This window comes from Durio zibethinus, chromosome 3 (genome assembly GCF_047325235.1).
Source record: "Durio zibethinus cultivar Kanyao isolate XHJ-2024 chromosome 3, ASM4732523v1, whole genome shotgun sequence".
In the NCBI taxonomy this organism is placed as follows: Eukaryota; Viridiplantae; Streptophyta; class Magnoliopsida; order Malvales; family Malvaceae; genus Durio; species Durio zibethinus.
In genome coordinates, this window is record NC_143164.1 from 28,767,650 (window position 1) to 28,839,738 (window position 72,089).

Consider the following 72,089-nt stretch of genomic DNA (forward strand, 5'->3'; position numbering starts at 1 on the left):
AATTTAACTAGTTCAACACGAAATAAGCATAAACTTAGGAAACACAAGCAATAAAAGGAAAATAAACTTAATTAAACCCTAAAGCATGCAATTGCTATAAATTAAACTTAACTTAAAACTTTAAACCCAGAAACTAATTCAACTAATTAACATGCAAGATTATTAAATTAAAACTTACCAGCTTAATTAAATCAATTAGATTACTAATTAAACCTAATAGCATGCAACCAAAACAAATTAAACTTATCTTAACTTAATTAACCCTAATTACTCCCTAAAACATGCAAATTAAACAAATTAAACTTTAACCAATTTAAATTGAACCTAAGAGCATGCAATACAATCAAGGAGTAGCAAATTAAATTAATACTAAACTAAAGTGTGTAAACCAAAACTACTATAATGAATTAAAGCATACAAATATCAAATTAAGAAGAAACCAATTTATAAATCACATGAATTAAAAACACTATGCAAGAACATAATTGAAATTAAACAAAAACAAGATAAACGATTTGGAAAAGCCTAAAAATAAAACTTGAATTAATTTGAAACTAAAAGTAAATTGCACAAACTAAAATCAAATTGAAGAAAGTTTTAAAAACAATGAAAACCTAAAGAGAAATCAAGAAGAAAGCTAAATAACTAAAAATTGGTTTATCATCCCAATGATGCTTTTTTCTTTAACCAAAACTAGCTTTTTATAGAATCAAATTACAAGAAACCCTTAATAGATGAGTAAGAAAGGGCGACTGGCTTTTTTGAATTTAGAAAAGATTTGTTTTCTTTTAAACTCTCTCAAGTAGCTATCAAAGTCCCAATTTTGAGCTATTTCCTTTTTTTTTTTTAACTTTGGGCTGCTTTAAAGGTCTTGAATTTTTTAGCTACTTATTCTTTCTTGGTACTTTTCTTGATGAGTTCTTGAAGAACTAAATCATTAAAATTGAAGATGTAGGTTTGACTAAATCTTGTTGAAAATCAAAAGTTGAAAGTTTTTTAGAAAGTGTTCTTCAACTTGAAATAGATCTTGTTCCTTCTTGGAGACTTCTTGGAGCTTGCCTTCAAATAGGACTCTTCTTGAAGAGAAAAAAATCAATTTTGAATTTAAATACCTTATGCATGCTAGCCCCCTCTTTAAAAGTCTTTATATATCTATGCAAATCCTATCCTAAATAGGAATAAGTACAATCCAAGTAAAGATAAGATTTTCAAGTCAATGTAGGAAAACTAAGGGTTGTTTGTACTTTTCAACTTGAACAGGATTACCAAGTCATCATGCCATATAAGCCTCCAAGTCATCTCTTTTAGCCAATGAGCAAAGACTTGCTATCATGTCATCCATTAGTAATCCTATGGATGTGCACTACATAAACTATCATAGACTTGCATTCAACATAAAATTACAAATCCGATCTTAATTATAGTCGAACATGCCTTTCTTGATTCTTATATGAATTTTTTATACTTTTCATCAAGGTCAAATAATTCTAATTCCCATAGGTTCAACTAAGCAAATCTTGCATAGTTTTCACACTTTCATTCTAGGATTTTCAAGAACTCCAAGAATCATTAAAAGCATATAAAAAATAGTCTAAGCTCCATTATATTGTATCAAGACTCATTCAAGATTAATCAAGAACTTCCAAGATTATTCAAGATTCATCAAGATTCAATCTTTCTTTCAAGATTTCCTACAAAACAACAAATTAAGCACTTTAGGAGTAAAAAGATCATTATACCAAGAACTAAGCAAAATCCACTCATTTAAGCAATGAAAATAACTCTATTTTATAAAGTTATCATGAAAGAAGAATTATGTAAAGGCATAAATAACCTTTATGTCCGAGTTTAATTTAAAATAAAAATTTAGAGATTTTCATCTAAAATGTTGAAATTTAAAGATTCACAATTTGAAATTTCAATAGCAATTCGAACTTCAAAAATTCATAATTGAAATTTACAGATTCCCATTTATAAATTTAAATATTTGCATGTGAAAAAATTTTAGAGATTCATATCTAAAATTCAAAAATTAATCTAAATTTAAAGGTTCGTATTTTAAAATTTTAGAAATTCACATCTAAATTACGAATGTTCGCATTTAAAAATTTTAGATATTCAAATCTAAATTGAAAGATTTTTATTTGAAAATTTTAGAGATTTACATCTAAATTTCAAGGATTCCCATTTGAACAATTTTAGATATTCACATATAAATTTCAAAGGTCGCATTTGAAAATTTTAGAAATTCACATGTAAAATTCAAATATTTCATTTGAAAAATTTTAGAGATTTACATCTAAATTTCAAAGGTTCGCAATTGAAAATTTTAAAGATTCATATCTAAATTCAAAAATTCTCATTTGAAAGATTTAAAGATTCTTATATGATAAGTTCAAAGATTCCCATATAAAAGATTTACAGATATTCATTTAAAAATTCTTAAAAATCATACCTGGAGGTTTTATAAGTCATGCTTGCTTTGATAAAACTCCTTTAAACAAACACTCTACAACTTTAAAAGTTTAAAATTTTTTCTTATCTAAGGAGTAAAAATCACATCATGAAAAATTTTCCTCATTTAAGGAGTTAAAAACGTTTCCTTATTCGATGAGTAAAAATCTCATCTTGAAAAGTTTTCCTCATTCGAGGATCTCATCTTGAAAGGGTTTCTCATTTCTCATCTTTGAAAGTTTTCCTCATTTAAGGATTCACAAGTTCAAAATTTATTCCCATGCAATTTTCAACCTTCTACCAAAAGTCAACATTTTTTTTATGCGATGAATGCCATGATACAAATGCAATAATCTAATTAATAGTTTAGATTCTCTCTAAATGATGCAAATGCAAGTTCTAAACAATGATGTAAATCCAATATTCTAAACAACAATTAATGTGCTCATTAAATGATACAAATGCATGGTCTAAATGCTGATGCAAATGCAATATTCTAAACAATATATCCTCTTGCAACAATTCAAATTTTAATGCTTTTCAAGACTCTCAAAAGAATGACAACAACAATCATTCAAAAAGGCCATAAATTTTATTTTTAAAAAAATACTTATCTAAACTTAGTGAATGGCAATAGAAAATTACCCACATAATTTGATCAAAACAAAATTGCACAAATTCTCCAATTTTCATTTGAAAACATGTGACATTTATATCATTTGAAAACTGGTGATTACTACTAAAAAGAATAGGGTGAATCGGAACTAGGTTATTCCAAAAAGATGAGATGGCATATCATGATCTTAGCTATCAAATGAGACTTTGCCAAAGGATAAAAAAGGAAAATCAATGCTTGTTCATCAAGGCTCACAAATGAAAGTTCTATTTTAAAACATAATCCATTTTGAACTCTTTTAAGTTCTTAATATTGGCATTTTAACAAACGTCAAGAGTAGCTATGATAGGTGTCACACCTTTTAGGTCTAAAACCTTATCGCTAGACATAACAAAAGAAGTCATTACTAAAAATTTTTTGGTGTAGGTGTGATTAGTCACTTAGGTGGATCTATTCCTTTAAGGAAATCCTAAGCTTGACTAAAGGTTTTTAAAGGATAGGTTTTAGTCTACATTTTAGCATTAAGTCTAGGAGTTCAATTATGTATAGGATAGGTTATAGCATCCCTATCTTTCTACCTAAAGGCGGTACCACTTAGTTTCAAATTATCCTAAATATCTTAGTTCTAATGGTCTTTTATTAAATTTTAATGTTTAAATATAGAAAATAACTTCTAAGATTTCTTTATCAATCTGGTAAAATTCTTAAAAATACTTCATTATCTCAACAGTATTCAAGAATTTCATTAGTTTTTATTGTTGGAAATTTTTAATTTTTAATTTTTTAATAAATCTTGCATTATCGAAAACACATCTAAATTGTTCACAATTTGGGCCAAATTTAGAAATATTTTCTCACCTAAAAATTTCTTAAATACTCATCCATTTGTAATTACTAAGAATTTCATCATTGGACTTATTCTTTATTTGTAAGTTTTATTTCTATTTTTTTGTTGTATTGTAAATATATCTAAATTTTGCACTATTTGACCGAATTTAGAAATATATTTCTTACCTAGAAATATCGGAAAAAATTATTTGTTTTAAGACTCTTATTATATAACTTAATTCATTATTTATTTTCTAATTTTTAAAATGAATGTAAAATGCCATTTTTTAAAAAAAATCTTATCTAAACTTTTCCACCATTTGGGTTAAGTTTTAGAAAAGATTTTTACCATAAAATCTCCTAGAAAGTTAACCATTTGTGATTTTCTTAGGATTTTATCCTTGGATAATTCTCATATATTTTTAAACAAATTTATAAGTTATTTTTTAATTTTATTTAGAAATGAATGTAATTACTTTTGTTGAAATTTTGTCTAAATTATTTCAGTATTTAGGCTAAATTTAGAGAAATTTCTCACCTAAAGATTTCTTAGAAAATTAACCATTTGAAATTTCAAAAAATCTCATCATTGGATAATTGTTAACTTATTCCTAAAATTTTATAAAGTTTATTATATTTTTTCACTTTGAAAATAAATACTAATTATTGTTGTTGAAATTTCATTTAAATTTTTCCTCTAGTTGTGTCAAATTTAGAAAAAAAATCTCTAACCCAAAAATTTCTTAGAAAATTATCCATTCGTAATTTTTAAGAATTTCATCTTTCAATAATTACAATTTATTTTTCAAAATTTTATTAAATTTTATTTTAAATTTTATTTATTTTTATTAATCAAATTAATAATTTTACCTAATCCTAAAAATTTCTTCCCTAAGTAAAATATGATAAAAATAACATAAAATAAACCAATTAAAACATAATAAATAAAAGTAAACAAAAAAAAAAAGGTAGAACCTGTGGTAGAAGTCAAATTAGGTTGATACTTAGGAAAGTAGAATTGTTGTTGGAATCTGGAGGTATTATCAAAATCCCTATTAGGAACTAGAAAATGTCACTGCAATATGGAAATCTTGTTGAAGCCTGAGAATCTCATAAAAAAATTGTAAGAAATTGGAAAAAGCCTAAAACTTAAACTTGAACTACCTAAAACTTTTTTTTTACTCTCAAATTCTCCTCTATGATTGTTGTGTGTTTTATTGTGTTGCTTGTACCATTTTTTACAGGGAAAATTAGGAAAGTTTCTGATCACTCTATACAAATTTTAAAATTCTAAATTATCACAAAAAAAGTATAATTTATCCTTAAAAGTCTCAACCCAATTCCATCTCTAATACAGTTTGAATTATCACCCAGGTTCTTTCTATTCCCCTCATCCTTATCACCAAACTTCTTTTTTTAATTTCAAAATTCCTTTTTTTTAGATAGTTAGATAATTAGAAATAAGAATCAGATAAGAAAACAAAATAAATAAATAAAAAAATTAAGATAAATAATAAAGATATATAACAAGAAAATAAAGGATAAATACAAAAGATAGAATAGAAAAATAAAAATAATAAAAAGTACAAATAAAAAAGAGCAAATAAAATCCAAAATTCAACAATTGAGCTTAAAGTGAGTCCAAACCTAACTGGTTTGGCCCTTAGAATAAATAAGGTGTTTACAATAATCTCAAAAATTTTGAAAAAAAAAAGAATAGGTTAAAATTCATAATAATTCTTCAAAGTGAGGCTGATCCTAGATTTTTCAAAGGTCTTCAACACTCATTTATTCATTTGAGCTCATTTTCTTCTAGGATTTCTTGTTTCGTTTTGGTATTATGCATGAATTGCTTTTAATTTTACTCTAGACTGCCGTTTTCAAGTTTTCACCCTATAGTTTCATTCTTTTTTATTTCTCTTTTTTTTTTGGATTATTTCACCATGCATTTGAAAACTCAAAATTCATCCAAAACCAAATAATAATGATTTCTTATGGAATAAGCTCTTCAACTTAGGTATCCAAACATGATCAAAATGGAATTTTCAAAGGGTGTAACATTGGCCAAGGTTAAGGTTCAAAAAGAAAAGATAACAAGCCCAAAATATGTTTGAAGGTGATCAAACCAAGAATTTTTTTTTTCACTAAGACATTTGTCCTTTCCACTTCTTAAACATGTTTTTACTTTTTCATCTTTTTCATTTCTTTATCTTTTTCTCTTTTTTTTCTTCACATGTTTCCACTTTTAGCAAGTTGAGTTCAAAAATTTTGAAACTCAATTTACTTCAAACTTGCCCCTTGATTTTAGACATTCTTTACTTGTCCTTAACTTAAGATCTAATATTTTTTCAAATAGATCTTAATTCTTACTTGCCTTCCAGTGTAGACGATTATCCTTGATCAAAGTTTATTTAGAAAGAAAAATCAATAAGTTCAAAAAAGGTTGAAAATTGATATTTTCTTTTAATGAAAGGAAAATAAAATATGGCCATTTATCATATCAAACATGGATACCTATATTTACAAGAAATTCTCGAGAGATGACTTTTTTTTTTCTTCTTGATTTTAGATTCATTTGAATGTCTTACATGCTTAAAGAATTCTTTTCTTTTCATCTTTTTAGACTTTTTTTTTTGTAACTCATGCTTAAAATGCATCATCGCAATTGGCTTATTCAAGTAAAGGCCTAATGTAACTATCTTCATTTTCAAGTTTACTCTAAATGTTCATGTAATCTTCATTCAATGACAAAGGAAATGAAAATCACACAAATCAACATATTGAATAAAATGATATTATGGAAGTAGATAATTTGACTCTCTTAGTAAATTTACAATAAGATGTAGGCAAAAGGAAACTTTCAAAAAAGTATAAAAGAAAAAATGGATATTGCACAAAACAAGAAGTGGATCGAGGTTATTGAGAATATATAACTTTTTTTATAGTTATGCCTCTAAAAAAAAATTGAAGAATTTGAGACTTGTGAAAGAACTTAGGTAGTGAAGTGTTTGAAATAGTCTCAACACTTATTAAATCACTAAATCTAAAATCTTTAAGAAAGTTTCTCATGTATTGGCTTATGAAGATTTTCAAAAGATTTTGCAAATTAAATATTTTCATTACTCATAGCCTTAATGAAGATTATTCTCATGGTCAAGTGAAAATTGGCTTACAAAAATTTAGGAATTCAAGCTTTTTAGATGGTGAGGTTCTCAATTATATCATAGCATCAAATCGTTAGTGAAATAACTAGGTACATTCATTCTTCATGCTAATCATTAATTTTTTCAAAATTGTTATCACAAGAGTTTTCCTCTCTTAAAAAAAAAAAAAAAAACCATTTTCTTCAATAGAAGAAAAAAGATCATGTGGATTTCCATTACCAAACAGTTCTAAACTGAAAAGATTAAAAAAAAAAAATTTAGTATTTACAAATCTCTTTCAATTCACAACAATATGTTGTAATGCTTAATCACTAAAAGCTATTCGTTATGAAAAAGTCCAAAGATAGCTAAGATATCATTTCATGAACAACAAAAATAATTGTATAAATTCATATATGTAATGCATGAAGAAATGAACCTAAATTGTGTAACAAGAAGATAATACATTCTAATTCAAAATCTCATTCATTTTTATGTAAACAAAATTCTTTAACAAAAATATAAATATGAAACAAATCACAATAAAAATGAAACATGTTCCTTTCGTGTTTTAATCTTAGGTTATACACTAACAATGGATGAATATGGCTCTAACCTAGGTTGGCTTCTTATGGTCCGTTATATGTTGGGTAGGGATATTTCAAGATACTATTGTTTTTTATTGTCATCTATGCAGGACTAGTAAGATAGCTCAATTCTCACCCATAACAAGTTACAAATAAAAAGGATTTACTTTAAGTGAGAGTGTTTTGCTAGCTCATATGAAGATTATCACTTCATGAGAGTGTAGGTACTCAATCCCTCCTAAAGAAGACAAAGCTAATGTATAAAAATTGTGCATAAATGTACATGTGTAGTGTGTGTAAAAAAACATACAAATCTTTTGACATTTTATTCACAAATTTAGATTTTATACCTTGTCAAATAATTCACTAAGGGATAATACAAAAAAAAAAAAAAAAACATGTTAGTAACCACAAATAAATACACAAACAATCAAAGTAAGACCAGTAAATAAGTCATAAGACAACCTAAGATTAACAACTAGCTTGACTCTCCAATTTTTCTAGTGGAGTTGTCAAACTATTATAATATGTAGGCGTGAGAAATAACCCACTAGACATAAAACATGTGTAGGCCTGAGAAATAACCCAGTAAAGATAAAACATGAGAGTCACCACTAATCTTTTTTATTTATGTGTGATTGCCCACATAAGTAAATCTACCCTCTTTAAACATATCTTAAACTTGACTAAGAGTTCTTAAAAAGGATAGATTCTGGTTTTATAAATAAAAAATGGGTTTGTGAATTCCGTTGCATATAAGAAAAGTTATAACATCCTCGCAATGTCCACTAAGGATGTCAATAGGTAAGGTATAGGGAGGGTAGAGCATTTCCTATTCTCGAATTTTTATATTATACCCATCCCCATACTTATACCTAATAGGTATTTCAAATCTATCACTATCTTTATCCCCGCAAGTATTTAATATGTATAGGTAATCCCGATACTGTTAGCTTTTTAAAAAAAATAAAAACCAAAATTTATATTTTTTAGCTTTTTTATTTTTATCTTGTCTATTTAGGTAAATTTTTATAAATATATATTTATATATTTTTCCAATAAAAATATATTAATTCTAATTAATCTAAAATAAATATTTATATTATTTAATAAAAATCTATTTACTAAATAAATAAAAAAATATATGTAGCATATGGGTATGGGGCGAGTACTTTATTACCCGTCCCTATCTTCGTAGCTAATAAAAATTTAAAATTATACCTATCTTCATCCCCATACCCATAATGTAATACATATCACTATCCCCATTCGAATAAAAAGTCGAGTTACCCATTGGGTTTAGGTAAGATTGACATCCTTAATGCCCACAAATTGATACCAATTAATATTAAATTATTTTTTAACCTTAATTAACATGGTTTTAACTTATTCTTAGTATTTATTGTTTTTGTTAATTTTAATATTTAAATATTAAAAATATTTTTAGGTTTTTTCCAACACCTTAATCAATCTCATAAAAATATTATTTATCTCAAGAGTATTCGAATAACACATATTTTTTTAAAGAAGCTTTGTCATTGAATTTATTAAATATTTTATGAAAGAAAATTAATTATATATACATGATAAAATAGAGAATCAAACACAAAATTTACAACATATAATCACAAATAATTAATTATGAAAGAAAATCACAATTTGTTTCGTTTTTAAGTTTTATCTCAAGTTAGAAATAAATAAATATTTTTATATTGAGCCTAACTTTTAAATCCTTCCATGCCTTGATTGATTTTAAAAAAAACTTTTTTACTTAGAGATTTTCAAGTAAATTACATATATGTAACTTTCTTAAAATTTCATGATTGATCGAATTTTCACTTTTAATGTTTTTTCAATTATATGGTAAAATTTATTAATTTTGAAACAAAATTAATAATAAAAAAGATAAGTTATATAATGTTTAAAAGGAATACATAACGCAAATAGCGGATTTGATCTTGAAATCGATTTTGTTCTATCTAAACGAGTTTGTTTTTTATTTGGAGTTTGGTTTTAGTATTATTAAAAGAAAATATTAAAAGGGTAAAAGAGGAAGATTGAGAAATCAGAAAATTTCAAAAAACAATGAGAAAAGAAAATAAAAGAAAAACAGTTTTTTTAGACTCAAATTAAATTTCACATAATTAAAAAACCATTTGCTTTTGATATTGTCTAATAATATAAGTTTTAAGTATTTGATATTTGCTATGCTGGAAAAGATTTGGAAATAGAATTTCGATAAAGGAACTTTCAATCTCACCCCATAATTTCGTTGACAAATTTATTCTAATCTACTTTTTATAAATAATTTTCTTAACAATTTAAATTATTTGAAATATAAATATTTATTGCATAAGTTTTGTATATCTTGTAATTCCAATATTAGAGTTTTCAACTTAAACTAGTATAAAATTAATTGTAAAATTTAAAATTTTTAATATAAAAATTTAATCTTTAATATTATACAAAACTTTTTTTCCACAAAATAAAAATATAGATTCCATCTTAACCGTATGGTTCATATCACATTCAACAAAAAATTTATTATATTTTTAGAAAACTAAAAGAATAGTATTATTCTACTAAAGGTAAAAACTAAATAATTTTAATTTGTCCAAAAAAAAAAATTACAAACCACCCAAAGTTGAAAAATTACTAGAAAAGGTAACAATAACAAGTAGGTAAGTCTTACTGTAGTCGACTCGGAGCGCCGAGGGAATCGACTTCGAACCGCATCGTATCGTAGCCCAGAAGGAGTTTTTTTTCTCATTCAGATTATAGAGATAGAAAAAGCAAAGCAAATCTTTGTTTCGCTCCTTCTCTTCTCGTGACTGAAACACTGTGATAGAAGAGAAAACGAAATCTGTTGGAGTCGTTGAATTCGAAATATATTTCGCGCTGTTTTTTCTATTTCTATATAATTGGATTGCGAGAAGAAGAAGAGAAAGAGCGATGTGGAGGAAGAAGAAGACGGGACAGCAGTGCCGCTTAACCTTCTTCTCCTATTGATTTCTCTTCCCTCCTTCGATGGCCTCTTCTCAGCATCGCTGCGTTTTCAGTCTCTCTCTCTCTCTGATTTGTTTTTGATTTTTTAGATTGTTTTTCTGTTTAATTGCTGACGAAATATTTGCGAATTAGTAAAAATTGTTCACAGGATTTGAATTTTTGTTGTCATTCATTAATTGGTTAATTGATAGAATTTCAATCGAAATTCTATCTTCTTTTCGCTGTTTGGATTAATAAAGTTACTGAATTTTAGTATTTTTTTTTTTTTTTTGGTGGCAGTGGGGAATATACCATATGATGCTACTGAGGAACAGCTTATAGAAATCTGCAGGGACGTTGGCCCTGTTGTTTCTTTCAGGTTTGAATTTTTCTTTTTGAATTTTCCAACTTTCAATTTTAAAGTCTTGGAATTTGAAATTCAATTTGCTTAAAAAATCCAACTTCAACTTGACGTTAACGTTAAAATTTTTTAATGTTTGTAACTATGCCTGAAATGAATTGCTAATGAATACAAAGCATGTCAAGCAAACTGAGCTGCATAATTGTTTTCACTGTTTTAGTTACACATTTGATAGTGATGGTTGGTAATAGTATAATCGTTATGAAATTATGAGGATATGGTTGTTGAAAATTTAAAATCTTTTGACTTTGACACATGTATTGGGATTCAAGTTATTGAGGAACATGGAGTAAAGCTTACACGCTCATTCAGATGCAGAAAGATACATACAGACTCACTTTATAAAATTATTTGGGGTGCATAAATAGGAAATATCTCCATTAAAAATCTTTATCAACTTGACTTGAAATGAGATTGAGTTTTGGAAGTTGTAAATTAGAAATTGAGGAAGATAATTTGACCTGAATTTCCTTTGGATCAAACTGCTTCTTAACAGTTGGATTATTTGCTGGTCCACATTACACATTGAGGTTAGGAAAGCTATCTTTATGATCATTGATAGTTTGTAATCCATAGGTCCACTGAAAATCAAAGAGGATTATGAAAATGGCATGGGTTTTGATAGCATATTAACCACATTCTTTGACATAGATAAAGTTAAGGACATGAAAGTTCAGAAGTTAGAGTGCAGATCAATTTGATTGAGTTGTTCTGAACTTACTTATTTTCATTGTTGTTTACATGCTTTGTTTTTATAATGTTGAAGGACTTGGCCTTGAGCCTTCCTTGATAAAAGCATTGCAAAAAATTTTCATTTTTGCTTGTTTGTGAGGATCAACTGAGTATTGCTTGTTACATTTATCCATACTGTTAAAAATGAAAAAAAAAAAAAAGAAAACTCTCAGATTTCCCAAACAAAAGATATGTGGAGAAGGATTTGCAATCCAGTATCAAAGAGATTTTTCTGTTTTAGAGTCCTTTTTTAATTTCACTCCTTCATTTCAGACTGGTTATTGATAGAGAAACTGGTAAACCAAAAGGTTACGGGTTCTGTGAATACAAGGATGAGGAGACAGCTCTAAGCGCACGACGGAATCTTCAAGGTTATGAGATCAATGGCCGGCAATTACGAGTTGATTTTGCTGAAAATGACAAAGGCTCTGATCGAAATCGAGAACAGGTAAACTTGCCCTGGAGCCTTTTTTCTTCTCTGCATCTTTTATTTTTTGGTCAGAATCATAAATTTGGCACCATTGTAAGTTCCCTTCTTGCGCTGGCATTGTTCTTTATGTGATTAGATGAACATTGGTTTCTGATGATACTAAGGCAGTCAGATAGCTATTTAGTATTTTATTTTTGATTGATGTGAAGTATTTCAGTATTGTTCAATTTAATTTAAGCCTATAAATTTCCAATTTCCTTCCTCCCTAATCAATTTATATCTGTATTTTATCCAGTTATTTCAGTTACCTTGGCTGACTGTGTTTCCTATGTGATATGTATATATCTCAAATTGCTGCTTATGGATCATCTATGCAAATTTTTTATGCTAACACAGCCTCTAATACAGAAAAGGTACTTTAATCTTATGGATGATATAAAATTATGCCAGCTCTTGTGTGTATATTATTTGATAAAGTTCATGAAAATGGCATAAGATTTAGATTTTTAAATTCCTGTATGGTTATTATTTCATTAGGGAATATATTCCAATTCTTAAACATGATATTAACAACTGAACTTTTTGGAAAACGAAAAACTACAACAAACTTGATACAATGCACACATCAATATCCCTTCTAAAAGAAAGTGATAGAAAGGACAAAAAACTACAATGAACTTGATGTAATGCCCCCACATCAATATCCCTTGTGAAAGAAAGAGTGGGTAATCATTTTATCTAGGCAGAGCCTTCTATTTTAGACTTTTAATGCAGAAATTAGAGGTAATGAAAATTGTGATAAAGTTATTTATGTTTATGGATATGTATAGTTTAGATGTACACCCATGGATATGTTTGCTAAATACTATAGTGACAGCCTGGCCTTGTGAACCTTTCAAACTTTATTATCATTTGGCTCAAACCATTCTATTGGAGGATAAGCCTACTGTCATGCTTCATACTAACAAAAAATCTGACTCGCTGTTCTGTAACCTGGGTGGTTCCTGAGGCTTATTTCATTGCAACAAAAGCACATATACATGCATTATCCTACTGCTCAGCATAGTACTTCTTCTGCAGTATAGTGGTTTTATGCGTTGTATTTGATCTTGATTTTATGATTTTTCAAATTAGTTTTTAGTTATAAGCTTACATGAGTGAATTTTGTTTTGTTGCAGGGTCGTGGTGGACCTGGACTGGCAACAAGTGTTGGTTAGCATTTATGTTTCTTTGGGACCATATTCTTTTGCATGAATACAACCTAATTTTTTTCCTTAACTGACACATCACAGACCCTCAAAAACAAGTAGGAGGCCCAGCAGTCCATGGGGAATCTGTTCAGCAGCAGCCTATTGGTCTCCATTTAGCTATAACTGCTGCAGCCCTCATGACTGGAGCTCTTGGTGGTGTGCAGGCTAGTCTGCTGCCTAATCAAAATGCTTTGCCAAGTCAGTCAGCTCCAGCCAGTGACCCCTTAACACTCCATCTTGCCAAAATATCTCGGAGCCAACTGAATGAAATTATGTCTGAACTGAAGGTGTGCTTTGAGCAATACATACTGTTTACAGAGCTTTGCTCCATTTCGTTAATTAATTGTATTTTTTTATGTCTTTTCTCAACAGAAAATGGCTACACAAAATAAGGAACTGGCTCGTGAGCTATTACTTGCAAAACCTCAATTGCTGAAAGCTATTTTTCAGGTATTTTTCATTGTTTGGTGTTTCTATAAAAGAAAATGCGAAGAGATAATTTTTCTTGTATATATCCTAATTTCCATCTCATAAGTTTTCATCCATAGTCGCTTTCTTTTAAATACCCTAAATTCCAAAAATAAATGAATTTATTGCTATTAAATCAAGCCTTTTATGTTTATAAGCTGCACGAAGAAAGCACTAGATGGGGTTTAAACTTGTATTCATCTTAGTAATAATGCCTCAAATTTATCATTAATTTATCTCTAGGAAGGAATTTGAACAACTCTCTCTCTCTCTCTCTCTCTCTCTCTCTCTCTCTCTCTCTCTCTCTCTCTCCCCTGAGGAAAGGAGTTGCAGGTGGTATATGTTAAGAGACATTGTTTCTATAATTGACAGATAATAGAAATACCTTTCCACCAGCAATACAGGTGTTCGGTATAACCAGTTGATTAGTTTTGCTTCAATATAGAGATGCAGTGGCTCTTAAAGCACATTTGCAAAGGTGGTCAAAACTTGACCATTTATCCCTCTACCCTGAGAATAATAAAAAGTTATGAAGAACCTTCTCATTCTATTGTTAATCAACATTCTTCTGCTTAGGATATCCGAAAAATCCTAGTTGAGTTCTCTTCTTGCTTTTTGTAAAGATTGTCATGATTTTTTATGATGTCTCCATAGGGACCTTTTCTGGACCTCTTGGTGGATAATTACTATGAATGACCCTTTTATCTCTTTTAGGTTTTTATTTTTTCCATCTCCAAAATATCTTATATACTGGTGGCGTGGACTGGTGTCCTTTGTAACCCTAAGTGGAACATACAATTTCCATATAATGAGGTGCCACTTCAAATTCCCTTTTTATGTTGACAATCCTCTGATTTATCTTCCTTGTCAAGTGGAAAAAATACTCATTCTTTCTTATGTTTGTTTTTCAAGCTAAAAAATACTATGAAGGGAAGAGCGCTTCTCTTCATTCTTGATGTTGACATTTTATTTTTATAAAAAAAACCTGATTCACCTTTGTATGTGTATGCATATAATATGTTTTGCAAGGAAATGTTTCTTAGTTCTTCCATAGCATTCAATCTATCATATATTTATCACAACTAGTTTTAGACATCTACATTTGTGCATGTGCCTATTGTGCAATTTTAGTTTTGCAAACTTTTGTCCACATAATGTTTATTTGAATTATTAAATGTAACTAGAATATGAAGACAGTACCTAGCCTATACACTGAATACTCATAAGAAATTAAAATGATTAAATTAAAAAAAATACACAGCATAATATATCTAAAAAGGAATAAAGGAATGATACTTATTCATTATCACTCTCGATAGTGTTACCATTGTTCAAGCATATAACCTCTATCATACCTACAATTTACATATGCAAAGTTTAACAAAAATCATACAAATTTCAACTTAAATCACTTGATAAACCAAAAAATCAACCATAAAAATTATGAATTCGACTTAAAATAGAAAAAGTAATGTTAGGTTTCAAGAAGTGTGAATTAACATATATGAAATCTTGAAGTAAAATTTAAAAAAATATATAAATTTCGGCTTAAATCACCTGATCAACCCAAAAAGCAACCATGAAAATGTTGAATTCGATTTAAAACAGGGAAAAAAAGAATAACAGTAAACTTAGATTTAGAGGATTAAGAATTTACTCGTATCATATGAAACACACATTTAAGAAATCAAAATGACTAAATTTAAAAAATGTGCTTAGCTACAGCATGTGGGTCTATGACTTTAGTTTTCTTTCTTTTTTCTTACTCCAATTCTAAGAAAATTAACTAACTAGTTGATCCTTTAGTGTTCTTGTATTTGATTCATTAATTGTCATTGCCTTCATGTGTACAAACTGTTTCACTTTGTCCAAGGCACTTTTTATTTTTCTGTAGTCAGGAAAAGAAAACCATTAGTCCAGGTCTTATTTATTCATGGTGTAGAACAGGTCTAAACTTAAAGCACTCACTTGCACGTTGTGATGTTTTCTCCTTGACTTTCACCTTGGAATCTTGTTGCTTTCAAGATTTGCATGTTTAACCTGCTTTTACAGATCAAAAAACTATTTGCTATCCAGATCAAATAACTATTTGCTCTCTATATCTTGGATGTGTACTAATAACAAAATTACTCTTATTTGCAAGTTTAACCTAAAAAGCACAAAAGAAGTAAAAATTTACAAATCAAATCTTGATCTTAGACTAGAACTCAAAGACGAATGTAAAGGCATGACTCAACCTATCCTCAACAAATACACGTTAAAAAATTTCAAAGATACATACATAGCAATATAAAGGAACATCAGCATGAAAGATTCACAATGCATCATTTTCTTTTTCTATTGACTGCATTAAATTTTTTCTTTATAGAAAGAATCAGGGTTTTAAATAGTAGTGGCATTGTGGTATAGTGGCTGCTATTTCATGGTTGTGCCATCTATCACCACCAATATTGAAGAAAAAACAGGGGAGAATTTCAATCTCGACCGTAGAGGCTGTGATCAGCCATCGCAAAATGGAATAACGGAGAATAGTGGGAATATCAGCCCATTATTCCCATTATACTCACTACTCTGTTTTTCGTCCCAAAAATGGCAGCAAAATTTTTTATTTCTTTTGTTCAAAATTTTGACCTCAGAGAAGCCCCCCCCCCCCCCCAAAAAAAAAAAAAAAAAAAACTTAATTCACACACCCAAATTTAGAATTTCAGCCTCAATCATCAACATCAACCAGCATAACACAAGTAATTGATTTGAATTTTAAAGGTGCATAAAATTGCCTTTTTTGTTGATTTTGTTTCTCATGAACATTCTGTTCTTGAGTATCTGTCTGGCAATCCAATTCCATGGTTCTGCAGTTAGGAGCAGTAGGGTGGTGGGCTACTTGGCTTGCAGGCTGCTAGCCCCTGAGCTTGGTGGTCAAACTGCCGAGTAGGAGAGGATGAGATGAGAGGAAGAGGAGAGCTTCTTGCTTGTGTCGGAGGTCTATGTGTTTGAGTTTGAGACATGATGAGAGAGACCATGCAGAGAAAAGAGAAATAGAGAGTTGAGAAGAAAAAAGAGAGGAAGAGTGGACTGAGGGGCTGATGGACAAGGCGAACATGGGAGAAAAGTAAAAGTGAAACATGTGTGGAGTGTGTGTGGATTGTGGGTGACTGGGTGGGTGGGCAAATGGGTGAAGGCCTTTTTGGGCCTGGGGAAGGGGTTGGGATTTTATTGTTTTAGTGGGAAATTTTGATTTAGGAAAATGGATGGAAAATTTTTATTGTTTTAGAGGCAATTAATTTAGGATAAATTTTTAGGGAGAAATTTTTGAATTGTGATTGAACAAACATTATTGTTTTTGATAATTTTAGGTTAGATGTTCAAAATGTGTTTATGATCAAGGAAATTTTATTATTAAATTTATATTACTTTATTATAATCTCAAAAATATTGTAAACAATTTTTTTATCAAGTAAATAAAAGACATGAGATATTATAAATTATTTTAAAAATAATAAATAAGAGTTTTTATTATTATAATTGTAATTATTATATTTTATAATAAATTGTGCAAAATTTAAAAAAATTCATGACCGCGATGAACGTAATAACTGCAATGGTCTCTGCTATATGTATGACCGTGATAAACGCAATGTGATCGAAAATACAACCGTAACCGCAATTTAAATCTCTGGAAAGAATATTAAAAAGGGTGGTGCAGAAGGAACATTGATAAAAATCACTCATTGTTAACACTGATCCACAAACTTACACAAATTTTGAACAAAAAAAAAAGGAATTGTTTAAAGCATGCAGTACAGGGGAAATATAGCAATTCTTTACTCATCATCCTAAAAGGAATTCTGAGCTCTGGTTGATGTCTTGTAGTCAGCAGTTGTATCAAATTTTAGTCTGAATGAATTAGTTGTTATGGTAATTCCACTTTTTCCCTTTTGAGATGCCTGCACCTTCTGTCAGCATTAGGATTATGCTTATGTTGCCCAACAGATTTCTTCATTCCTTGAAAGCTATACAAACCTGGTACTTGCCCATGTAGAGTTTGACAGCAGCTGCATGGGAAAGAAGTAAGTGATGGGCCAAGATAAAAGGCTCAGTTGGAGAAGTGGAAGCAAGCCATTGGCACTGCTAATGCTGTACCCATTTGGTTCATTCATAATCACCCAATGCTTGACTCAGTCACCAAACATAGTAAAGCAAAAATCTGCATAATCAACGTAGTTAAAAATTTGCACAATCAACATATTAAAAAAATCACCCATTAGATATTCATTGACTTGAATGTATACATTAATAACTATTTTTTATATCTCATAGCCATGGGATCATCTTGGAATGCTTGTAAAATATTTTCATTTAAAAGTCAGAAGGTCAGTGGTCGCTGACTTTTGTTTACTGTCAGCCTGTTTTCTCTGTTGTTTTTTTGAAGCTAAGTATAAAAATTGGGACCTGATTTTGTCTGGTTTTTCTGTTTCTCTTAATTAATATACTATAAAAAGAAAAATTAATGAAATAATCATGATGTTTGAAAGTGTTTTTATAATTTCTTCTGTAACACAGATGAAAATGAAACATTACCTCCTGGAAGTGGAACCATTCTCTTCACCTGCTTTTATCTCGTCTCTAAACTTGGAAAAAACAAAAAAAAAAAAAAGAAACTGAAGGTGTTAAATGTCAAATACAAAAATAAGAAAAGAAAGATGAAAAGGAAATTTGGAAAAACTGACCCCAAGCAGCCCAAATCTATTGACAGATCTCGAAGTTGTTGGAATCTAAATCGGTGGAAAAGAAAAGCAAGGAGAAAGGAATAACATAGTGAAATTTCAGGTGGTTTTAGGCTGTAAAAATGGAGTTTTGGGGGTTTGAAACCGTGGGATTGAGTTTTAGATCCATTAATTTTTGGCTTGGTTTTGGAAAATCCAACTTGATATACATGAAAAGGGGATTGAGAGGAGTTTGCAGGTATTTTTTATGAGATTCTGTCGCTGATGAACTGAGCCGGCAGGAGCAGGCAAAGGAAAGGGGGCAAAGGAGAAGCAATCCGCTTCTTTTAGAGAGAGGGAGTGAGGGAATGAAGAGTTTAGAGTGAGTGAGGAGAGGAAAAATCAACCAAAAAAATTACGCATTTTATAATTGTGTTAAACAGTTTGTTTAGGGAAGAAGAGGAGAAAGGAATTTGGTAAAAAAAAAAATGTAATAGGGTGCTGACACCTGGCATTTTGAGGAGTGGTCAACAACAAGTCAACCTATGCAAGATTATATATTAGATAGCTAGAAAATCGAAGTATGTTTGTTAAGAAAATCATGATTTGATCTATAAAAAATTGAATAATATTGATCATTCATCACAAGGTCTTTGGATTATGCCCTTTACTTCGTTTTAGACTTTTAGTGTTGTAGCAGAATAGGGACTACTCTATTAATTAATAAATTTAAAACTATTTTTATAACAATAAAATGCCATATGTTAGAAAGTTAATCAAAATAAAAAGGTATTCTTTATTTTTATAGAAATTTTACACCCTTTTAAGCTACTTTTATTTATAAGAAAGATCTAGATTTGGTCTTACAACTTTGCCTTTGCTTTTCAGGCGCAAATAATGCTAGGAATGGTCACCTCACAAGTGGTTCGTTCCATTGTCTCAAAAAAATTGATTGTTGGTTGTCCACTGCTTTGACATTGTGTCACATAAAGTTTTTTTTTTCATTGATTTTGCAGTTGCAGATGCCAAACATTCGACAATCTCCTGCTCAACCAGCACAGATTCCATTACAAGATGGCCAGCATGGTCAGCAGCCAACAGCACAAACTCTTTCTCTGGAGGTGCAGACTGGCTTGATCCCTAAAGTACAAGAAGGTCAAATGTCTGCTGGGCCTCTTAATTCTTTAGCTCACAACCAATTTTCTGCTACCCTACAATCAATTTTGCAGCCTCGAACACAGATTCCACAACATTCCAGCAATCATTTTCTACCACAAGCTGCTGCACATTCTGTAGTTCCCAAACTTCCTTCCGTAAACCCCCTTGTTAGACCACAAATTCAGGTGGCAAATTCCTCATCTTTGAACCAGCAATTGCAGCCGTTATTGCCACTCTCAGGACAGCTTGGAACTACTAATTTAAGTCACAGCAATCGGATGGTTCAGCCAAATGCAATCATGCAGTCAGTTCCTTTGCCTCGTCCTCCCTTATCAGATGCTGGCTTCCAGGTGCAAATGCTTCTTTCACCAACTTGAGCTAGTGCATGCCCCTAGAGAAGTTTTAGTAATGGTTTTGTTAATTACAATCATCTTTAGATTGAATTCTGCTTTGTTGCTTCGAATATAGCTATATACTCTTGAGAGAAATCATCAAATCATTGGATTTGAAAATTTAAGAATATACAGTCCCACGATTCATAAGATCTTATTTGTTAGGGTAGCTTGTTTTGAATATTTAATAAGAAGAATTAGTGAGTTCCATTATCTTGAAATTCAGTTTGTCAAATCTCACTGAAAGATATTAAATTCATGTTGGGCATTACGAAACTCTCTTTCTCCACGCAAATGCACGACAACAACAACAACAACAACAACCACAACAAACTTAGCCTTATATCCCATAAATCTGGGGTCGGCATATGAAAGGCCAAAAAAGAAATCATGTTAGGTTGTAGTTTTGAATCTTCTTGCACCACTCATTTCTATCAACAACCTTTTTATCTATTTCCTTAACCCACATAGCATTTCTTATTACTTGCATTTATGTCTTTAATGGTCTATCCCTAGAAGTTTTCATCTCTCCTAAATTTAGAAACTCATTTCTCCTAATTGGTGTATAGATAGGCTTATGTTTCATATGTTCAAATCATCTCAAATGGCCCTCTTTTATCTTTTCCTCAACTTGGACTACACCTAATTTTCCTCAAATCTCTTCATTTATGATTTTGTCTCTTCTAGTCTTACCACACATCCATCTAAGCCCCCCTTCTCTCTCTCTCTCTCTCTCTCTCTCTCTCTCACACACACACACACAAACACACACCCAAAAAAAAAAAAAAAAAACTGGAAAGATGGTGAGTGGTCTCCACTGAACAATATATTTTCTCTTTCCTATTTGTTGAAAATAGCGATGGATCCTTGCCCCTCCTTCACTCCCCTTTCCCTCAAACAAGTGCCGCTCCTCTCTCGTGTGATCTTCTTTAGTATGTAGCAGCTAGACTGTACCCTTTTCAAATTGGTAGAACAATGGTTTTATTGCTTTTAATATCCTAGCATTTCGAATTAACTTTTTTTTTTTTTTAATAACAGCCTGGTCCCTCATTAACACCAGGCTTTGTAGAGAAATCAAACACGGTTAACTATCCTTCAGAAGCAATAAGTTGGCCATCAAAAATGGTGAAATTAGATGATGGAAGGAGCAGTTCTTTGTCAACAGAAGGTTTGAATATGTCCAATGTAAGTGGATTCAGAACATCACAAACATTTGGTGTTGATTCAACGCCTGTCAATCAAATACCTAGAGCAGAAGAGGTGCAATATGCTGAAAAGCCAATTTCTCAGGTAATGTATTATAATTAGTGATATCAAAAGTTACAACCATGCATACTGTATTGTGAGTTGATTTTTTCGTGCATCAGTGCTTCAGCCTTAAATGGCGGGGGGTCATTCTTGTAGGTTCAAGGGCAGGGATTAGATATGTTTTATGCAAAACAAATATAGTTCCTTAAATGATACCTTTTCTTGATTTAGTTCCTTGTTGGGCCTAGATGTCTGTATTGCCTTCCTGATGTCTATTAATCATTTTGGCAATTTGCAGAATTATAAATATGAAGCGTTGAATAAAAAATTACACATAGTAGACATCTTAATTAAGAAGTGAATATCATCTTACTAATAATATGCATAAAAATGGTTATGGTTGTAATTTAGATGTGGTACTACATTAAACTATTTTCTGTGATCTCATTGTTCCAAAGTCTTGAATCTGCGCTGTTTTAGTTGTATCTAATGGCTGGGAAAGTGAGGCATACACAAGTTAAACTTGTTACCAAATGTAGGGTTTTTGAAGTACTTACTGTCAATTTAAAACCATCATGTCCAGTTTGTTTTGTCTGGTTATCAAATGTTAACTTTATCTGTCAGTTTCCTTTAACTGTAAATCTCTCTACTTTTGGAGAGATCTAGAAGTAGGTTAAGAAAAACAAGTTGAGGGATACTTTCTTGTGTCTTCTCTTCTTTTCACTATTGAGCAAATAAGGGAGACCTAAGACTTCTCTCCATATCTGTTGCCCCAAATTCATTTTAAGGTTGCAGTTTGGTCTTTTGAGGACATTGTAGATGCTTGGAGCCTTCTTCTAGAATAAGTTTGTATGTTCACGTCAGATATTCACAAGGACAAGCACTAGTTAACACCTCTACTCTCTTTTCTGTGGGAGGTTTTGAGAGCAATGGTTGGACAGATACAATAGGGTTTTCCAATATTTTTTCACTGTAAGGTGTATCTATGTGATAGTACACATAAATGGCTGATCAGAGATATATGCTAATAGTTTCAATATTTGTAAACAAGATTGCTATGGTTGACTCTGTCAGGTGAACTCTGGTTGAGTTATTTGGAAGGTCAAACATTAGTTGTCATCCCACTGGAACTTGAAAAATTCTTAAAATGTGGTGAGTCTATCAATATGATAGTTGAGTATCTATGTCAAAGCTGAACTATCAAAATTATAGTTTTGATCTTATTTTTCTTGGTTTAGTTCTTCCCCTTGGGGTGCAGGGTGATGAGAGCTTTCGGAGTTTTGGTTTGATAATTTTTTTTATTTTATCTCTTGTTTCTGCTATGTTAAAGGACATCTACATTGATCATTACTTCATTAATTCTCAAAGATCTGAAAGTACTTATCCTATTAGTGTCGTTGAAATAATGTTTTCTTCAAAATACTTTGGTAATAAATAGCCAAATGTGTGCTTAATTGCTTGACAAACCTATTCGATGGGAGGCAGTTGTGGTAAATAATTAGGTTTGACTGCGAACATTTAAAAAACCTGCAGTAAGTTTCTACAACCAAGTTATTATAATCATGGCACTGGTCATCTATAGTATCATGGTGGAAATTGGATTTACAAACTGATGTGAAGTCTGCGAGTCTCGGTCCTAATTATGTCATTGTGTCATTGACCACAACAGTTTGCCAATATGAAAGTAATGCTATGCATATCTATAGGAGAAATACTCGGCATTTTATATATATAAATTTTGCATGGTTTTGGCAATTCATAGCTCAATGTGGTTGATTTTATAATAACCGCATAACTCATGTTGAACGAACCAGTGCTATTGTGGTTTCACATGATCTACCTCACACCATTGTTTCTCTTTGTCAGCCACAGCTCGCCCCTGATATGGAGTCTGTCTTACTGCAGCAAGTGCTAAACCTAACACCAGAACAGTTGAGTTCATTGCCACCTGAACAACGCCAACAGGTCATTCAACTTCAAAAGGCACTTCGGCGAGATCAGATGCGGCCATCATAGCAGGCAGACTTCCAATGCTACTATTGTCAGCAGAGAAGATCTCTGTTGTCTATTCATTAAAATTTCTCAATGCTTGTAACATTATTATTTTTTGCAGAAGAATATGATTCTAAATTTGATAAGCAAAGGAGCATGTATCGTCAATGTAACATTTAAAAGCTTGTTACGAGAATAGAAAAAGAATCAGTGAGAGGAAAAGGAAAAAGAAAAAGAAAATTGTCTTTATCTTCTCATTCTCTGACGTTTGAGTCACTTGTTAGTGGTGTACCTTTTGCCTTTAACTTCTTGTCTGGGGCTTACCTGGCGTGGGGCCAAAGTGATGTGGTTTTCTAGCATGAAAAAGAGAATCTAGACCGCTTGCCGGATTAGCTAAAATTTTAACCCAGTTTCATTTTCATTCTTGTTCTTGGTTAATTCTGGATGTTGTGTGTTGATTATTTCTCTCATTCAACTTAAGCAGTGATCAGCAGCCGTGGATTTCGAAAGTAGATTCTTATGAATGCAGCTGACATGTCGGAAGATATTTTTCGGGAGTACTTACCATGAAGTCTTAAGTCTTTTTGTCTGGCCATATCTCTTAATCTTTCATGGGAGCTTTTATTTGTATATTTTTTCAGATCGCTTTTTTTTTTTTTAATAACTTATTTTTAAGTAAAATTGTTTAATTTTTTTTTAATTTTTCTTATTTTTAAGTTTTGAAATTTATAAATTCAAAAAATTTTAAAAGTTTTCGAATATAGATATCGAAAACTTTTTAAAGTTTCTTATTCAAACAGTTGAAATTATGAAGAAATTTAAAGACCTGTATATTATAATCGAATGCTTTTTTTATTAAAATTATAATTATTACTTACTAATTTATAAATCAGATTGTAATTATTTGAAACAAATTGTGCTTGTATTTTTGGAATATCTTGAAAATTCATTAGGATATAAGATTTTCTTTCTTCAACTGAAATTTTGAGTTTTATTGCTATCTCAAAAAATTAAATAAATATTTCTTGGCTAGATCAAGATGATATTGATAAAATGGATTTTGTTGAAAACCCTAGATGAGTGTGTGATTAGTAAAATCTAAGATTTTTATGGGAAAAGTGATTCTGTCAAATCATTCATGGATTTTGAAAAATTGTAGATTTTTATGTTTAATTTAGTATAAAAAAAGATAAGATTTTTGTATTTGGTTCGAGGAATCTAAGATTAACTAATGAATTTATTTTATTATGTTGCCTTTAATGACACGTTAATAACATGCGTCATTTATAAAATAATAAAATAACTGATTTTTAAAAATATTTTTATAATATATTTATTTAAATTGAAAGCAACAGTTTGTTTAAATTAATTTATATATTTATATTTATACAACTTACTTTTTTTATTAATAAATTATTCATATATAAATTTAACATGTAAGATTTATATTTTTATTTATTTAACATAAAAAACTTAGGACTTTTTATTTCAAAGGTAGTGTTCATGAATAAAAAATACGATTAATACAATCAACATAATGGAATGTACTTCAAATATTAAAATAATAATAATAATAACAATAATATTAATAATAATAATAATAACTATTGTCGTTTACAAAAATTGTAATTCAATACATAAAAAGATTAAGTATATTAATATCAACGGTAATTTATTTTAAAATAGACTGCTTTTGAGCCGAAAACATCATCCATATGATTATTTGTTCATAATAGATCTATTCTTTAGCCACTTGTGTTGCATCATCTTGTGCTTATTAACCATGGCAACTTTGAGAGAGAACTGTATAAAGTTAATATATGCATCCATTACCTCGCAAACAAAGTGAACGAGAGTTTGGGTTGCTAAGTATATCCATTCGTCAAGTTTCTTCGTCATAGGAAACAAAGCGAAAGCCAAAGGCAGAGATCCTTTTTTTGTCGGAATTTTAACAAGCACTAGCTTGGCTCTTTGTTTGGGAGAAACCATTTTCTCCTCTGCTTCATTTCTCTTCGCGTATTCAGTTAAATGGGGGGGAAATGAGTGAATAAATTCTGGTGGGTTTGCGGAAGGAGTGATGGATAGCATCACAGCTGTAGTCTTATTTAAAAAATTACGTTTGTTTCTAACAATCATCGTCTATTACATTCTATTACACTAATGTATGACCTCATCTTTTCATGCAATAGATTATAGTTCTTTTTCAAACGTAGTCATATATCTTAATAGGTTACACTTTTATTTTTCAAATGTAGTCTATATAATAAATAATTAAACCAGAACTAATATTACAAAGTATGCTCATATCTTTATCTTTAAAAATATGATTATATTTATATATTTCAAATAATTACAATATTATTGACATAATAATAATAATAATAATAATAATAATAATAATATTATTATTATTATTATTATTATTATTATTATTATATTTTTTAAATAAATTCAAATGAATTGTATAAACTTAAATACAAAGTTAGTTTAGTTGAAAAAATTCAATAAATATAAATTAGTTTAATTTAATTAATTTCTATTTTGTAAAAAAATAATATTTTTATGCGTGTTAATAGGCGTCAAATGTTGAGTTTGGAAGTCTTTGTGTGTTAGATTGGGTTTTGATTTATGATGTAATTTTTATTATATTAAAGGATATAATAGATCATAAATATCAATTATTCAGAATAAAAGTAAGCTAAATTTTGCATTCCTCGTAATTTTAAAAAACTTTTAAGGAAAGGAAGATTTATGATTTCAAGCTATTTTCACGATTAGTGATATTGTTGGTAATGTTATATTTTGAACGCAAAAGGTTAAATTTTAAATTTCGTGAATCAAATACAAAAATTATATTAGAAAAAAAGTATAATTCTTCGGAGGAATCTTAAATTCCGTAAACTAAATATCCTGAATGTAACTTTTTTAGATTTATCATATATAAAAATTTGATAAATTATAAAATTTATCAAATATATATATATATATATCTAAAAACTTTTAAAAATAGGATAAAAAATCAAATAATTTCACTTAATTAAAAAAATGAGGATAAATAGGTGAGTGAGATTCCTAAACCCTTCAGGGGATTTAAAAAAAATGATTCTATTAAAGATTTTTTATCAATTGCTATAATGAAAACAATTATTACTTAAAAATAAAAGTAAAATGTAAATTTTATATAGAGAAAATCGGAATTACCATTTCGACTTCCATAAAACATTTGACCTAAAAAAAGAGTAAGAGACTTTGGTACTTTCTTGGGTCTGCCTCTGTGATTTTGCCTTCCTTTATTAGAAAATAATTTTCCTTCTTAATTTTTCTTTTACTTCCCAGCGTCACCAAACATCTTGATGATTGTTTTCAATTTTTATGATTCTCATTATTTATTTGAAAGTTTAAAAATAACAAGAAAAGTCTTGTGCTGTTTTTTATTATATAAATAGCATTTTGTTTCTTTTCCTCAAATTATATTAATAAATTAATAAAGTTTTTAGTAAGGTTTGGAGGGTTAGAAATAAAAGAAAGTATTGTTTTTGTTTTTATGTTTTTTTTTTGGAATGTTATAAAATTCTAAAGTTGCTTACATATGAATTGATGAATATAGAATTTTGAGGTTTTAGGTTCAAATCTCATAGTGTGTTAGTTTGGTTATTTAGTTATATTCTAGTTAATTAGTTGATTATTCAGTGATTGTTACTTGACTATGATATAATAGTTGATTATTCAGTTGATTATATGAATGTAATAATTGATTAGTATAACTTTAAAGAAATATAGAAAGATAGGTAATTTGTAGATATGTTCAAGGATTGGTTATCCGTCTGAATCCAAAAGTCCATCCAAAATTTAAAAAGGCTTGGATATGAATATTAGATTTAGTCTGAGTTTAAATTGAAGATTCATTTAGAAAGTTGATCAAGTCTTACGGATAACATTTAAAACCTAGACCCAACCTAATACATATTTATGTATTTTAGATTTATAATTATATTATATAAAAATAAATTGATAATTAAAAAATATATGTGTACACATTAATATGTTATGCCAACATGTATCTAATCCTTTCCAAACACCAAAATAAATTAACAAAGTCAATTTTAAGCTTTTTTTTTATTATTTATTTCGTCATTGTTAATATTTATTATAAATTTATTCTTATTTTTTTTTTAAAAATTGAAATATAGGTGGATTTTGATGGGTTTTGATTAGAGATTCATGGGTCAAGTGGGGTCATGTAAGGTTCAAGCTAATTGGGGGGGGGGGGTATACTTGTTATTAATAACTTATATACTTACTTAGCCCTAGTTTGTCTTGATATTTTGGGTTTCAATGATAGTGTTTGTTTTGAGTTTCGAGCTGAGATGTAAACCCTGTAACCACAAAAAGGAGAAAAAGACCGATTAAAGGCAAAGACTGAGAGTTTTCTTAGCATTTGCGCTCCAATGCTCAAGTTAGAGGTTAGTCAAGGAGGAAATAGGAAAAAAAAAGTATGAAAGTAGAAGAGTATGATACATCTTGAAAATAACTAAATGGTCCTATTTATAATTAAGGGTGAAAGGTTTTGAGCTAACCTAAGCTATCCACAGTCAATCCTATAGTCAGGATGATTTGGCAGTCCAAGTTGACTTAGACACTAATAATCCATTCAAAGAGTGACAAGTTAGCATAAAAAGGGGGTCTTTCGGGTTGATTGATGAGGTTGCACTATAAATGTCAAGTCAGGCCAAAAGTCATAAATACCCCTGACTGTTTGCTGGCAACCTCTAATGGGGAAAAAAAACATTTTGCCTTTTGGACCTAAGAATGTCCCTAACATTCTATCCCCCCACTAAGCAATCTGAGTATTAGACTATTGAGTATAGTCTTAATTGATCAATTTTGTGACCATCTGATGCATGCTTGATGGTGCCAAGCTTAATCTTGAGCATGGACTTAGAAATTTACACTTAATTAGTCCAACCTAAAGTCACCAAAGTGAATGATACCGAGGTGGATAAGGGTTAGGCTAGACAAATTTATGAGTAATTACCGACGTGACTTATACGTTTTATGCTGTATTTGACCATGATTTTTTTATCTAGGCAAACGTGGGACCTATATTTTTTCTTGCAAAATTTTGATTTTTGACCTGACAAATGGTTGACTTGGCAAGTCATAGGTGGGTTGACTGATGTAGGTGGGTAAAATGATTGATTTGCCCTTATGTCATCTAAAAATGGCATTTAATGAAAATATAGGAAATTAGGTGGTTAAAATTCATAGCTAGGAATGCAAAATGTTATCCTTGGTAATCGTTTTGAACATATGACACGATTTGGAGTGTTTATCTTTTCCTTTTGTTGGCTATTTAAAGGGCCTTTAGGGCATTTATCTCTCACTTTACAAGTTTTTTACTATCATGCCTATTTATTTTTATCGACCTCCAAACTTTTAAATTTTTTTTGAATTGACCTTTTCATCTTCATCTAGTTTGGTATGTTTTTTTACCTTTAATTATGTCTTCTGATTCATGTTTTGAGAGTTTTAGAGTAAAGCTAAAGGGTTATCAGGGTTCAAATGATGAAGTCCCTTTTGTGATTGTAGAAAGGTATTATACTCGAGCTAATTTTTGGGTGAATCTAAAGTTTGCCACTGATCAAAGACGAGTTAAAGGTAATGCTCATGCTAGGGGAGAGCAAGTCTATCATAAGGTGAATGAGCTTCTTGCTTAAATAGATTATGATCTTTAAAATCCACGAACCTCAATGTCAAAGGTCAAGTTCTTTGGTTAACCTTTTTTATTCTATTCCTTTTTTTTCTCACCCTTACCTTTTTTTTCTTCTTCTTTTTCATTCCCTCACACTTTTTCTTCTTCTATTCTGTCTCCTCATCCTTAAACATTTACTTTTATTTTTTCTCGACACCCATCCAGGCTAATCTTAAGTTCTAACCCTAGTTTGGCTTATAAGTTTAAGGACTCTCTTGTCTTTTGTTCATCTTTTTTTTCTTCCAAGGTAAGAAAGATTCATGCTCCAGGTTTTATTCAAACACTAGCCTTTCTCTCTTTTTGAAAGATGAGTAATCTGACATTGAGACTTCCCAAGATGAGCAAGCTATAATTGAGTGGATAGAGAGGGCCAACCAAGCTAAAGAGGAAGGGGAAAGTGAAGGCAACGATGATGATGCCTTCAGTGGTGATGCTATGACCCTATACCCTTTTATACTCCTTGTGACTTAGGTATAACCCCAAAAGATATAATACAAAGTTTAAAGAGCAAGACTAATCCTAAGGACTGCCTTAACATGTGCTTAGTGCACCACTCTCGTGTTTTGAAAGTTAAGTTTGATCTTCCTAGAGTAAGGTAGAGTGTAATGCCATTGACCACCAACGACCAAGTTATTACTCTTTTAGACATCGATATAATTTGAATGTACTAAGAGTCTATGGTAGCTGGTCTAAGGTTCCCTTTACATTTTTTTTGTTGTTAACTTTTTTTTTTACAATTTAACTATCACTTAACTCGCTTCAAATTCTGTTTGGCACATTATTATAGAAAAGTAAAATTGAACAAAAAATAATTATTGTATTTTTTTATCTGGCTTAAAAGCTTGATTTTATTGACATGTATGTGTGCCAACTTAAGAGTTCAGCATTTATAGATTTCATCAAAAATCGTAAAAGTTTATAGCACATACAAGTATAGAGCTTTAGAGATTAGAGCGGCTTTAGAGCTTAGAGTGACTTTAGAACGCGCTTCATTATTGTCTTTGGTTTTATGATGCTTTTTACTGGGTTACCTTACTTTGCTTCTTCAATTTCTTTAATTTTTATCTCTTTTTCTTTTGCCTTTCTTAGTTCTTCAGTCTTGCCTAAACTTTCAATCTGCTCTCTCATCTTACCTTTCATTGTGGTGACATAACATTACGTGCTGTAGACTGTTCTCCTCTGACCTTCCCGACCCTATTTAATGTTAGAAATTTGAATTTAGATAAAGACATGAGCTAATCATCCTCATAATGGATTGACTAGGTTAGTTAGTATCATGTTATATGGTAAAGTGATGTCTACCACCATAAATTCAACAACTGAGGTGATGCTCTTCGGTTCAGTGCCCAATGAGATCGATAATTTAATGGTTTTTTTTAGAAGCACTTGCTTATTTTTGAAACTGATTAGTTTGGTGGTGAATGGTTTCAACATTTTCTCTTTAATGTCCGTTCTCAACATTATAGCATAGTACAAGACGTTGGTAGAGCTTTTACTATCAAATAAGATCTTCTTCAGCACGTAAGTATACACAACATCTATAATTACGATGGCATCATCATGTGAAAATTAGATCCCTTTGATTTCTTTTGAGGTGAAGGAGAATGACTCATTTTTTTTTCTTTTTTAGCCAAGGATTGTATGGCCATAATCATCCCTTGATCAAATTTTCTTTTAGCTAAGGTAGAGCTCCTTCCAATTATTACGTTAAGAATGCCTACTATTGGCATGTTGTCTATAGCTTAACCTTTATCTTTTTCTTGCTCATTTCTTTAATTTTCATCACCTCATTTCTCATCTTGTTTATCTCTGTGATTCCTTCCTATCCCTTCTCATTGATTTTTTCTTCCGAAGTTGGGTCTCTTTTAACCTTGTCTAACATGGTTTACAAATTTACCCAACCTACCTCTTTTGATCAAATTTTAAATTTCATTCTTTAGGTCAATGCAGTCTTTCATATTGTGGCTGATGTCCATGTGAAAAGCACAGCTCTTGGTAAAATCTTTTTTATATTCTACTTTAATAGTTTTGGCTATCTAAGCTCGAGATCCCATTCAATATGCATCAGAATCTTTTATCTAGAGGTATTTACTGTAATGTTGTTCTTTTATTTAATCATGCTTCTGGTTCTAGAGAACTCTTGTCATCTTTCTTTTAGGGGAGAATTATAGATTATTTTTTTTTCTTCTTATCAAAGAGAAGGGATGAGCCTTTCTCACCTTAACTGTCAAAAAAAAGGGATAAGCCTTTTTCACCTTAATTATTTTCATTGTAGCTTTGGCGTTAATGCATTTTTTCACAATAAGTATCATGTTGGCCTATGTTTTGGGAGGTGCTAGGGAAAAAATAAGCTTAAAGTGGTATTTTCTATCACTGAGTCCTCTTGTTAGGGCAACAATTATAATAATTTGCTCTAAATCTTTTACTTATAAGGCTTTTAAATTAAAATGCATAATGTAGTCTTTCAGAAACTCATTTTTGCCTTAGTGAATAGACATTAAGTTCAACATAGTTTTCCTTATTCTTTAGCTACTAACAAAACAGGATAAGAAATAATGATCGAACTCTTTTAATGTTGTAATTGACCTCAATTTCAGACTACAATGCTAGGATTAAGCTACCTCTTTGAGTGTGGTGGCTAGTCTTTTACTCATTAGAGCTTTATCTACCCTCCACATCATCATGTTAGTTTGGTAAAACACTAAATGATCAGAAGGGTTAGTTGTCTCATCATATATCTCCAAGATCGATATTTTAAATCTTTTTGGGGGCATTATCCTATCAATCTCCTTGATAAAAGACGAGGTCTCCAAGAATTTTAGTTTGTCCTCAAATGCAATGACTTTTTCTTTCAGCTCTTTTTTCATAACCTGCATTCAAGCTTTGAAGTCCTTACTCGATTAAGGCTCAATGATGGTTTGTTTAGATTTTTGGGTGATGGCTTGTGTAGAGGTGTCGGTGTGGTAATGGTTGATTAGGGTATTATGTTGTTTATCTTTTTTTGATGTCGACAAGGCTTTAGTATCCTTGTAGCTTGATAATTTTTCTATATGGGGGTTTCTTGGGGTATTTGGATTAGGTGCTTTGGATGTTTATGGAAGGATGAGGTTTTGAATCAATTTTTTTAGGGATTGTAATTGTTGATTGAAAGCAAGTAATTGCTCCATTGTAGGGCATACTGGCATAGGTCAGTTTATGGGTTAGCCAATTTGGGTTTCAGTTTCAATTGCAACAATTGGTTCCTCTTTCTCGATGGCATGGTATTTTAACTTGACTAGGAAAACTAATAAAAGAATGCCCCTAGTTGACATGGCAAAACCCTAAAATTAAAAGGAAAAAAGAAAAAATGTAGTTAAGAACAAAGGCTGAAAGTGTCTTCAACGTTTGTGCTCCAACGTTCAAATTAGAGATCAGCTAGAGAGGAAAATGGAAAAAGGAATAGAGAAAATAAGAGAATATAAGGTTATCAAATAATTTGAATGGTTCCTGGATGTCCCTATTTATAGTTAAAAAGTGAGGGGTTCTAGGTAACTTAGGCTATCTATGGTCAGTTTTACAATCAGGGATGACCTGAAAAGTCGAATTGACCTGGACACTGATCGTCCACTTAGAGAATGACAAGTTAGCACCGAGAAAAGCCTACCAAGTAAATTGATGAGGTGGCATAACTAACATGACATTGTGACCTCAGGTTGATTTAACATGTCAAGTCAGCCATAAAGTCTAAAATACTCTTGGTTGTCTACTAACAATCTCTAATAAGGAAAAATGACTAAAACACCCTCTGAACCTAAAAATGCCCTTAACAGGATATAAACTAAGACCACAAAAATGGTAACCATGAAGAGTTTTCTAATGATTGTTTCCCATCATTTCTTTTAGTTTGTCACTATATCTATTATCCTACATAGTTTTATTCTTAAAAAGTAATAAAAATTATAATCTACCAAGCAAATGTTACATAGTGAATGCACATAGATAGACTAGATATAAAGCATAAAATTTTTTTGAAATTAAAACATAACCTTGGATATAAAGTGTAATAAGAATTTAATCCATCGACTAATGTCATGCTATAGCACCTTGGATGGAAAGAAAGCTAAACATATATTGGGTAAATTAAAAAAACAACCATCCAAGACATAGACATTACATAATTGTCTATGTCCACCTTTTACAAGCAAGGGTTCATTAGAAGGTATACCAACACTTTAACAAAAAGTAAAACACATGAATACCATTTCATAATACAATTGGATTTTATAAGAAGTAAATTTAGAAAACTTTTTAAGAATATTAAGTCATTAAGGAATTCATGGAGAACATAAACGATAAGATTATTAAAGTAATTTTCCTTAGGTAAACATTCTTAAATTTCAACTAATAGCCATTTACATGCATAAATCAAGAAAATTTACAAACTTTAATAGTTTGAAACCACATAAAAACCCATGAGAAAGACAATAGAAAACATATATGCTCAAGTTAAGCAATTCTACAATCCTGTATCCAATTATGTATGCATCATAAGTCATAATATAGAAGTCAGATAAGAAAATTCTACAATGGCTTGATTTGCAACTACAATATCTATCATGTAAGTGTACTAAACCTAAATTTCAAGAAAAATAATTGGACATGGAAAGTAAATCCTAACAAAAAAATATTTTAGTCCTATATTTGTAAAATTCAACTGAAAATGTTTTCAAGTAAAAGTAACAAAGGTTGAAACCTTTACAGTAATTTTTTGGCCATCATGAGTACAAGCAATATGAACTTATGCAAGAGGAGTAATTTCTATCAAGAATAACTAGGTAAAGGGTTTCAAGAATGACCTGGACAAAATGTTTTCAAGAATGGCCTAAGTTGTTATGGTTTCGTGTTTAGGTATAAGAGAAAAAATCAGGTCAAATGAAGACAATATAGAAGGAAGGTGAAGGAGTGGTAGAGGTGTGTGAGACAATGTATGACAAAAGAAGGTGAGATAGGGCTTGGCAATAGGAGAACAATTGAAAGAGGCTAGTATAAGGTTTGATTGATCAAAAGAGTGACAAGCAGCATGAAAAGGTTGGTTAGATGGACAAGGGAAAGCAAGGTCAAGCTATGGCGTTGCTAAAGAGAAAAAAAAAAGAGTGTAAATGTTTGGGAAAGGAAAAAGCAGAAAGAATGTTTTAAAGGTTTCATTAAAAAATAAGTGACGAGAAAAATTATCATAAAAAGTTTGTCACTAAATTAGGGGAGCATATCAACTACAATGATTTTAGTATAATTAACTAATCATAATTCAAAATTATGTAAGGACCATTAAAATTCTATGTAGAATTCATACTTATAAGAGGTGGACCTTTACATAATTTTTTATTATGATTAGACAATTGCAGTATTGTAAGAAAAATAGTTGCAAGTAAAATGCTCTCCTAAATTAGTGATAGAAAAATTTATGACAAAAAAATATGTCAAATTGTGTCGCTACTATCTATTATATTTTTAGAAAAAAAATTATTTATTTTAAACCATATTTAAATTACCTTTGATCACAATTCTATCATTGCTTTCATTACTAATGAGTTTTCAATTTTGTGACAAAATTTTTCATTACAATATTAATGGGCTAAAATTTATTTCATTTTTTCTCAAAATTTCATGACAAACTTTGTAATGACTATTACAAATCTATCACAATTCCATCACTAACATTGTTACAACATGTTTTAATCATTTGCTGATAATTTTTCCTTAATTATCATTAAGTAATTTTAGATAAGTGCAGCTAATTGCCCTTCTATTTTTTTCTTGGCACTCAATTTTGTTTTTCAAAATTTTTTATAAGTAAAATTATTTAATTACCCTTCTCATAACTTTCTGAAAATTTATTCTTAGAAAGTCATGTAATTTTCCTAAAATGGATATCCGAAAAGTTATAAATCTTTTCGAAAATTTGACTTTAGAAAATTCATTTTCGAAAAGGTTTATAATCTTCTGAAAATTCATTTTCGAAAAATTATGACTTTTTAAAAATTTATTTTCAGAACAGTTTATAACTTTTCAAAAATCCATTTTCAAAAACTTATGTGAAAGAAAAAGAATAATTAAGTAATTTAACTTATAAAAATTTTTAAAAAAAAGTTTAGATGTGAAGAAAAAAGGCTAGAGTACATTTAGTAGCATTCATCTTAAGCTTTTACAAACCAAACACAAAAATCTTAAATTTTTTAACTTCAACAAAATACAAGAATCATCCATTTCCTTTGATTATTACTTTTTTCTAGAATCACTTACCCTTATCATATCTAAGAATTTATGGACTAAACACCCTTGACAAAATGTTTCACTTGTATAACAAATTCTTTTCCTCTTCCTCTTCTTCTCCTTAATAAACACCCTTGATAAAATCACCTACCAAGCAAATCTAAAACCACAACAAGCAAATCTAAAGCCACCTACCAAAAAAAAGAAAAATGGAAAAACAAAGAAAAATAAGAAGAAAAACTTTCCATGCTAAAAAGAACAAAAACCAAGAAGAAAATATAACTTAAAGCCACTTGTTTTTGTTTAAAGTTACCATAACTTAGGCCAGGTTCAACAGTGGCCCTTAACACGCGGGCCCCACCACCAGCACTAGACAACTACCTTTCCATGCTATGACTATCAACACTAAGTTTTGCTACTACAACAATTATAACTTTTCTCAGCCTTGCCAATTTTGTAAGTCTTGTCGTTGCTGGACTCATGGTGGCACCCTCAGGAACACCCTTGTTGGAGGTGGCACCAAGAAAAATATTGACCGATTCTTGAGAAAGAGAGAGGCTTTGGAGAGAGAAAGAAGTTAAAGAGAGAAGTAAAAGTAAAATTTCATTTTTTTGGTTTTATTTTGTTCTTCAAAGTTTTTTTAATTATTAATAAATTAAAATTTTAAATTAATTTAAAAAATAAAAATATAATATGTATTAATACAAATGTTCATGTGCCATTTCATTTAATCTACATCATCATCATATATATTTTTAAGCAATAAAAATGTGATATAATCAAAATCAATAAACACATTATCACCTAAACTATCACATTAGCTTTAAAAAAAAAATTAATATAAGGATTATGTTAATATAAATTACATTAAAAAAATTAAATTTAAAATTTCTATTGAATACATGAACTGTAACAGAATTTTCTGTTCTCATTGTTTTTAAACTTTTAAACAAACAATGAGAAATTTGAAAAACAGAAAGCTGATACCTCAAAACAATTTCACAATGTTTGACAATGGTGAAAAGTAGAAGAAAAATGAGAAAAGAAAACTATTTGATGAGAAAGGAAGGCACGATCACAAAGGCAGAAAGGAATCATTACATTTGGCTTTACGCTTACTCTCTAAACCAAATGTTTTATGAAAATCAATATGATAATTTTGATTTGATCAAAGAAAATAAAAAAAATTCGGACCCATAATTAAAAATTCATTTAAATTTTTATTTTTTATTGTAATTAATCAATTAATTTTTTTAATATTTATTTAAATTTAATTAATTTTTTATTTGGATAAAAAAATTAACATCATTAATTTTTTAATTAAAATTAAATTTCACGTTACATTATAAAAAAATTTCTGACTCGTAATTAAAAATTCATTTAAATTTTTATTTTTTTATTATAATCAATCAATTAATTTTTTTAATATTTATTTACATTTAATTAAATTTTTATTTGGATAAAAAAATTAACATCATTAATTTTTTAATTAAAATTAAATTTCACGTGACATTAATAAAATAAATAAAATTTTATCATGCATAATTAAAATAAAATAAAATATTTTTTCTCTCACTTTTTTTTTTACGATCCGTTTAAGAATTTAATTGAATATAATTTAGATATTATTTGATTCAATTTTTTTTACGTGATTAAATTTTACTGAATTAAAGATTTAATTGAGTTGAAATAATATATTAATGACATTATAAGAAAATATTAAAACTTTAAATAATTATTGAATTACAAATTTAAGGGCATTTTTGAGCTTTTAATCTTTTGATTTCTTCCTAATAATTTTTACAATTTACTATTTTATTCTAAGAAAAAATTTTTTTTGAAATAATTGCAAGTAATAAGTTTGGTATGGTAGTATTTTTTTATTTGTAATTTCCCAAACATATTCGATCGTTGACCGTCATCATCTCATCTTCTTTCTCTCTTCCTCGCACCAACAAAATGGCTGAGATTCCAATCAGATTCGGAATCATTGGCTGCGCCGAGATAGCTTGCAAAGTCTCTCGAGCCATCCTACTTGCTCCAAACGCCACTCTCTCCGCCGTCGCCAGCCGCTCCATCGACAAGGCCGCCAATTTCGCCAAGGCCAATGGGTTCCCACCTGAAGCCAAGATCTACGGCTCCTACGAATCCCTTTTAGACGACCCCGACATCGACGCCGTTTATTTGCCTTTACCCACTAGCCTCCACCTCAAATGGGCTGTATTGACGGCTCAGAAAAGGAAGCATCTGTTAACGGAGAAGCCCGTGGCGTTGAACGTGTCTGAGTTTGATACGATTCTAAAGGCTTGTGAAGAAAATGGAGTTCAGATGATGGATGGGACCATGTGGGTGCATCATCCCAGGACCCAGAAAATGAAGGAGTTTTTAAACGATAAGGAGCGGTTTGGTCAGCTTAAAACGGTAGATACTTTACTGGGTTTCAGCTCAATATCAGGTTTTTCTTTTGTTATGTACTTTATCAATTTCTTCTTAGGCAATAGAAGAAAGGTTAAAGCTTATTTTATGCAGGAAAGAAATTGGAGAAGTAGGAATGGAATAGGACAGGAGACCAACTCAATTATTTTCTCAAAAATAAAATATTATTGATTCATATTCTTATTTTCATTATTATTGTTATTATTTTTGTAAATTTTATTTTGAGCTAGAGTTTGATGATACCTTTTGGTAATGCCTGATTTTTGTAATAAATTAGGCAATGGAATGGGTCAACTTCTTGAATTCTGTAAATGTCCGCTTCTGTGGGTGCGTTGCTTTTCTTTTTAAAAAATTAGCAACTTGCTTGACTCAAATATTATACTTAGTGCCCTTCACCTTTGACTACATTGAATGTCTGTGTTTGGATGAGGGAGTCATCCAGTATTCCTGTTGATTCAGAACCTGATGCTTTTATGAACCTCTTCAGCCGAGCTTGTTATTGGTAAAACATGAACCATTCGATGCTTGTTGAATCAGAACCTAGCACCTTATTGGACCATGATTCATTTATTGGTGTGGCAAAATCTTGTGTTAGTTGTTAAGAAGTCACTTTTGGAACCTTACTGAGATTTATTTGAAGTGCATTATACCCTATAGACTAAGTTATGATGCTGGGGAAGGATTGCACTACTTTGAGAAAAGTGGGGTGTGTGGTGAGCAAGGAGCCAAGTACTTGTGATTTGCTACTTAATTGGATGAGAAAAGGTAATTAGGATCGCTTTGGCTGGAGAATCTTACATCCTGTGGGGTGCAGATGAAGGAAAAGAAAACAAGCACAACTAATGGTCTAGATATGTGAATGTTCATTGTCAACAGTGTTATGAACTTTCTTTTACCGACAAAGTGATATGAACTGAATTTTTTAGTTTTTATGGCCACTGAAAATAAGCTTCAGTTGGGTTTACTGAAAGGGTTTTATAAAGGATGAAGCAAATGAGTGGTGATGATATTTTTGTTCTGAAATAGATCTCAAAATATGGCCCAAATGCACAATCTCTAAGATATAGTTGCTGAGGATTTTCGTAAGTTCCTATTAATTCGAAGAAGCAATATATATATATATATGCATTTTGTTTGTGTGTGAAAACAGAGAAGCTGTATGTCTGCATGCATAGTAATGTTTACAAAACACTCAACCAACCAATCTTGGAAACCAACTCAATTAACATCCTTACTGTTTATCACCTTTTTGAGATAAGTTGCTGCTGTTTGTGATGAACTATTATTTATATATTGATAAAATTTGTCTGATATGAATTCAAAACGTTTGTAGTCCCCTTAAGCTAGACTGTGGAAAGAACTAGGTCATGGTAAAAACCTGTCTGAGATAAACTTGCAGTGATATGTTTATTTCAATCCTTGTTATTGATGTTTCTCCAAAGATTGACATGCTTCGACAAAGTATGCCAGAATAAGGCATAAATATGTGGTAAAATGGCCTATCAGGTGCTTTTAGAAGATAGAGACAGGGGCAGAGGGTGGGGTGTGTGTGCCTCTTAATTGTTCATAAACTTGAGTTTGTGCAGAATGTTGTCTAATTCTCTTTTGCTGCAGTCTATGCTTTTATGGTAAGATATTAAAATGATTGTTACCATATTAATGGTATGCTGAGGGTAGTGACAAGTTATTTTGAAAAAAATATATTGATTAGGCTACCTTCTCGCCCTCTTAAGCTATGTATTTTTAATAGAGACTGACAAGATTGATTAATAACCTTTGGTTTCCTCAGGTAAACAGCTACTTCTCATTTTTTGCTGATCCAGATTTTCTCAAAAATGACATTCGTGTGAAGCCAGATCTTGATGCTCTTGGTGCACTTGGTGATGCTGGGTGGTATTGCATCAGGTCAATCTTGTGGGCAGCTGACTATGAGCTACCCAAGACTGTTTCAGCCTTGCGAGGTCCTGTTCTCAATGAAGCAGGGGTAATACTAAATTGTGGGGCTTCATTACACTGGGAAGATGGCAAAACTGCAACCTTCCATTGCTCTTTCTTATCGAATTTGACAATGAATATCACTGCTATAGGAACATTTGGAACATTGCATCTCACGGATTTCATTATTCCTTACCAAGAGCAAGAGGCCTCTTATACTACATCCACAAAACCTGGATTTAACAAACTTGTAACAGGATGGGTGTCACTTCCAAGCGAACACACTGTCACCGTAGATCTACCTCAGGAAGCCTGCATGGTGAGAGAGTTTGCTGGCTTGGTTGAAAATATTAAAAAGAATGGTGCACAGCCAGATAAAAAGTGGCCAACAATAAGCAGGAAGACACAACTGGTTCTGGATGCTGTCAAGGCATCCATTGAGAAAGGTTTTGAGCCTGTTGAAATTGTGAGTTAATTATGTTTGATCATTTGCATTAGCTATGAATAATTTGTGCGTGCTTGAATGATCTGTTTGTCTATGGCCTGTCACACCGGCTTGGACATGTATCATGAGATTGTGCCTGTTGTGCGGTATTCTCTAGCGTCAAATATGATGCTTAAGCAATATGATTTTGTTATATGCATATTATATGTTAAATATTGGTAAAAACTTTTACGTGGATGTCGCGTAACAAAAAAATTGACTGATTTTAGATCATTTTTATGGTTTAAGTAAAAAATATTTATTTAATTTATATTAAAAATGATATTAATAGCTTATGTGGTAAACACGTAACTTTGCAATAGAGTCAATGCACTTCTTGCTTTGCGTTATTGGTTAATTTCGTTTGCTTTCAACACTTCTATTATCATCAAAATTTTATTTCTTATATATATATATATATATATATATATATATATATATATTGTAGTTAATGAATCGGGAATTAGAGACTGAGAATGCAAAGCTCTCATCTCAATTCTCCAAAATCCAAATGTTGTTGCCATAAGGACTGTTACTCACTTTGATTTTCTTTCTTTTTATTTTATTATTATTACAAATTTTAATTTATGCTTTTTCTGCCATTGTGTGTGTTTAGGAATTAGCAAAAGAAATGGCATATTTGCAACAAATGTTTTTTGCTTGGTTTGGTAGTTATTTTTTGTTAATTGCTACTCATTGTTCCTTTTTATATGATAAATTTTATTTACAATTTTAAATTTTAATGAGAGCTTCTATTTACAGCTCAAAAATTAATTTTTACATCTCAAGTTTAAAATCGAACAAATATTTGTATTCATTGCACCTATTAATCGCATTTTTTATTTTGCATAAACACCACTCACATACCTTTTTCCATTTCCTTCTACATGGATAAAAAAGAAGAAAAAAAGCAGCTTGTGATATGGTCTCCCTGACTCCCGCCTTTTTAACGCTTTAAACGTTGGAAGTGGATCCTCAGGCTATGCAGACTGAAAATCTTTTCACTTAAATTCACCGCATTCCATGCAGGTGTCGTGCCAAACCAGTACTTAATTCTCTTGTTGGAGAAGACAACAGCCTTCTTTTCATCTCTCTATTTCTTTCGAGGATATAAGTGGAGCTTGTTGCGTGGACTTTGCATCACCAATTTATGGTCAAGCAATATTATTGTCAAAACAGGCGGCAATTTAATCACATAATTGCTCAGGAGCTACTGATTTAAATTTTTAGGGCAGAAAAGAGAGAAATTAATGCTTAATTTATCCGATTATATTTAAGTATGAAATTAATAGAGATTTTGGACCCATCTGTCGACGAATATATATATATTTTTTTCCCTTCTGGGTAATTTAATTTTCGTTTTGATAATAATTGTAGTTTTTATAGTTTAGAGTTTGTGATAGATATGAATGTATGAAAGGGAATAGAAGCATAGATGTGGCTAAAATAATAAAAAAAAAACTTCTGACCCTTATATTTTTTAGATAAATTTTTATATTTTTATTATATTCAAATATATCTTTAACTTTTACTTTGCACCAAATAAACTTTTAAATTTTAATTTATATCCATGTAAGTTCTTATCTTTTAATTTATAACTAAATAAACTCTTAATATAAATCAATATTTTGTTTGAAATAAGAGTATATTTGAATACAAATAAAAAATTAAGAGTTTTATTTGAGTATAATAAAATTATAAGAACTTATCTAAATAAAATAATAAAATTCAAGGGTACTTTAGTATTTAACCAATCAAATAAAAAAAAGAATAAAAGAAGAAAATGAAGCTGATTCAAATGGTGTATTGAAGCGTTTAATGTTAATTTGAAAATAGTTAATTATCTAATTCTCTATGAGAATACTTTGTAATAAAAGAAAATTGAATGTAAAGAGTAAGTCAAGGGATGCATTTAGAAGCTCTTATTATTATTATTATTTTTTTATTTTGATTCTATTTTAATTTTTGACCGCCATAACTTTTATAATGATTTTATTTTGATCCTTTTAACATCAATGGAATTTTCATATTGTAATTTATGTGACATGACATGTGAATATCTAAATGGTCGGTTAAAATTTTTTCAATTGTTAAGGAAGAGTATGATAAAAGAATCAAAATGAAATTAATTTTTAAAATTAAAAAAGTTCAAATTTAACAATTTAAAAATTTAAGATTGAAGTGAAAATAAAATAAAAGTTAAAAGATAAACTTGTCCTTGAATTATAATTTAATAATTATTTAAGTCTTTAATATTTAATTATAATTAATTAAATCTTTAATTTTTTATTTTGATTTAACTAATCCTTAAATGGGTGAAATTTAATATGATAAAATCTAATCAATTAATTTTCAAATTACAATCAATTGAATTCTTATAAAGATCTTATAGAGAAGAGAGAGAAGTAGAGAAAATAGAAAGAAATAAAAAACCAAAAAAGGAAAAAGTTTATTTTATTTAATTTTTTTATATATTTATTACATCATGAGATAAATTTTTATTTATTTTATTGATGTTAAATGAAATTTTATTTTAATTGATAAAAAAATTAATAGTGTTAATTGTTTTATCCCAATAAAAACCTAATTAAATGCAAATAAATGTTGAAGAAGTTAATTAATAATAATAAAAATAAAAATTAAATAATTTTTTAATTATAATTCAAGTACTTTTTATACGTTTTTTCCTAAAATAAAAATAAAAAATAAAAACATGCATGAATTTATTCATAAAAATCTCTATTCAAACGCTATTAATAAATAATAATTCATAAAACGGGTATAGGCGGCGGAAAAGCATATTTGCAAAGGAGGTAGGGATAAAAGCAGCCCTATAACCAAACAGATCTAAAACTGATTTATACGTATAAATACCAAAATCTAAATGCAAAACCCTAGACTCTGAAGTGAATAGCAGGAGAAATATAAACCCTAAAAGACGACTATACTGTAGAAAACTAGAAGGAAAAAAAATGGCAAAGTCGATGAGATCGAAGAGAGAGAAGAGGCTGAGAGCCATAAGGAGGGAAATAGTGGAGCCCTTCTACCAGAAGAAAGATGAAGCAAAGCTGGCTGCTCAAGAAGCTGCCTTGGCTGCCCCTAAGCTGCCCGTCCGAGCCCCGGACACTGGTTCTATGCAAGTAGAAGAACAAGTAACAGCACCCAATTCAACAACTACCAATCTCAATCCCATGGGTATATACTGATTCGATCCATTCAATTTCTGATTTTCATGCGCTGGATTGTTTTGTATATTATTCATCCTTTTCCTTTCCTTTGACAGAAGTGGGGATGGCTGACAGTGATCAAAGCAAGGGCAAGGCCTCCTTGAAAGCAGTTGGCGGAATAGGAAAGAAGTCCAAAAACAAGTTTAAGCTTGCCAAAAAGAAGCGTCGTGCCTGTGGTAAAGGCAAGATCAGGGGGAAGCATAACCTTTGACTCTCTACAGTCTAGACCCATTTTTTATTGTTTTTTTGTTGGCTTTTTCTCCTTTCTATGTTGTACTACTGTTGGCCCTTGCTAGTTGGACTAGGTTATACTGGGTTGCTATGCTTTTTTCATTTTGAATTTAATTAGTAATGCCTTGGCTGCTACCTTTTATTAGTGGTAAATTAAATTATTAGGAATTCATAGTTGTGTTTATTTTTCATAGTTTATTCAGCTTTATTGACAATGGTTTTATTTTATTTATCTCAAAGGGTGTTGAAATAGAATTAAAGCATAGATGGAAACTAGAATTTATGAACCCGTTATTAATCAGAGAGCAAAGCACAGATGAATTTGGGTGGAGAAATTTTGTTGTTGCCCATCCCGTAAACATATACTCGTATATAGGAACCAGTAAGTTAAAAGTGTAGGTAATGTTTAAGATCCAAGAACTGCATACTATTATGCATTCCAAGGTTGCTTTTACTTATCCTGTTTTAATGTGATTATTCTAAATCAGTGTTCTTATTTTACAAGTTCATCTTGGAGTGGAATTATATATGTTTACAAAGGGTCTACTGAAATTAGGCCTGTTTGTTAATTGAAATTAAAAAAAAAAAAACCTTGCATTGAGTTGGAGTAATTGATTGAAAGAAGATTGAAAAGAAAGCTGTCCAAAATGTATAAATAAACTAAAGTTGCCTTGAACCCTGTTATCATTCTTAAATGTTTAAGTATCCGTAGGGAGGAATTAAGATTCTCTGTACATGGTCCTGCTAGGTTAGTAGGACTATGAGAGTAAGTTAAAGATAAGAACAATTGGCATTGACCAACAAGCCTTGAAAAAGAAGAAATCACTTTTTATTGCTAAATAATAAAACTGTAAACACTCTAGGAATTCTTTGGATATGTATTATGTTACCTTGCTCCGATTAGTCGGTTGTGTTACTATTCTCATCCAAACATCCGTGCTTTGATTAGTTTTATCTTGTGTTACCATTTCTCATTTGTGCGACACACGTTATTATTCCATTTCACTTCATATAAAACATTATTTTTTTCTAAATTTCCTTTATCAGAAGATGTCTGAAGCTTTTGCTTGAGATATTTATCCGTGCTTGGATTAGGTTTATCTTGTGTTACCATTTCTCATTTGATGACACACTTTATTATTCCATTTCACTTCATATAAAACATTATTTTTTTTTCTAAATTTCCTTTATCAGAAGATGTCTGATATTTATGTGTTCCCCCTCCTCCCTAAACCTTTCTTTTTCTCTCATCCAATTCTGGTCCAAGTTTCTTTTTCCTTGGGATCAAATGTAATGGTTGTTCTTGCAACCTGGAAACATGAGAGGCAATATCTTGGTCATTATCAAGCAATTGCAGAGCTTGAACAACTTTTCAAGTGTGAAGCATTATGATATTAATGGTTTGTTATTATTGACCAAACATTTCCCCTATTCTACACTCTGGCTTTAATCTGCTAAAGTATTAAGAGATATGTTGTCCTTAGAATTACCTTTATGACAGAAAGGATTAAATTCGTTATCACTCGGTTGCACCAAAAGTAAAAAGAGAAAGATGTTTAATCATCTTAGTAATCTGGACCATCTCGGTTGAACTTTAGCATCCCTAGATATTTTCATGAAAGTGTGGTCCTCCAGTGAGTTCTCTTCCTGTTTGTTTCTCTTTTACATATTTCTTATGTATTAGATTCTTATTGCTTCTTTTTTTTTATGGACTTGGTATATCCTTAAGCATGAAGCACACTTGTTTGAACTCTAGAAGTTTCTTTTTTGAGGGGTTTTGATTTTTGTTGTTGAATTCATGTTCGGGATCTACAGTAATACCAACTTTTGCAAATGAATCTGATGGAGTTGCTTTGCTTGATTTCAAAAATTGAGTAATTTAGTATCCTCTTCTTATCATTATTAATAGAAATTTTTTCTTTGCCAAATACCAACTTCAGTCGTCATTTTATACCAGTAATTGCTGGTTGAGTCTATTGATAATCCTTAATTAGTAATAATAGCCTTGAAGGGGATGCCCATTTGAATAATTCTTCATTATTTGAAAATATAAACTTCTCATGGAGAGAAATGGCCATAGCCAATAACTCTCTTAAGCGGTATGAGTTGTAATTTAAGAATGCTAAAGTGCTACTTGATCATCTAGGGATGGTCTTACTCTTATGATATGAATGTAACCTTTTATGAATGTGGTTGATTTAACATCTTAATTTCATATGACTAAATGGAATAGAATTTAATAAAACATGTGACAGTTACCTGTTTGAAAATTTATTAAGGACAGCTTAACCTTGTGGCTTGTGATGATAGTTAAGAAATACAAGAAGAAATGTTTATAGTTGTTTGGATAGGCATATTTAGTTGTGTGTACAAGTTGTTTTGGTTGATGATCATAGTGCATGACGTTGAGAATGGTTAATTCATACATTACCCTTTTCTTGTTTAAGAATGTCATAAGATGATTAAACACACATTTGGTTTCTTGGAAAACCTGAAGAAAATGGAGTTTGATTGTTAGGAAATAAAGGTAGAGCCCCAAAAAAGAATGAGTTGTTAGTCAAATGCTGGGACCAAATTCCTATAAAGGGGCTTTGTTTTTTGTTGATTTACATGTGCTTGGATCAATGAATTCTGTTATGGCTTATTATATTCTCATAGAATCCTTTAAGTAGGGGCAATGGTCGGCTAAGGGCAATGGTGTGCCAAAGTATGTGTTGGACTTGTGGTTTAGCTATTATGTGAAAATTTGAAATCAACATCTTAGATTTTGATTATACATATATTGGCTGTTTTTATTTGAGTTCTTTGAGATATAAATTGAGCCATAAAAGAAGGGAGAAAAAATAACATTAGAAGAGTTCAATTATTATTTGAGCACTTGGGATTTTATTATTGGAGCGTCCAGATCTGTTACATTTTCTATCTGTTTTGGTGAGTTTATATTCTTATATAAAGCCATGATCTTCTGTATGATCCTCACTGACATTCTTCACCCTATGCAGAAATTGGTATTTAGGAAGTCCTGCGATTGTGGGTTTGGTTCACGTATTTAGTAGAATAGAGTTTCCTATTGAACCTTGATATTTGATTCATGTGAAAGTACTTGAGCATTGATAATTTGAATGAATATGAGTCTTGAGGCAAAAACGTAGGCTCGTGGCATTGAATTTTCAGTGTGATTTTTGTTTGTGCAATTTTAAGAGATTGTTGATTAGTTAGTTTATGGTATAAAGCATAATATCTGTAAGATAAAATATTTGTCAAAAATTTGAGATCGTACAGAGATTGAGAAGTTTGGGACCAAATGCCAATCTCAACAAGCAACAAGGTCGTTGTCTGCCTTGATTTCCATTTAGGTTTTAACCGCTTTGTTCTATCCATATTACAGTTTCAAGTCAAGATGGTGTTCATTTCTAACTGTTCTTATTTAGTAAGTGGTGTTTTATTGAATTGTAGTTCTTACATTGGTACAGCATTCATGTTGTGTGTAATTAGGACCACTGGGTGTAATTTTGTATGTTCATTGGAGCTGGAAACTACAAATGCGACAAGTTGATTAGTAATCTGTTAGTGAATAAATCAATCTTATACCAGCCATTATTATATGGTTTCATTCCATTTTCTTTTCCTTTATACCAATTGTGATACAAGTCTTTGAAGTAATAGAAACGGTTGGCTCAAGGGGAAAGTCTGTCATGAGAACACCATTGATATTTGTTATACCTTGATGGTTACCTCAGTAACATTTTGACTGGTACATCATCGGTGTCTACACGTGATTGTGATTTTAAAACAGACATCCTTTGAATATTATTACTTTGAGATTAGAAGCCTGCCATGTACGGCTTTGTTAACCTTTTTCAGATTATAGTTTGTCCGAAACGCTTGTTTGGCATACATTCATAAAATGCTTTGGTCTTTATAAATTCGTTTCTTTTTAAAGTTAAAAAGATTTTGGTCTTAAAATCTTAAAGTTTCTAAAATTTCTCCAATGAAAATATTCTACTTTGCTTTGCATTTCTTTTGAGAAACTTTAATTTGATTGGATTTTTAGTCTGGAACTTTCTTAATAAGAAAGAAATTACATTTTAACTGATTCAAGTTTGCAATATTAGTAATTGTATCGAAATCTGAAATAAAAGACAAATCTTTGGAATGGAATTTTTCCTTTTTACTTATAATATTATGAGCCTTCTTTTTTTTTTTTTTCGTTTCTCTTATACCGATCATCGAAAAGTAAAACTGAAGATTGATTTTACCATAATGTATACAAAATGTAGATCAATTTGTATAATTTTGGTCTTTTCTTCGCAAGTTTAATCACTTGGCTAAACTGGTTAAACTCTTTCAGGCCATTCCAGGATTTTTACCTCAAATGGTACCAGGTAAGGAGTTGTAGGTGAAAATTCTAATTTCCGTCATAATTTGTACTCTACTTGTCTTAAATTTTTGGGGATAAAAACTAAATTATATCACAAATTTAAGTTCAAATGTTTTAGCCTGGAGACCATGTGGAAACACATAGAGTCTATTCTTGTTATCAAGTGATACTCTTTCTAATTTCAAAACATATAAAAGCCATACTTCCAATCAAACAAATTTAAATCATATTAAGATGAATGTAAACAAGTACAATTAAAAATGAAATCTTCTCAGAAATAATTACATAAATCATATATGTATTATAAAGTTACATTTCCGAATGAGAACCTTATTTAAAGTATTTCAAATAAAATTTGATGCATTCATTCGTTTGTTAAAAAATATAGATACATAAACTACTTGTCCAGTTATCCTACTTCTAGGTTCCAGGACAACGAGGCATGCCGGCTGGTGGTGGAAGGATGCTTGTTTCTGCAGTGGTTCCATTCCTCACAATGAAAACAGTGTCCATTCCCCAGCTACTATGCCTTTCCAAATGACAGTGCATAAACCATACCCCTGAAAAAAATATACATCATTCATATGAATTAATAACCTACTTTGTTACAAAAAGATGGCAGAAGAGTTTTCTAATTTTCTTCAACAAAGACGAAAACTTACCAGGATTTGTTGCAAAAAATCTGAGGGCAACCCATCCACTACCGGGAACGTGGACAGTGTTAATGAGTGGTGGATCAACCAGGTTGTAAGTGCTTGGGTCAGTCACATTGTTAAAATTTCCAAAACCAGTTCCGACCCTATAAAAGCTAAAACCGTGCAAATGAATTGGGTGACTTCCACCAGCACCAAGATTAGTTGCTTGAAGCACAATCTCAACTGCTTCACCGTAATTTAGCACAACAGCCCTTGTCCCTAGATTAACTCTCGGATTGAGATCAGTCAAGTTTCCAGTGAAGTCATAGAATACAGGTGGATCAAGGGGAAAATCTTCTGTGAAAATACCATTGGTGCTACTGTCATAGGAAAAATTATATAGTAATTAGCTTCAATAATGAAACTACTAATTTTCTAATGGCCGTTACCAAAATTTGTTAGTTCGCTCTGTGGAATAAGAGGAAGGAGATAAAGTCCACCAATAGTCCAAAATTACTAAAAGTTGAAAATATAAAATGGATTAAATTGAATCGAAGAGGCTAGAACTATGCATATATACCTGTTGTAGTATGCTTGGAGGATGTCAATACGTGGGAAAACAAAGCTGACATTGTTCAAACTTGCGACAATCCTATTAGGCATAAGACATTCTGAGGTGTTGCAAGGCATGTTGTTTGTGGCGATTGCGACGTAGACTCGTCTATCAATATCTGTCGGCACATTCAATGGTGGATTTTGAGTGACGTTTGCGTTCCTAATACGGCTGACAAAGTTATTTGTAGCATTTGCATCGTTTCTTGTGGGCAGTGTTATCAGAGAAGCATTCAGTCCACCCATACTGTTTGTATATTGAAAAACACCAGTAGTGATAAAGTCAACAGGCATAGCTGCGGAATCAGAGAAAGGCCTAGTAGCCATATAATATTGGCCAATGTTTTGGTTTGCAAAGACCAAAACATCCATGGTTTGTCCAGGGTTTATCAAAATATAGTCGCTTGTAAACCTTTGAACGTAGGAAGCATCTTGTGCTACGAGTGTAAGGCTGTGGTTTGTGATGCTGAAGAATTTTGGTTCATTCATTGCAGCATTGATTATGCGGAGAAGGTATGTCTTCTCATAATCAACTTGCATACGGAATATTGTATCTGCACTAGGTAATTATAAATTGTTACTATAACAACTTTTAGGAGGTAAATTTACAGTGAAAAATAACTACAAGAAGCAATATTCAAAGGGACAGCTTGATCCTGGTTTTAATGCTGGAACGTACCATTGAGGCATCCATATGTGTCTCCCAAATGTCCATTGATAGCGTAAGCATCTGGTTGGCGTGGAGGGATACCGGTTGCAAGTGCTTGATCGATGATTTGCTTGTAGTCTCCGTTATACCATGATTCTGTCAGATTAATTCATATAATATTACAGTAAGACAAACGAAGAGAGGACTGTTACTATTTTTTTATAATTTTTCAACTGGTCTGATGTCAATATATATAATAGAAAAAATTCAGTCAATTATGGAAACAAAAAGGTTGAAAAAAAATGCTTACGAAGTATGATTGTTTGATCCGCGTCTGGAGAGGGAAATGGATAAGTTTCGTTCTCAGCCGGTAAAATGACGAAGGCACCTTGGACGGAGCCACGAGTCCAGTCACTGTGGGCATGCCACCACAGAGTTCCTATTTCGTCAGATAATATAACTTCATAAGTGAAGTTTGTTCCTGGTTGAATCGGACACTGCGTTATGAACTCAGGGCCATCCGACCATGGATTTCTTGGTTGTTTCACACCATGCCTGTAAAATTAATTTACTTAAAAGGCCTTTAGATTTCAATTCTTTGATGAAATTATTATCTAACAGCCGCAAGATTTGTTTTCATGCTATTAAATTTTTAGTTTTAGTGATCAAAATTTAAATACTAACAGTCTTAAATAAAAAAAAAAAAAAAAGAGTAAAGCGAGAAAGCTAGTTACCAATGAATGGTAAAGCCATAGTTTCCTTGATTATGGACATTAACGTAGACAGTGTCACCTCTGCGAACCCGAATCTCAGGCCCAGGATAACTGTCATTTACGACCAGCAAAGTTGTTGTGTTGCACAGCTTTGTGAAGTTTGACTCTCGCACCTGCAACCGAAACCGCCAAATGAAATTAACAAAAACAATATCAAAAAATGATTATTATTTTGCTATCTGAAAAAAAAAAAAAAAAGGCAAGCAAGTATCAATGGTAGACTTCTCTCTCAGGCGTTTTGCCATGATATTTGGATATGTCATATATACCATAATTTTATATTACTACAAAGGTGTCTTATCATCACACCTAAATTTGAAGGATAAAGTCATAAATCATACTTTCACTATCTTGTTTTCTTTCTCTTTTTTTTTTTTTTTCACAGAATTTATGAGAAAAAGGATTCGATTTTTCAACCTCTCTATGAAGGTAATGTTCAAATTTTTTAACGTTAGAAAACTAAAAAATAATCATGAAAAATAATTTCAGAATATAAATTAAGAGTATTAAGCTTTTAATTTAAAAAGAATAAAAAATATAATTTTAAAAGATTTTTAAAAAAATATGAATAAAAAAATTTACATTTAATATACGTATATAAATTTTATACACTATTAATATTATATTAATTATTTAGCATAAATTTTCATTAACTCTTAAACTAAATACACAAAAATGGATAAGATGAGTAATTTATATTTTTTTCGTTAAATCAAGTCGGTTTAAGATCATATTTAAATCAATTGGAATTCCAAACTAACTCTACGAAGATTAGTCTTCCGGCTGAATATGTAAAGAAATGGACTTACAAAGAACTCGTAACGATGGACGTCTGCCCTGCAAAGAACCAGGATACATAGAAACAAAACCCCATGCAACCATGAAACAAAACCATGGCTCAATAAACCCATTTTTGTTTTTTTGTTTTTTTTTTTTTTTCTTTCAAACTCTTCTCTCAAGATAATTAGAAAGCCACTTTCCCTCTTTCTAATGTGCTGCTCAGTTCACCCCTTGATTTATTCGGGGTCATAAAATCCAATAATTTATAGGAAGAAAGCGTGTCGTTCTCCAGTTTCTTCTTGGAAGGTATAATTTGTTGACTGGCGAAAATAAAAGAATGTTCCAAAATCCATGCCTAACCTAGAAGAAACGGTATTCAGTCAATAAATAATAATCTATAAAATATATTCAAGTTATCCTTAAGAAAAATTGAAGTTTAATTTTTAACCATCTAAATTTTGTCATAAATAATGACTTGATGGATGAATTTAACTTTTAACTTAAGAATTTGCGTTAATTAGAATATTTAGTAACAGTTTTAGGGTTGGTTTGGACTTTTCAACTAACTCTGAATGAGGTATTTAGGACTTTGTCTAATGTTTTTGGGGTCAAGTTAGGATATTAACTTATGTTTTGTGGGGTTAAGTTAGTAAACATTAAATTTGAGTTATTATATTATCTTTAATTAAGGTCTCAATTTAAAAAATCAAACAATTAAGCCTTTAATCAAATTAAGCCCTTTTTGGAGTTAATAATTTAGTTCACATATTTTCTAACATTTTTCATATTTTGCATAATAATTTAGTTAAGATTACTAAAGTGAAAGTAAGTTAATACTTCTTTTATTATTTAATTTATCATTTAATAATATATAATTTTTAAGAAAGGCATAATTTATTATTATTTAATATAATCTTAAGGTGTATAAATATTATTGTAAACAAAAATATCCAAAGAAAATATATAATTTTTCTCTTGTTGTTTTAGAAAGTTTATGTTTTAAGAACAAGTCAATATATATAAATTTTATATATGCTATAAGTTTAAAATTTGAATATAATTTGAAAAGAATCTAATTTGTATATATATATATATTCATATTAAATAAGTAAATTATTTCATACATCGCTCGAGTTATAATCTAGTAATGATATAAAATTGATCACATATCATGATTGTAATTAAGTTTTGGTCAACCTGATTCTTTATACATATGAATTTTTCAAAATTAAGACTCGGCGCAACAAATTAGATTTCATGTTATTATAGACCATGTCAAAGTCAATCTATGTTTAGTCGAGCATAAATAAATATGATTATTTTGTGATTTGTTCGTTTAGTAATAAATCATAAACTATTATTTGTGATCATTTGTTAAATTTAATAGATAAATAAAAATAAATAAAAATCGAATATGTTTATGAACTATTGATCGAACAGTCTATTCATTTTCACAAATGAATTAAATATGAAAGAATTTTGTTATGTTCATGATCTATTTGTTTAATTAATAAATTTTAAAATATTATTTATAATTATTTGTTAAATTTAATAAATAAATATAAATAATCAAAAGTCAAACGTGTCTCGTCAAATATTTTCTACAGTTAAAATATTTTTGTATTCCAATTTGGGAGTCAATAGTTTCATTGGTGTCCTTGTTCAATAATATTTTAAGTTACTAAATTTCTATACATTTGTCTAATAGAGAAAAAGAGAGAAAGAGAAGATCATGTTAAGTCTTCAACATTTTATTGATGGTGAAAATTAGATTTTTATTTTATAAAAATAAATTATAGTATGTAAAGGTTTTAAGTTAACAAAATGAAGTTGCGTATAATTCGTACTCATAAATAATTCCAATACATTACCTTTTATATTTATTAATGAAAAATCAATAAAAATTAAAAATGATAGAAGTGATAATCTATCTTTTATTAATAGATAAAAACCATTAAACCAATTTGAATTGAATGTAATTAACTTTTTCCTTTTACGATTTGGTGAGGGGAGATTGAACATTTTATTTTATTTTTAGCAAAAATAATGAATTAATCAATTGAGTCAGATTCTCGAATGCAATGTAATTAATGTAATTATTTTTTATATTAATAAATAAAGTAATTAAATAAATTAATTACATGGAACCAAAATAAATAAGTTTGTTAATAAATAATTTTATTGAAACAACTGAAAAATAAAAGAATTCAAAAAAGATTAGAAAAGAAAAGTTCATTCCATCAAAAAAATTGGTGCTTATTCCTTTGAAAGTTATTACTTTGAGATTATCCTGCCATGTATCACATGATTAGTTTAGTAACTTTTACTAATTAACGGTAATGGCATATTGAGATACACTAATCATTAAAAAGTTTTGATCTTCTTAACTTGTTGTATAAAATTGCTTGAAGAAAAAAGTTCAACTTTCCTTTGCAATAAATCCGACTTTCTTATTCAAAAAAGTTAGCTAGGTACAGCACAATAGATTTGAACTGATCCAAGTTTGAAATATTAGTAGTTTGTTTTTAACATGAAAGTCAAAAACAAATGGAAGTCATAAAGATCTAAATTAATTATGTTCATAATTAAATGGAAGTAGTTGACTAAAATAAATTATGTGCAATAATTCTAACGTAAATGATGCCGTGACAATCTCCACAATTGTAGTTTTGATTAACTTCCAGATTTATCGACTTGATTTGGAGAAAAGAAAATAAGAATTAAGAACCCACTTAAATTCTTTGAAAAATTTTCTCCCAATTACTTATTACTGTTGAGTAATATATACATGACAGAATGTATGTTCTGTGTCTAGTTGATCCTGAATATAATGATATTAAAGAAACTTTTTGTTGCTTGAAATCGGAGCTTAATTTAATTATTTTTACTCGTCAATCGTAAAAAATAATATTTAATAAATTTAAAATTTAAATCTTAGTATTTATAATTATTTTTTTTTTAATATCTGCATGCTACTTCTTATTTGTAAGAAAAGAAAAAAATTTCTATCGCTTTCACAAAGGTTGACAATAAAAAATTTTTAAGTATTAACTTTGTCTATCTTTAAACGCCAAAATAGAAAAAGTAAATTTTATCCAAATCTCTCAATTTTGATTATAATTTAATATAAGTCTATTGGTTTAAAAAATGGATAATTCACTCCATACTTCTTTAAGACTGTTAATAGAATTAATGCAATTACATAATTATCCCTCAAACCTAAATTTATTATATTTATATGTATTATTCTTTGTTCAATATATCTATTAAATATATAATAACAAAAAATATTTATATTTAAACATTGCAACTCTTTAATATAGGATTACGTATTATAAATGATTTTCAATTTAAAAATAAATAAATTTATCATCATTATATTTTTACAAATAAGTAATTTAAGTTTAACATATATATAAATATTATAATAACTAAAACTAAGTTGACAAATATCCAATTATAATTTTATCAATAATTTTTTTTCATATTATATCTTTCATGTTCCCTTTTTTTTTTTCCTAAATTGTTATATGCCAAAATAATATTACATGCTTAATATATTTATTTTTTTATATGTATATTTACATATTAATATATTTATATTTGTAAGCTTTGTTTTTTATATGTTGTATCTAAAATTTTTTTATTATTCATAGATTTAATATATTTTGAAAAAAATAATATTATAAAATATTATTTTATATGAGAATTTGATTATATCAATTTACTGAGGTAAAATGGTCATTAGATAAGAGTTTTGATGGAAAAACTAATTGATGACAAATGGAAAGGCCTATTTATCCGATGAAGTTGAAAATTTTGAGATGGATTGTTTATTTTTTAAATTAATAAATTTGTATTGAATTATGTTTAAAATTAAAAGAATTGATTGGAATTTACCCAAATGAAAAATGGGAGAAAATGGTCACGCGTAGGAGAGCTGCTAACTATTTCTGACCCTAGATTTTTCAGAGAAAAGCCATGAAGTGAAAAAGACCGGCTTTGCTGTCCTCTCTCTTGTTAATTAGGAGTTATATATTTTAATGATTTTGGCATGTTAGAATTTGAACAATTAGAGAAATCTGAATATATAACAATTTGTATGTAATTTTTTTTTATCCAAATTGGAATAGAGGAAATTCAGAAAGAGGTTGCTAGTCTCTATTGTCTCTTTTCCTGGTTGATGCCTTAATTATAAAAAAATTATCATTATCAAAATTTTATATGGTCAACCTTTTAGGTTTTGCCTATTTGGGAAAAGAAAAGTCTTTTTGCTCCTAATTTGTCTTACCTTCATAATCAAACTTCAATTTCAATGACAAATTAGGTGTGACGAAAGATCAAATATAAAATAGTTTGTCAAATTAGACTCTGACTTGGATTTTCAGATTTTACGTCTAGAAAGTGGGCTCGACTGAAGATTTTGAATTTTTGATTGGGTACAATGATTTCAGAACCTTCGTTCTTGTAGTCAATACAAATACATAAAATGGGTTCTGTTCACGGTGTTTTGAGTGAAGGCGAGCTAAGACTAGTCCTAACCCGTAGCAAGGAAAATACTATCTAGGGGCGTATACTGACTTGATTAGGATGTGGATTGATCTTGTTGACTAGGTAAGCAGGCGTAACGATTACCCACTAGATCTGCAAAGGGTTATAAAGTGACTGTTCACAGACCTTGATCCAAGAAAGCAATCAAACTCCAAAAAGTGTTGAGCGACCTTTGGTGAGGCGAGCTGTTAGGAGGAGTATAACTGAGTTGCGCTCCAACAAAGCTCGACGAGCTTTGGCTTGCTCGTTTCGACGAGCTTTGTTGATGATGTGTCATGACGAGCAACAAAGGTAGTAGGTGAGGACTTAGAAAAATTCTGTTACCTTATTCATTGTGGAGCGCACGCGACACTAGTAAGCCAAGCGTGTCATTGGGCGCATTGCAACTCACACAACTGCATTTTTTATTGATGTGGCTATTTAGGACATGGGGGTTTGAGTGGTAGCGACAGCATTTATTTGTTTTGAACTTCAAATATACCTTTTGTAGTGGGAACTCAATTAAAAATTAAAATTGGTATTGATTCAATAGATGTGGTTCGAATAAATGTGTTTTTCCTAAAAAGGTGTAACTAAAACGATTAGCTTGGTTTGATGAATTTACTTGAATCGATTCATTGAAACATTTGGGTGGGTATAAATAAAGGAAGAAAAGGGTATTGGGGAATCACGTTACAATCTATTGAGTGAAGAAGGGTTTTTGTGTTTGCTTGATAGTGCAAGTGTCTTCTACAAGTTTCCAGTTTTTGGGTAAGTGTGAATTGTTTGCTCAATTTCTTTGTTTTGATTTTTTTGTTTTCTAGGTTGGGAAAAATGGTAACAAAGAAAAAGATGATTACGGAGGAATTGAGTGATGAGGAGAACACTATAACACCAGTTGACGATAGTGGTAATGGGGCTCAAGGGACTTGAGAGGTTAGTAGTCAGGGCCAAGGGAAATGAATTGTTATTTGAGAACGGGTAGCACAAGGTTCGATGGGGGTGGCTTTAATAGTAGTAAAGGGAAAAAGAATTAGTTGATGGTGGAGGAGCCAAAGGATTTTGAGCCAGAGAGATGGCCACTGAGTGGTTATTGATCAATCACAACCATATCTTTGATGAAAAGAGCCTTAGACAAGGTTGTGTACAACCATGGAAACCCTTTGTTTTTAGTGTCATTACCTTTGAAGGGTTTCACGATTAACCATGTGGGGATTAATGAAAGAATAACTAGATTCTATCTCCATAACTTTAGATATAGGTTCCATTTGTCTTTTCCTTTGTTTTTCTAGTTGGTGCTTGCCACCTTTAACCTAGCTGGGTCATAGCTATCGTAGAATTCTTAAGGGATCTTGGTGACATACTTTATAACCTACTATTAGAGAGAGTGGATGCCCTCGGTGAATGTGCTATTGGCACTATTTAGCTTAAAGGAGAACAACTAATGGCTATACTACCTTTAAGCACAGAGGAGTCCATGCATGATTGATTTTCTTTGAACAACCATCCTAACTATAACAAGTTCATTATGGCATGCATGAAGCGTCATAGCGTATGATATCTTTTTAAAATAAGATGGTCATATGCTAATGCGTTAACGAGGGGATTGCAAGAATTAAGGGATGATAAGATAAAACATGTCAATAGTTTGAAATATGAAAAGTTGTCTTTCACATAGGTGGCCACGTGGAGAATATTCATCAACATTTTATGGTAGTGGGTATCGACAAGGATTTTGAGGCTTCTGTCCAAAAGGTGTTGAGAAGAGCAATGCCTAAATCCAAAAGGAAATAAGACTAGCCTAGAAAAAAAAAAAAAGGTAACTTGAATATTTATTGTGTTGGATGCAAATGATGTTGATTTGTGTGTTGGCTAAGTTGCTTGTGTTAGATTGTATAATGATGTCATTTTTATGGTGGTTGTTTACTATGCAGTGAAGAAGGCTGATGTTTAACATAAGAGCTCTGGTGCTCACCAGGGAGTTAGTGACCCAAAAATTATTGGCATGCATGTAGGTGTTTAGAGAGGAGCATCTATAACTTAAGTTGTTAGCATGATTGGTGTTGGCTTTCAAGGTGTTGTAGGTGTCCAAGTGATTAGAGCAAGATAACGTAACGTAAAGGCCTTAGGGTTTTTTTAAGCTAATGGAAGAAGGGGTTTGCAGTGATGTGACAAACTTTGGGGCTATTAATAATGGTACTTTACTTTTACTTTAGTTTCTTTAGATTGTTTAGTATTGATTCTAATGTTTTATTGCTATTTTACAAAGATGTATCGTGCTAGCAAATTAAACAAGATCATGTAGAGGAAAAGTAAAAAAGAAAAGGTCTTTCCAAGTCAATCCTTCACTAATTAAGAAGTAGGTTATAGGTGTACTATCAGGTGCCTATGAAAGAGGTAACAAGTAGTGGGGTTCCTACTGTAATGTCTCTAATCTCACATTGAAAGAATGTGTGGATATGGTATGATATATATGTGGAGATCTAAACATAAATCTTTAAGATACCTTTTGTGAGACAAAATCGTGAGACTTTTGGGTCAAAGTGGATAATACCTCGCAAGGTAGGTGCGGGTCTTCACAAATGGTACTAGAGCAGTCACTAGTCAGCATGAATTAAGTGCTACATCATTGGATTTTGGTCTTATAATTGGACTCGACTTGACAAGAAAGTAAAGCTTTAAAGGTAGAGAGGTCATAACACTCCCAATTTCACATTAAAAGAATGTGTAGATATGGTATGATATATATGAAGAGATCTAAATCAAAATCTATGGGATACTTTTTGTGGGATAAAACTGAGACCTTTAAGTCAAAGTAGATAATACCTAATAGGTTAGGTGTGGGTCTCCACAAAATTGTAACACTCTCAATCTCACATTGGAAGAATGTGTGGATATGGTTGATATATATATATAGAGATTTAAACCCAAAACTTATGAGGTGTCTTTTGTGGGATAAAACTATATGATCTTCGGGTTAAAGTTGATAATACCTTACAGGTTGGGTATGGATCTCCACAAATAATATCGGAGCAATCACCAGTCAGCGAAAACTAAGTGCTATATCGTGCGAGTCATTAAGTACTATATAATGGGAAGCCACTTCTAGAATTATAACATCTGGTGTGGTTTTGGTCCTGTGGTTGGACTCAGTTTGATATGGACGTCAAGCTTTAAAAGAGAGAGATTGTAACACCCTCAATCTCATATTAGAAGAATGTGTGGATATGGTATGATATATATGTAGAGATATAAATCCAAATCTATGAGGCACCTTTTGTGGAACAAAACAATGAGACTTTTGGGTCAAAATGAACAATACCTAGCAAGTTAGGTGCGGGTATCCACAAATGGTATTAAAGTAGTCACCAATCAATAGGAACTAAGTACTACATGGTGGGACCATGGGAGTTACTAAGTGCTACAGGTGAGGAGCCACATCTAGAATCTTAATGTTTGGAGTGATTTTGGTCTTGTGGTTGGACTTGGCTAGACAGGGATGTCAAGCTTTAAAAATGGGGTGATTGTAACGCTTCTAATCTCACATTGAAAGAATGTATGGATATGGTATGATATATATGTAAAAATCTAAACCTAAAACTTGTGAGGTGCTTTTTGTAGGATAAAATCATGAGATCATCAGGTCAAAGCAAACAATATCTCATAGGTTAGGTGTAAGTCCCACACCTAATTGAGAATTCCTTCATCTATAATAAATGTCAGCACATCTTCAATAGTAGTAACCTCTAGCGTGCCATCTTCTAGCATGCTTCAAGCAATAACTTCTAGATGCCTTTAATGGTTATGGGAATTTGTTCCAAGGATTTTTTCTATTGTGTTTCCATTGATGCCTTTGTCCTTTCAACCTCTTTGATTATCATGAATACCACTATTAACATTCTCACAAACGAGAAAATAGAGACATCGTTGAGGGTTGCTACACTAACTGTGGGTTACATTGGTGAGAGGCTTGATAAGATGTCATTTTAAAACTTTAGGGCCATTTATGATGAACCAATTACCTTTCTTCCTCTTAAGATGGGTTGCTTGTGGGCCATTACAAGCTTGACCAGGTTTGTAGTATAGAAAGCATAACAATTTCTTGTGCTTAGCAATATGCAAAATGAGCTACTATTTTGCAATTAAGGTAAGCATGAGTCGTGATTGATGTGTTATATGTTGTGAATTTGTATTTTTGTTGGCTAACTATAGATGTGTATATTTATGCAATATTTGGTGAATAAGGTGGGAATCTACAAGTAAGTAAGGCTATTTGTACAAGAGAAAAAGGATATTCTATAAGAAGAGGCTAATGTCTGATAGGCTCAAAACATAAAGTTACGTGATAAAAACACCACCATCTAGGGTTTGAAGACTATGAACACCACCTTATAAAGGAATGTTAAGAAGATGAAGGCTAAAGTGAAGAAGATGAAGGCTAAAGTGAAGAAGGTGGAAGGCTTGAAGGCCCAATTGAAAAAGGCTACTGATAAGGCAACTACTATGTAATAGAGTTTGGATGATGCCAATGTTCATCTAAATAAGGTTAAGTAGAATAAGGAGAAGCTATAGGTAGAGCAAATGGTTATTATTATATGTGCTAACCATGCAAAAAATAGAAAGGAGTAAAAGCATGGCTTGAACCTAATAGTTGGAGGATGAGCTCGCCATGTTAAAGGGAGAGTTAAAAACTAAGCATGCAGAGTGTTCAAGGAGGTTAGCAGAGTATGAAAGTGAGTGGACTGGTGTTTGTTTGGCCACTAGTGAGTAGTATAGGCTTTCAATCATGTACTAGGTGTAACTCCAATTGGGACTATTGGACATGAGGTGCATTGATTTATTTGAGATGAGAGTGTCACCTAAAGACTTTAATATGGAATTCCCTAAAGATGTGGCCTTGTTAGAGAGGGTAAAAGTCTCAAAAGGGGTGGGCATGATATCTACAAGGCTTGATTTGAATGTTTTGCCTTTTAGAACTTTAGAGGTTTAGGTGAGCAGTTATGGTAATAAACCTGCTCTTAGAGATCTTGACACTGGCATAAATTTGCCTACCTCTAATATTATTGATTTTCCTATTGCTATCACAAACATCGCTCTAAGCTCTACAGCTCTTTAGAGATGTTGTTTTCTTATTATTGTTTATTGCCTAAACATTTATTCCTTTGTATTACATTTTTATCTTTAATTAAAGTTCAAAGTTTTTCAAAGCATTTCAACTTTGTTTCTTATGTTGTGTTTGACTTGTGTTAAATGTTATGGGTTTAGGGTTTGTGCATTTGTTTGTTAACTTAGTGCATAAAGTCTGAGCTAGAAAATTTTTTCAATGATTGCAGGTTTGTACTTGTAACCCTTGTTATTTTAACCTTGGTGAATTCAGATGAATTTTGGTTTAAAACCAGATAGCTTTGTATGAATTTTTTTTTTGTGTAGTAAAAGTTGACTAAAAATAAGGCATAAGTAATGCTAAGTGGTTGTTCTATTAAGGACTTGTACTAAACAATTTGGGAATTCTGCAAGTGCACAGGCTATCAAATAATAATAGACGTAGTAAATCTAGATGTTGATCACACAAAGATTAGTTAAAGAAATTTTTAGCCTAAATACCTTTTATCCCTACACACTATCTAAAGTTGGTTCAGTTAATTAGTAACTATGAAAAAGTAATAAAAAAATCTAGTCATGAAAACAAACAATAAACTATTTTTTGAGAAAATAATATGCAAAATCTAAAATGTGAAATTAAAATCAAACTTATGTCTAATTGGCAATTGATTTCAAGAAAACTAAACCTAAAGTGCAAAACAAGTAAGAATTTAAATGAAATATAAAAGTGAAGTCAAGAATGAAATACAATGGCAAAAATCAAGTGGAAGTAATACATTGGGCTTAATCCTAGAGTCTACACCTACACATGCATATAGAATGAAAAAAATTTACAAATAGCCAATGACAGTTTACATTCACATGAAAAGGAAAAAAGCTAACAACCTACAACTTGAGATGCACTGAATAAAAACAATTATAAGAACTAAATTGCAAGAATTGACATTAAGAAAAAATTCTTTAAACTAGAAACAAACCTATAGCTATGGCTAACATAAATTGGAAATTGATTTTTGTAATTTTAAAACAACAATGAAACAAAAATTCTGAATTGCCTCCACATACAACATCACTTATTCTTCACTTATCCTACATGAAGAAGTAGATGATGGTTTACATGAAAAATAAAATGTAAAAAATTCATGCAAAGATGATGCAACAAACAGTGAATCATTATCTGCACCTTTACATAACATTGTATGGTGGTAGGTAACGAAAAGGATTTGGAGGCTTTTATCCAAAAGGTGTTGAGAAGAGCAATGCCTAAATCCAAAAGGAAATAAGACTAGGCTAGAACAAAGAAAGTAACTTTAATATTTATTATGTAGTATACATAGTATGTTGTTTGTGTGTTGGCTAAGTTGCTTGTGTTAGATTGTATAATGATGTCGTTTTTGTGGTGGTTGTTTACTTTACAGCGAAAAGGGCTATTATTTAACATAAAAGCTCTGGTGCTCGCTAGGGAGTTAATGAGCCAAAAATTGTTGACATACATATAGGTGTTTAGAGATGAGCATCTATGGCTTAAGTTGTTAGCATGATTGGTGCTAGCTTACAAGGTGTTGTAGGGGTCCAAGTGATTAGAGCAAGATAAAGTAACATAAAGGCCTTAGGGGTTTTTTTTTAAGCCAATGGAAGAAGGGGTTTGTAGTGATGTGACAAACTTTGGGGCTATTACTAATGGTACTTTACTTTTACTTTAGTTTCTTTAGATTGTTTAGTATTGATTTTAATGTTTTGTTGCTATTTTATAGAGATGTATCATGCTAGCAAATTAAAGAAGATCATGCAGATGAAAAGCAAAAAGGGAAAAATCATTCCAAGTCAGTCCTCTAGCTAGCTAAGAAGGAGGTTATAGGTGTACTATCGGGTGGCGATAGAGGAGGTAGCAAGTAATGGGGTTCCTATTATAACATCTCTAATCTTACATTAGAAAGATGTGTGGTTATAGTATAATATATATGTAGATATCTAAATCCAAATATGTGAAACACCTTTTGTAAGATAAAACTATGACACCTTTGGGTCAAAGTGGATAATAGCTCGCAAGTTAAGTGCGAGTCTCCACAAATGGTATCAGAGCAATCACCAGTTGACGGAAACTAAGTACTACATCGTAAGAGTCACTAAGTGCTACATGGTGGGGAGTTATCTCTAGAATCCTAACAGTTGGTTTGATCTTGGTATTGTGGTTAGACTTGGCTTGACAGGGCCATCAAGCTTTAAATGTGGGGAGATTATAACGTCCTTAATCTCATATTGAAAGAATGTGTGGATATGATATGATATATATATATATATATCTAAATCCAAATCTATGAGGCAGTTTTTATGGGACAAAACTATAAGATCTTCGAGTCAAAGTAGATACTACCTTACAGGTTGGGTGCGAGATGTCTTTTGTAGGACAAAACTTGAGATCTTCAGGTCAAAACTGATAATACCTTTTAGGTTGAGTCGAGTCCCCACAAATGGTACCAAACTAATTATTAGTCAGTGCGAATTAAGTGCTATATCGTGGGTGTAGATACCCATTTTTTTTGGTATCTATTAATCTAAATATTATTTATTTATTTTTCTTTTTTGATTTGTCAGTTGTCAGTAGCCATGCTACCAACTGCACTGACAGCTGTTGGCAATCGCCTTTACAGCGACTGATAATAGCCTTAATAATCGATCTAATTTTAGACGATGAAAGAAAAATCCAAAAAATTGGGATTTTATTCTTCTTTTGGCTTTATTTACAAAGCCATAAAAAATAAAAGGACAAAAAGAAAAAAGAAGCCATCGAAAAAAACCTAAAAAAAAAAAATAAGATAATAAAATTCTACCAAATCTAGGAAAATCTCTATAAAAAAAAGCCAAGAAGACCAAACAAAAATAAAAAAAAAATACAAAGAAACTTAACCCTTGGAAGAAAGGATCTCAATGCCTCTAAAAAAGAAAAACCACTTTTGGCCATAACTTTAGGCTTGATCTACATAGTTTGAGGTTGTTTCTCACAAAACTAGACTTGGATTTGTGTTTAAGGAGTTAAGGGAAGGTTTTTAAAGTTTTTAAATTTTTCGGCAACTAGTGATTGGCGGATAGTGATGGCTATTTGCGACTGCACGGTGATTGAAGCTAGATTCAATGGCTAGCTAAAGTTAGAGAAAAAGAGTTTGAGAGAGAGAGAGGGGTAGTGTGGTAGAGAGAGAGAGGGGTAGAGGGGTAGAGAGAGAGAAAGAAGAAGGAAAATGAATTTTTAAAAAATTTAAGCTATTATAATTGTTGCCAAGACCAAAATAACGTCGTTTAGGACCTAAAAAATTTATGTATTGACACAAGACCCGACTCGGGGTCTGTGTACTCGACTTGGTGACCCGACACCCTTTAACCATTGATTGGTCTAAATCGATCCAAATTGCTACTAATCGGTCGACCCAAACTGTTGATCAGTCTGGCTTAGGTAAAAAAGATTTTTTTTTGTTTTTGGATTTTTAGAATTATTTTTTAATATTATTTTTATTATTTTAAAATTTATTATTAGTATTTATGCATGTTAAAATACTTAAATTTGCTAGAATAAATTTTTGTTGTTTTTATAATAATAATTAATAAAGAACAAAATAAATAAATAATGAAATACATAGTTAAAATTTTTTATAATTTTGTTAAAATTTGGAATAAACTTTATAAAGTAATAACAAAAAAAAATAATTAATGACTATGATACAAAAAAAAATAGTTTCTAACCTTTGATAAATTTCTAAAATTAAAAATAACCAAAAATGAATAATAATAATAATAATAATAATGTAAAAAAAAAAAATTTCTCCGATGATGAGATTTAAAGGTATTCTGAGTAATGATATATACGAAATCTCTAGGTAAGAAGATCTTTTTTTTAAAAGTACCAACATATTGGAGTATTTATAAAGAGTTTTCAATACAATAAAAAAAATTTTTTTTGCTATAAAAGAATAAATAAAAATTAATTAATTTGCTAAAAATAAAATTAAAAAATAAATAAGGAAAAAAATTTTATCCGATGATGGGATTCTAAAAGTATTTCGAGTAGTGATACTTTATGAAATTCCTAGGAGAGAAGATTTTTTTTATATACTACCAATGTATTGAAATATTTATAGAAAATCTTCAATATGATAAAAATTCCTCTTTTCTTCAAAAATTTAAATAAAAAATCAATACAATTACTAAAGAAGAAATAAAATATGTGCATCAATATATTAGCATTTTGCATTGCATGCTCAACATAGTTTTTATGAAAAATAAATCCGAGTCTTCAAGGATGAGATTCTAAGGTATTTTGAGAAACAATGCTTAAGAAATCTTTAGGTGAAAAAGAGTTCTTCTAATGTTACCAATGTACTAAAATATTTTAAGAATTATTTCAATAAAAAGTTTGTAATTTATTTTTCTTGAATAAAAATGGAGCAATAAATAATAAAAGATATTAAAAAAAAACCAAAATTTCAATAAACAAAGGAAGCCAAAGAAATTATGTTTTTCAAACACCGAAACTAAGATTGTTTTTTGTCAAAATCAATGGATAACATGTAATTAATTAGTATTATTTTAAACAGGCATTGTGAAGGTACTAATCTTTCCCCATGTGTAATTGACTCTCGGACTCATACTGTTCACAGATGCTAAAATTATCTTTTTAATAAATTTTAAGTTTTTATTAAAATGATAAATTTTAATCAGTGGCCAATCACATCTTGCTAAAAAAGATTGGTGGCGACTTTATTTTTTGGCTTTTTTTTTCTTTTCATTTCCAAATTCATTTAGTGACCACAAAACCATTATGATAGTTTGACGACTCTATTGGAGATGCATTTTTTTTAAAGTGAGTCCAAAATTAACTATGTGTTATCCTCAATTTTGCTTTAAACAATCTTAATCGGTATTTAATTTTAAGTTCCTAGATTTTGATTCCTTTTCACTAAAAAAGAAAAACCAATCAAAAATCAAAAGTAAAAAACAAATTGAAAACAAAAAACAAATTTGATGTTCATTTTATTTATCTGTATATATTATTCTTAATAAATTAGGAAACTTTTGAACATATAGTGACACGTTGTACTTCATGCATGAGCTCTATACCTAGGCTTTGTCCTTTATAGGAGGAAGTAAAGTACCTATGCTCTCGTGAGGTAATAATCCTCGCAATGACAAGTAAAATACTTTCACTCAAATTGAATCCTTTCCATTTAAAGCCTATTATGGATGAGGATTAGAGTGCTTTACTAGTCCAACATGAAAGATAGTAAAGAACAATTTAGGAACCTTTTAGCCTATATTAAACCTTAAATGAACCTTAGGGGTCCAATTTTATGATAGAGCCATGTTCTTCCTTCTATAGAAATAATCTGAATTTAGGTTACATACCTATTGTTTTACATATGTTATGCTCTAACTTGTTTTGTCTTTTTCATTATTTATATTGTATGCTAACTTTATTTTCCTTTTTGCATAAATCATGTCAACATCAATAGGTTTGCATTTATTTATTTGTTTGTTTGTTCATTTATTTTCATTCATTTCATGCATGTCATTCATTCATAAATCATCATCATTCATTCATCATATCATTGCATTATATAAAAATATTTGGATTTATCTGGGTTACTAATTTAGAAGACCTGGAAGATTAATTGAAAGCACGAATATAGGCCTTGGAACTCAACCAAGAAGAATTTGATCATGACATACGAGAAATAAAAATGCAACTTACAAAGTTGGTAAAAAGGCTTGAAGCGGTCCATTCTCAAGAAGCCTCATCACACCCAATTTGTTCATGCATCAAACAAACACTAAGTCAGGATAAAAAAGCTTCTCGTAATACTAGTGCTACCAATACATCTGATGGCTCAAGAAAAGACCAAGTCAAGAAAAAAGCAGTGGAGATAAGGTCTTTTAACTTCGTCTAGACTCTAAAAATTAGTTTATATCCAAATCTACATCCCCATCCAGTTAACCTTCAACAATCTTTTTTAGCAGCCAAAACAAAACCCACTCCTATTCGACTCCCATAAATAGCCTAAACCCATACTATTTTTCAGTTATGAACAATGCGTCCCAAAACCCTGGTGCTTATCAGTCTATTTGGCAGACAAGTTTCCTAATAAACCATCCAACAAATACACCTAATTCTATTTCATGGCCCACAACAATGAGATAAACAACTATTCAACTTAAAAAATCATTAAGTAAAAAGAAATAAAGAGTCATTATTGATCTAATCCCTACGACTTACATTGAGCTATTCCCACAGCTCTTTAAACACCATCTAATTACACCATTTCCTTTAGAGCCACTAAAACTTCTTTATCCTAAGTGGTATGATGCTGATGCTCAGTTGATTATCATTATAGGAATATGGGCCAATTAGTAGAAAACTGCATTGTTTTCAAATGTAAAGTGCAGGGTTTAATCAAAATTGGTCGGTTAAGTTTCAGGAACGAGAGGAAGCTTAAGATTATTGAAAGTTTATTGCCTAATTGTATTAATTGAAGAACCTATCAATAGCAGTACCATGATCTTAAAGTTGAAATATAGGACTAGGCAATAGATTTTAGAACTATTTAGGAATGTTATTTGGAGATTCTTGTTGTCAAAATGATTTTCAATTTAAAAAAAAAAAAGCTTTTTATTTGATGGCATTCAACGTATGTATCTATCCATTCATATAAATCTTGTTTGTTTGTAAAAATTTGTAGCTTTCCATCATCTTAATTTTTAATTATGGTAATAATGGTTCAAGAGCTTGATTGTTAAAAGTTTCAAAGAAATCCAGCTGCCATTTATCTAATACCCATGGAGCAAGAACAAAATAGTTAAACTAAGAAATTTGAAAAAACTGAAGATGAAATGAAAGGATACTTGGCCCAGATAATGTTGGAAAATTTGAATAGAGAAGCGAAGGAAACCCATGTTTAAAGAATTAAAGATTCCTTAAATCCTATTAGGTTTAGTTTACATCAAATCCAAGTATCCTAAAGAACATAATCACAACAAGGCCTACTTTTTGGGGCATATTCTCATCTTGAAATACATTTAGTAGCCACACAAGGATAGTCTCAAAGATACACTATTCCTAAAGATAAATTTGATCCAATCCAAATCTCTAATGATCTTGAAAAACTAGAAAAATTGAAAGAAAGTTCATTTGAAGTAATATAAATTTTAAGTGCCCAAAAGAAGATAGATCCCATGAAGGAAAGACTTTGAGTTATTAAGGGAATAGATTTTTATGGATCTATCGATCTATAGAAGCTTTGTTTAATACCAAATGTGATTGTTCTTACGAAATTCAAGATCTCAGAATTTGAAAAATATGATAGGACAAATGTCCAATAACCCATATCAATATGTATTGTAGGAAAATGGTTGCCCATGTTCGTGATGACAAGCTCTTGATCCATATATTCCAAGATAGTCTTATGGGGTCTGCTACTAGATAGTATACTCAGTTAGACAGAACTTGCATCATTTCATGGAATGAATTGGTTAGGTCATTTGTAACCCAATACAAACATATTATAGATTTGGCCCCAGATCACGTGTCATTACAAAATATGGAGAAAAAAGCTATGAGAGCTTTAAAGAATATGGTCAAAGATAGAAAGATGCAATCACTCAAGTTCAGCCATCACTCATAGAGAAAAAAATCAGTGCTTTGTTTGTTAACACTCTTCGAGCACCTTATTATGACAAGATGATTGGAAATGCCATAAAGAATTTTACAAACATGGTAATTTTAAGAGAAATGATTAAGAATGAGATCAAGAGTTGAAGACTCGATGGCATAGATACAAAGAAAGATAAGGCATCTAAGAAAAAAGAAGATGTGAAAACTACAACTAATAAGAAGCAACAAGATAGTGGTTTTACCTTGTATTATCCTCACTCAGTTTACCACTTTTACTATCCTACCATAAATAATGTCTCACCAAATCTTTACTCAAACCAATTAGGGGTTCAACCAAGCTTTCACTTTTGAACACTTGCATTTGTACCCTAACTGGTCAATCAATCAAATCTCTTCGAGAATAACAAAAAAAGATAGTAAAGTAACCTAAAAAAGAATTATGTCAACCTTATTCCTATATCTTACACAAAATTATTACCCCAACTTATTTGTATCAACTTTTAGAGCTTATGTGTCTAGAACCCCTTCAACCCCCTTACTCAAAATGGTGTGATTCTAATGCAAAATGTGATTACCATAATGAAAATCAGAGCCACTCAACAGAGAACTATCTCGTACTGAAATACAAGGTTAGAGATCTTATTAAAGCTGGAAAAACAAAATTTGGAACTAAGAGGGATCATTCTGTTGCTAAAGACATTCTACCTTGATATATTGGGAAAAAAGAGAACCGAGGGTGTTAAAGCATTGATATGAATAATTTTGATGCAAATGACAGATGAGAAATTAGAAAATGGTTTTGCAATTATAGGGAAATGATGGACACTTTGTTTAGTGCTGCAAAGAGGTGGATTGATTCAAAATAAAAAGTGTGACCTTTTTGTTTCCTTTTTCACTTCTATATTAGACATGTATACAAACTTCATGACTTGTATGAAAGTTTGAATCTGAATGCCAATTGAGAGAATGTTTTTTTGCTTTTTTGTCTCAAGTTTTTTTTTAAATATATATATATATATAAATTTCTTTTCTTTTCATAATAAAAAGTCTAAAAAAAAAATTGGTGGTCATTATTATGAATCTATCTAAATAAAATATTCTCACGTCTTTTTCACATTCCAAAATCACTTAAAAAACCTTAATGCTCCAAAAGATACAAATTTAAACTTTGTGATGCCTCTCGTCAAGGCAACAAACACTAAAATGATCAAGTTAGAAAAAAACTTCTAAGTTCCTTGAAAATCAAACAAATATGATGCTTTTTTTATCTAGATGTTGGTGATTTGATAGGTGCCAAGGCTATGCTTTAAACGAAAAGTCATTAAGATAGCCATGAATACACAAACACACTAATTTTTTTGTCTAAGGGTATACTAATAGAAGAGCATGATTTTCAATTGCTCTAAGATTGCCTAGTTTATGTCATTATCTAATTCCATGATGTGCTCAATTAGGACCTAAATAAACCCTTCCAACATGATTTTCATTGTCACATAAACCTTGTTGACTTATCAAGATAGGACAAAGATTGGTTGTCATAAAAGTTGTGAAAACAAGAAGAAAAAAAAACAAAAGAAAAAAATGTTGATGGTTACATCGTGCACTCTAGATATTCAAATGATCTCAAAAAGAGAAAGTGAAAAAATGATAGAAAAAGAGGTGATAAAAACAAAATTTTGATTTTTCAAGAAATCACTCTTCAGCACAAGTGACGAAGCTTAACATGACAAATGGCCATCTTTCTTCATCCTTTCACAAACAAAAAAATTATCCATTTGTTACCCATTTGATCCTAGTGAATTCTTTCTAGATGAACCTTAATCGAGAATCACCCTCTACATTATAGTAAAGATACAAAGAAAGATCTATTTAATGAAGTCATGCTTTGACAACAAAGGAAAAATGCCTTTAATTGAGTTTTTGAACATATTCCAACAAATGTTGAAATTTGTAAGAAAGAGCAAAAGTGGAAACAATATAAAAAAACAAAAAAAGATAAAAAAGAGGGAAGGAAAAAAGAGATGATTGGATGTTACGACTAAAGAAATAAAAAGAGATGAATGCCCAAAAGAAAGTCCTTCACATGATGTGAAATGATCCTTGGTCTAATCATCTTCAAACACATGTTTTGGGCCTATTTATCCATTCCTTCAGAACCTCGAACCTTGGCCTATGTTTCATACCTTGAAAAGTCCATTTTGATCAAACATGGATACTAGAAGAATTTGTTCCTTGTAGAATCCTCATGACCAACTTTGCTTTTGTCTATTTTCTTTGCAAAATTTTCTCTTTCACAAGAGTAATGGAGTGCACGATGAAATCATAAAAAAAAAAACTAAACAAAAAAGAAGAGAAAAATAAAAGAATGAAGCTCTAGGGTGAAAACCCGAAAATGGGCAGTCTAGAGTGAGAATGATATTGCAACAAGAAAACTCATTATAACCAATGATTGAGATATGTGCAAAGGTTATCATAAAAAATCTTGGCCTTTCCTAATATGATTTTGAATTTACCACAACTGGTCTTGACATCTATTAAAATACCACATTGTGATACAAAAAGGGTGTCAAATCTGATTTAACCATAAAAAAACCTTCCAAATAAATTTGTTGTTAAACCTGGATAAAAATTCAATTTTCCTTATCAAGTTGTGAGGTCTCTTTTAATAATGCAAACCTCAATTTGATAATTAATCATCCAAGCTATTTGAAAAGATGTTCTATTTAGACATATGCATAATAGTGATCATCATTTTTTTAGAGACTTATGAGTCACATTGTTTCATAAAGGTTGACTAAGGAAATTTTTTGTGAGAATTTTATCATTAAAATAAAGTGTTTTTAGGGAAGAAAAATAAAATTTTGAAAAAAACTTTGAGAAAAATAAGTGGCATCATGCGAAACACTTTTTAATACAAAAGTATGTTTAATCAGTTGAGTTTCACCATAGTTTGATGGCTTATTTTCTTCAATTTTCTTTCATCAAGTTCAAGTTGGTCATATGCATATATGATTTGAAGATAAAATATGGAAAGAAAAGTCAAGAAATCAAAATTATAGAGAAAGAAAGCAATAATTGATGAAAAATGAGTAGCAAAGAAAGGATTTGGAATTGAAATGAGATGAAAGATCTGAGATTGAAAGAAAAATAACTTTGAAAAATTTTAAAAAAGAAGATTTTGGGCAGTTGCATATCTTGACTTGGTTTTTTTTAAAAGAAATTATGAGCATTTGAATCTTTTGACTTTG

General features: G+C 30.5%; 4 protein-coding genes and 1 long non-coding RNA gene across 10 annotated transcripts; 3 read left to right on the forward strand and 2 right to left on the reverse strand.

The window, feature by feature from the left end:
- The first annotated feature begins 10,320 nt into the window (after window positions 1-10,320).
- LOC111283629 (cleavage stimulating factor 64-like) lies at window positions 10,321-23,828 on the forward strand. Of its 2 annotated transcripts, XM_022872196.2 has the most exons (10): window positions 10,321-10,686; window positions 10,914-10,992; window positions 12,040-12,214; window positions 13,375-13,408; window positions 13,489-13,733; window positions 13,819-13,896; window positions 19,506-19,541; window positions 19,634-20,125; window positions 21,206-21,457; window positions 23,282-23,828. In XM_022872196.2, the coding sequence occupies exons 1-10, from the start codon at window positions 10,656-10,658 to the stop codon at window positions 23,429-23,431; spliced, it is 1,572 nt and encodes a 523-aa protein (XP_022727931.2). In that variant the 5' UTR covers window positions 10,321-10,655; the 3' UTR covers window positions 23,432-23,828. The 2 variants fall into 2 exon arrangements, with proteins under 2 accessions (XP_022727931.2, XP_089614576.1); XM_089758450.1 differs by lacking the exons at window positions 10,321-10,686; window positions 10,914-10,992 and adding an exon at window positions 12,492-12,609 and having other exon boundaries at window positions 12,093-12,214.
- On the reverse strand, window positions 17,881-19,497 carry LOC149519725 (uncharacterized). Its single transcript, XR_016340954.1, has 3 exons — window positions 18,642-19,497; window positions 18,493-18,537; window positions 17,881-18,118 (listed from the first exon to the last, which is right to left on the reverse strand). It is a non-coding gene; the product is annotated as an uncharacterized LOC149519725 (long non-coding RNA).
- A 13,451-nt stretch (window positions 23,829-37,279) lies between the features above and the next one.
- On the forward strand, window positions 37,280-41,634 carry LOC111283856 (putative oxidoreductase At4g09670). Of its 4 annotated transcripts, none has more exons than XM_089758453.1 (3): window positions 37,281-37,829; window positions 39,634-40,245; window positions 41,293-41,634. In XM_089758453.1, the coding sequence occupies exons 1-3, from the start codon at window positions 37,368-37,370 to the stop codon at window positions 41,314-41,316; spliced, it is 1,098 nt and encodes a 365-aa protein (XP_089614579.1). In that variant the 5' UTR covers window positions 37,281-37,367; the 3' UTR covers window positions 41,317-41,634. The 4 variants fall into 4 exon arrangements, with proteins under 4 accessions (XP_022728226.1, XP_089614579.1, XP_089614581.1 ...); XM_089758455.1 differs by lacking the exon at window positions 41,293-41,634 and adding an exon at window positions 41,167-41,285; XM_089758454.1 differs by lacking the exon at window positions 41,293-41,634 and adding an exon at window positions 41,164-41,199.
- Window positions 41,635-43,145: 1,511 nt separating this feature from the next.
- Window positions 43,146-43,905, forward strand: LOC111283774 (uncharacterized). Its single transcript, XM_022872395.2, has 2 exons — window positions 43,146-43,458; window positions 43,547-43,905. Exons 1-2 carry the CDS (start codon window positions 43,236-43,238, stop codon window positions 43,699-43,701), a joined length of 378 nt encoding a protein of 125 aa, XP_022728130.1. The 5' UTR covers window positions 43,146-43,235; the 3' UTR covers window positions 43,702-43,905.
- A 4,400-nt stretch (window positions 43,906-48,305) lies between these two features.
- Window positions 48,306-51,956, reverse strand: LOC111283708 (putative laccase-9). Of its 2 annotated transcripts, none has more exons than XM_089758452.1 (7): window positions 51,581-51,956; window positions 50,733-50,884; window positions 50,309-50,553; window positions 50,029-50,154; window positions 49,318-49,903; window positions 48,765-49,114; window positions 48,306-48,662 (listed from the first exon to the last, which is right to left on the reverse strand). In XM_089758452.1, exons 1-7 carry the CDS (start codon window positions 51,680-51,682, stop codon window positions 48,523-48,525), a joined length of 1,701 nt encoding a protein of 566 aa, XP_089614578.1. In that variant the 5' UTR covers window positions 51,683-51,956; the 3' UTR covers window positions 48,306-48,522. The 2 variants fall into 2 exon arrangements, with proteins under 2 accessions (XP_089614578.1, XP_089614577.1); XM_089758451.1 differs by having other exon boundaries at window positions 48,765-49,117; window positions 51,581-51,818.
- Between the last annotated feature and the right edge of the window lie 20,133 nt (window positions 51,957-72,089).

Excerpts from the sequence above, each read along its gene's own strand:
- LOC111283629 (XM_022872196.2), top strand. The coding sequence starts at position 10,656 with ATGGCCTCTTCTCAGCATCGCTGCGTTTTCA. Across the intron at positions 13,734-13,818 it reads AAATTATGTCTGAACTGAAG|AAAATGGCTACACAAAATAA; the intron begins GTGTGCTTTGAG and ends TTTTCTCAACAG. Across the intron at positions 13,897-19,505 it reads TGCTGAAAGCTATTTTTCAG|GCGCAAATAATGCTAGGAAT; the intron begins GTATTTTTCATT and ends TTTGCTTTTCAG.
- LOC111283708 (XM_089758451.1), bottom strand. The coding sequence starts at position 51,682 with ATGGGTTTATTGAGCCATGGTTTTGTTTCATGGTTGCATGGGGTTTTG. Across the intron at positions 50,885-51,580 it reads TCCATCGTTACGAGTTCTTT|GTGCGAGAGTCAAACTTCAC; the intron begins GTAAGTCCATTT and ends TTTCGGTTGCAG. Across the intron at positions 49,118-49,317 it reads CTCCAAGCATACTACAACAG|TAGCACCAATGGTATTTTCA; the intron begins GTATATATGCAT and ends TTCCTATGACAG.
- LOC111283774 (XM_022872395.2), top strand. The coding sequence starts at position 43,236 with ATGGCAAAGTCGATGAGATCGAAGAGAGAGAAGAGGCTGAGAGCCATA. Across the intron at positions 43,459-43,546 it reads TACCAATCTCAATCCCATGG|AAGTGGGGATGGCTGACAGT; the intron begins GTATATACTGAT and ends TTCCTTTGACAG.
- LOC111283856 (XM_089758453.1), top strand. The coding sequence starts at position 37,368 with ATGGCTGAGATTCCAATCAGATTCGGAATCATTGGCTGCGCCGAGATA. Across the intron at positions 37,830-39,633 it reads GGTTTGGTCAGCTTAAAACG|GTAAACAGCTACTTCTCATT; the intron begins GTAGATACTTTA and ends TGGTTTCCTCAG. Across the intron at positions 40,246-41,292 it reads GTTTTGAGCCTGTTGAAATT|GTGTCGTGCCAAACCAGTAC; the intron begins GTGAGTTAATTA and ends CATTCCATGCAG.